This window comes from Dendrobium catenatum, unplaced genomic scaffold (genome assembly GCF_001605985.2).
Source record: "Dendrobium catenatum unplaced genomic scaffold, ASM160598v2 fragScaff_scaffold_103, whole genome shotgun sequence".
In the NCBI taxonomy this organism is placed as follows: Eukaryota; Viridiplantae; Streptophyta; class Magnoliopsida; order Asparagales; family Orchidaceae; genus Dendrobium; species Dendrobium catenatum.
The window spans coordinates 42468-114556 of record NW_021318565.1 but is presented as its reverse complement, the minus strand read 5'-3'; the positions used below and the strand labels follow the sequence as shown (position 1 = coordinate 114556).

The 72089-nt window shown below is 35.9% G+C and overlaps 4 protein-coding genes across 6 annotated transcripts in view; 1 reads left to right on the top strand and 3 right to left on the bottom strand.

Annotated features, from left to right (window-relative positions):
• Nucleotides 1–21181, top strand: part of LOC110095378 — a 61495-nt gene extending 40314 nt beyond the window's left edge. Inside the window, exons 6-14 of one of the 2 annotated variants that reach the window (XM_020820899.2) lie at nucleotides 1380–1447; nucleotides 4577–4835; nucleotides 5719–5853; nucleotides 6067–6173; nucleotides 6266–6319; nucleotides 6424–6507; nucleotides 13462–13625; nucleotides 13778–13924; nucleotides 20783–21181. In XM_020820899.2, coding sequence (XP_020676558.1) covers nucleotides 1380–1447; nucleotides 4577–4835; nucleotides 5719–5853; nucleotides 6067–6173; nucleotides 6266–6319; nucleotides 6424–6507; nucleotides 13462–13625; nucleotides 13778–13922 — 1016 coding nt within the window. In that variant the 3' untranslated portion in view covers nucleotides 13923–13924; nucleotides 20783–21181. Of the gene's footprint in view, nucleotides 1–1379; nucleotides 1448–4576; nucleotides 4836–5718; nucleotides 5854–6066; nucleotides 6174–6265; nucleotides 6320–6423; nucleotides 6508–13461; nucleotides 13626–13777; nucleotides 13925–16321; nucleotides 16956–20782 lie in introns of those variants that run through there. The other variant, XM_028697045.1, reaches the window with a different exon arrangement.
• Nucleotides 21182–22932: 1751 nt separating this feature from the next.
• Nucleotides 22933–26622, bottom strand: LOC110095384 (exopolygalacturonase). The gene is made up of 6 exons (XM_020820910.2): nucleotides 26408–26622; nucleotides 25770–25910; nucleotides 25500–25670; nucleotides 25049–25338; nucleotides 24186–24414; nucleotides 22933–23172 (listed from the first exon to the last, which is right to left on the bottom strand). The coding sequence occupies exons 1-6, from the start codon at nucleotides 26570–26572 to the stop codon at nucleotides 22933–22935; spliced, it is 1236 nt and encodes a 411-aa protein (XP_020676569.1). The 5' UTR covers nucleotides 26573–26622.
• A 3231-nt stretch (nucleotides 26623–29853) lies between these two features.
• Nucleotides 29854–39045, bottom strand: LOC110095382 (AT-hook motif nuclear-localized protein 10). 2 transcript variants are annotated; one of them, XM_020820907.2, is made up of 6 exons: nucleotides 38884–39043; nucleotides 37804–38469; nucleotides 36817–36869; nucleotides 35018–35149; nucleotides 32542–32703; nucleotides 29854–30338 (listed from the first exon to the last, which is right to left on the bottom strand). In XM_020820907.2, exons 2-6 carry the CDS (start codon nucleotides 38270–38272, stop codon nucleotides 30102–30104), a joined length of 1053 nt encoding a protein of 350 aa, XP_020676566.1. In that variant the 5' UTR covers nucleotides 38273–38469; nucleotides 38884–39043; the 3' UTR covers nucleotides 29854–30101. The 2 variants fall into 2 exon arrangements, with proteins under 2 accessions (XP_020676566.1, XP_020676564.1); XM_020820905.2 differs by having other exon boundaries at nucleotides 37804–39045.
• A 19333-nt stretch (nucleotides 39046–58378) lies between these two features.
• Nucleotides 58379–58882, bottom strand: LOC110095377. The gene has a single exon (XM_020820898.1). The coding sequence runs from the start codon at nucleotides 58880–58882 to the stop codon at nucleotides 58379–58381; it is 504 nt and encodes a 167-aa protein (XP_020676557.1).
• Between the last annotated feature and the right edge of the window lie 13207 nt (nucleotides 58883–72089).

Genomic DNA, 72089 nt, shown 5'->3' with positions numbered 1-72089 from the left:
GTTGCTTCCCTTGCATTTCCATTGCCCTCTTCTTTCTCCGCACTTTCATTGCTTGAAACCCAAGGGAGTGGTATTTGTTAGACGGAAAGTTTGAGGCATGGCAATCACTCGCCTATATTAGAGAGGAATTTGCATTCCTATTCAGTTTGTTATTGCATGGTTGCTATGCCACTGCACTACATTCCACTGATTATCCAATGTTTTACTATCGCCTGATTAAATGCCACTTTAATGTGCCCCTAGGTTTGTACCTCGAAGATTAGTTTTTCTTTTTTTTTTGGAAGATCAAAGGGTGTGCGTGTAGGAAGTTTCAAATAGGAAGTAGATGTTGGACAATAGGCGAAATCTATTCAAACACAGAGATCTAAAAGCGACATAAAATATAAAAGAAAATCAACACACACAAAAACAGATAAAAAATTTATACATATTCATTCTATGAATGAATGGCTACGTCGTATTGTTGTCGTATTGTTGTCGCTGTATATTTTGCTATTGATTGTGGAGAATTACAACCCTAATTTTTGAGGTACAATTATAAGATGACACCCCTGGCCTTTAAAAGAAAACCTAGCACAGCCGGAGCATAATAAAAATTCAAAATGTCCTTAGTGAAATAACTGTTAATATTATATTCCTTTTAGGGCTAAGTCTGTATGGCACGTTTTCTTTGTGGGGAAAAAATTGGGCTTCATAACTTAATAGTAGAGGAGCTAATAAATGTTTGAGCTGCTGCTAGCATCCACCAGATAAATGTGTTGATTGATGAGTTGGGGAATATGAAGATCTGAAGTTGAAAGATATAGGGGTCTTTGGGGCATTTTGGTTGAGCTGAATGACAAAGGTTAATTCTTAGTTCTTTTTAGTATCTGAGCCTAATCACATATCGCCTTTCATTTTATTAATGTTAATACCTTGCCATCATGATATAAAAGATGCCTGTTATTACTGCAAGGCTTTATTTTTTAAAATTATTATTTTCCTAGTTGGTAAGAATATATATATATGGCACGTAGGCTTGAATGGTCTAGTAGCTCCTTTGACATGCATAGACATCTTTGCAGTAGAAAGAATCAAAGAAGATTTTATGGCGTCAAGGTTAAACAGAACCTTGTTACCATAACATCACGCAGCCCTAATGATTCCAAAGAACATGAAAGGATTATCCTTAAGACTTGGAATTATAATAAAGAACTAAAGAGTATCAATAGTGTTGGTAAGCATTCGTAGTTATCATGCTTTAGTTTGATTTTAATAATTGGGATGGTAGATACTGATATGTGGCCTTTATGGCGCAGCGTGATGTTTTTATTTATATTTACAAACTTTCTATTCTGCTACGGAAAAAAGATGGCTTAATTTGTTTGATAGTGCTGCAGGAGCTTTGTTTTCTAATGCAATTCAAATGGATATATATTGGAAAGAGAAGGATGCAGATTCTGATTGGGTAACTTTTTGGAATTGAGAAGTTATACTAGTAATTTTTTCTTAATTCTCCATGCTCCATTGTTTTAAAATGTTTTTAATTGCTGCAACACTAACCAGTCACTTGTTTTTTCTTGAGCATGATGATTTGAACATTCTTGCTCGTCGATATCAAATAATTAACTGCAAAAATCAAACGGATTATAAGAATATTATTTTATTAATTGAGTCTCCTTAAAGTACTTTTATTTTGCATTTTATACCTCGTGCATGATTATTTTCTTTCAGTTGTATTTCAATTTTCTGGGATCGTTTCTACCCTCTGAACTGTGAACATTTTGCGTGTTTTAGTCAAATTTTGAAGTTATCTATCTATTGTCATTCGAGCAATCCTATTTTCATCGATTTGAAGGAATTTATACACATTTTTGTGCAAGTTTGAGAATGAGTTGCATGTTGCAAATATATGATTGTGGATATCCTATAGTTTGTAACATTTCATTTTGAAATATCGTGCATGTAATGACCAACTTATAGGCATCTTTATGTTTTGAGAAATGAGACACATCTTAGCAATTTCCCTATTTGTCATTTTAAATAAGAATCTCATATTTCAACCTACTTTTTATATCTTCTTTTGTCTTCTTTAGTCATTTTCTTTTAGCTATTCATGTATAATACTAACTACTGATCTCCTGGGTATGCCAATTTCTGAGTCCTTATCTCTAACTTTGGTATTTACTTGCATTATTCAATAAAATATAATTGCTATATGATTGGGATGCATTTATCATTGTTTCTGAAGCATGACATTTACGCCATTGTTCATGCTTTGGGCAATGGATCATAAGGAATTCTTGTATTGCTTTAAATATAATAGCCTAAATCTTAATTTATGTTATTTTTGCTTATGCAATACTACTTTTAAGGCAGTAAGCCTCTTTTTTGGTGGTGCTTATGTATTATATTTTTCCGTTGCCAATTCTGATTAGGTTGAATAAAATTTAATATGAAAAGTAATCGATAATTGCATCAAGAAGTTAAGGGGCGTCGGGAGAGTAGAAATAGGTGGTGGAAATTTTTATTAGAAAGAACCGCTCTTGAAGAAAGAAAAAGGAAACACTATTAGAATATTTAATAAATTCAAGGAAGGTAGCAGGTAGCAACGAATTCTGGAGCTCTAGCAATTGAAGCAAGATGATAGTGTTATTCTGAAAATTAAAACATGAGATAAAAAAGGAAAATATTTTGTTAAGGAGAAAAATAAATGAATTTATGTAGAATATGTTAATCTAACAAATGAAAGTTGAATTAGCTTTGATGAAGATCCATAAAAAGGAAAATTTTAGGGCTATATTTAATTGAGATTTGCGGAGTCATTTATAACATCGGATAATATTAATGAATCTTTTTAAGAAAATCTTAAGACTACCACAATGTCAAATGATTGGAGGAGGCAATTTAAAATCAATTTTTATGAATAGAAAAATGTTCACAATTGTGAGAAGTGAGAACCATAGGGGATCAAAGCTTATAGTTCGCAATTTGCAATGAAAACAAGTAACAAATTAGATTGAGGAATTTCAAGTCACTGTAGCATAGTTAATCTGGTTTACACTAGGAAGATAAATTATAATTGTTTTTTATTTGTGTTTAGAACATTAATAAAAAAAGCGTAAAAGCAATGTAGAAAATGCCTTTTGATGTTATTGAGGGATCAATGATTAAATGGACATTTAAAAGAGGATACATATGTCAAAGATTTGTTGAAATCATTAAGAACGTATGATTTCATAATCACAAGTATTGGGCATATTTGGAAAATGATCAATGATTTCTTGGTCGTGGTAGGATTGCCAAAGATGACCATCAACTCTATATTTCTTTATGTTGATCATGGATGTGCCTAAAATATGCATTAGAAATGAAATACTTTAATGTTTGTTCTTATAGAATGAAAACATAAAGTTAAGATAATAAAGCAAAGCCTTGAAGATGAGTTAAAATTGCATCATAAAAATCGATTTCATGATTTTTTATTTAAATTAAGATGAATTAATATTGATATGAGAGTAGGAGGTCAAGGGGTACCTATGCTTAACAGATTCTTGTATCAGATTTTGTTATGTAGCAGAATATTGATATTATTTATAGTGTCAAAATAGGATGATTAAAATTGAGGAAGCGCTCCTAGGACACTATTTGCACAGTAGAATCCGAGGAAGACTGCTAAAATGGAAATTAAGTCCAGACATGTTATATGATTCCAAGTTTGTACAATTTTTTTTTTCCTTTTTTTTAGGGGAGTGCACTTGCCCTTTTATTCTAAGTGTGTACAACTTAAAACCCAAAAACATCCTGATTGAATGCTTTAGAAAAGAGAATGCTATCATGGGTTGTGCGGTGAAAACAGGTAATATGGTATGCAAAATAATTTTGTGTGAAGGTATGTGAGAGTAGTATATATGTTTAAGAAAATAGGCTTTGATAATTTGGGCATGTATAAATGAAGGTAGATTATTCAACAATAATAAGGGATGATAAAGTTGATGTTAAAGAGTTAACGAGGGTTAGGTTAAAGTTATTTGACTTGATGTTATGCATAAGAGCTTGTCAAAACTAGAATTAATACCACTTACAACACTCAACTGTAATAAATTTTAAATAGTTGAAGTACTTATAACACTGTCTCTTCAAAAAGTTAATGATACTTATAACGAAGAAGGTTGCTCTATCTGTTTGACAAGTGCGACTTTTCCTGTAATGATGAAAAGTTCTCGTTATTATGCTGGAAAAAAAAAAACTAGTGATTCTTATCCCAATAAGGCTGTCCAACAAGCAAGCTAGGAATTTAAGGACTTGGTGGTTTTAAATTATACTTGTGCCATAGAGATTATCTCGAGTGATCGGAAAGCAGCAGACCCTGGTGTTGATGTCTCACTCTTTCACTGTTCTGAGCACTGTATAATATTTTGAGAGTTTAATTTCTCTTCAAAAAGGAATTATGAACTGAATTACCAGTGATTCTGAGCTTTATAATACTATCATTGCTGCCAACCAGACAGTATATAATTGAAACCCTTTTGACTCAGTAGCTATGCATCAAATTGGATGAGTTTTTTATAAGCATAGTCATTTGTTCACCTGGCAGGTTCAAGCAAACGATTTTTTAGATGTATATGAAGAAGGATATGACAGTTCAAGGGATGAGGTGTCATCTGTTTCGTCTTATACTCCTGCCAGAGGAAATATTGACTTGGCAGTCAAAAAGTCCTCATCCTCTCAGTCAATCTCGGCAAGGTTCTCCAGTACTGAATACCAATATGCCCAGGGAGAGCGCTCCTCTCACTTGTCATACATACCTCTTTCTAAGCTCTCTGTAGCAGAGGTCGTTGATAATTCTGATGAAAGTATGTTGTTTTCTTGCTTTTCTGAAGTACTTGTAAGAATACACATAGACAAAGTGCTTGTAACTTAAAGTTCATAATATACTTTTTATCCATGCAACATGTTTTGATGTCATATACTATTTTTTTATATATATTAAATTGATAAATTTAGTTAAGAATCCTATTTTTTTAGCAGTTTTGCCTTCTTAAATTATCCTGTTATATGAGAAAAAAGTATTTAAATTGTAAGTTATAAAAAATAAAATAAAGCTTTTATGCATCTTAGCATTTATAAAAATCTTTATTAAAGAGCTATGCTAAATAATATTGAAGGGTATAAATTCTTATCATGTGTTTTCTTCAAATTACTTAAAAAATGATGAAAATGTGAAGGCATGTGGCTACCTAGTGATTATATATGAATCAATGAATCTCTTTTTAATAAAATGAGGTAAATATAATTATAAATTGGAAATTATTCAGAAGTTAAATTGTAAATTAGTTAAAAAGTTAGATGATTGATGTTTGTAAAATTAAAAAAAAAAAGAATACATATTAAAATTATACTCCAAAATGAAGGGATCTGATTATCTTCTTAAAAAGAAGGCTGAAGTTTCAAATTTTGTTGAATGCCAAGCCTGTTTTGGTAGTAGTATATTGTGGCATGCAAAAAAAGTTAGCACATTCTGCCGATTAGTAATCCATAATAATTTTATTTTCATGAAGCTTATTCAGAATAATTCCCATAGTCTACCATCTAACTTGCTGTTAATTAGATGACAATAATATAGAAATTGTGCACTTAATTTAGATGACCATCATTAGATGTGGTGGTAAAGCAGCCTTGTTATTTATTTTACTGATTCAGGTTTATTTTTATCATTTTTTCTTCCCCTTATGCCAGGTGTAGTTTTTCCTCAAAAGGAACTTGATCGTTCTTCTTCTTTGTACCCTTATCAAAAGAAACTTTCAAGATCTTTCGACTCTAGGGATGATATGGCATCAACATATGCCATGCGATCTGCTGAACCACTGTCATGTAAGTTTACATTCTCTTATTTCCGTGGTTTTTAATAAGTTGACTTATACGTATCTTTTCTACATAAATGATGATAAATTTGCATACTCTATAGGGCAACTTTAGATGCATTAAATTTTTTTTGAGTTTCCAAAGCTGCTTAAATTTGTTTTCTTGTTTGTGGTCTTTAATAATTGAAGAAGATAGCTAATTTCTAGCAAGAATTTTCTGCAGCAGAAGGCTTTATTCGTGGAAGATCCTACAACATAAGGATAGATGACCAAGTCTTGCTCCGATTTTCACCAAAAAACTCTGACTCAACTTATTATTTTGGTGATATGGTATGCTTAATCATTCGATGATTTCCATAAGGTTTTTTTCACATTCTTTGCCAATGAGATTCAGCAGTACTAGTTTCAACATCCTGATACAGATTGGTGGTACTCTCACCTTCTTTCATGGAGAAGGACCCAGGAGATGCCTTGAGGTACTAGTTATAGTTTTCATGTTCTGAAAAAAGAATAATGATGAAGTTTGTTTATTTCGTAAGAGTGATAGATATGTTTCACACGCTTCCACAATATTTCTCAGGTATCAATTACATTGGAGATGTTAGAAGTTATCAATCAACAATGTGTTCATCCTTCGAGGAAGAATGCTCCTACAATAACAAAGGTACTTGCTCTTCAGTATTAATTTGTCAGCTGGGATACAAGTTCTTGAAAATTTTCTATATGCTTGTTATTTTTTAAAATTTGAGAATAACTTTAGAGGTACATTTTGAGAATGCAATTAGAAAGTTATATTCCATTTTCAATGAAAAGAGTGGATGAAATAAGAGTAACCAAAAACATGAGAGTTGATGCAACCAAAAATATAGGGAAACTAAGATTGCAAATAACTATACGTCTTCCTTTCCTTAAAATAAAATTGACTTCATTACCATAGACATTACAAACTTAAACAAGCACCGATAGAATATAAAAACACACCGCTTCAAACCTATAATAAACATGACATAACAACATCTTACAATTTCAAATAAAAGGGACACAACACCTTACAACCTTTTGTAGTTTGAGAAGAAATATACAATGGAAGGGATATTATGGAGAGAAGAAAGGGATTAGAAGTCCAAGACGAAATACAAGAGAAGGGAAAGGAAGCTGGCTCGCAAGCTAGAGAAAATCCGCAGGTTTCATTCTCCAAAAATTATCACCTAACACTCTCCTAAAACTGCCATAAACATCACATTTAAATAGAGGAAAGAAGCTCAAAAGCCACCCCAAAATAGCCGCTCAAATCAGCCAACCAGAATAGGGGAAAAGGAGCCAATAATTAGCCAAAAAGGGGAAGAAAAAGGCAGCATTAAAGGCACGGTAGAAGCCCATCCGAACAGCCAGGAATCTGGAAAGCCAAGGGGCAGTAGCAGGTACCGAACAACCAAGACCAGGGGAACCGGAAAAGCCATGGAGCAGCAGCAGGAACCGAACAGCCGCCAAGACAGTAGTCGTACGCCCCCCAACAAACTCAAATCAGCCCAAACACAAACGGGGGGGGGGGGGGGGGGGGGGGGGGGGGGGCATTGCTTACATCAAGAGTCAATGGGAAAATAGGTTTTTTTTTTTGGAGAAAGAAAAGCAAAAAAAAAAACATAGCCCCATTCAAATTTGAAGAGGATGCCTTATTGATTATGTAGGGGGTTGTTTGGTGCTTATATTTAACCGCACCAATTTTATTTTAAGGTATAAAGGAAGTGTGATTGATGTACATTAGAGTTGTCAATTTTGGGTTCCGGGTCAGGTTCGGGTCTGACCCGTGACTGACCCGGCATTTTTCGGGTTCGGGTCAACGCGACCCACTAAACCGTATGTACAATAATTTTAATTATAATTTAAGGGAAAAATATGACTATGTGAGCAAAATAGCAAAAATTCATCCTTTCAAACAGCAAAATATGAGCAAATCACAAATCTATCAAATTTCTTACAAGTTACTAATAAGTAATAAATTCATCCTTTCAGACTTTTAGTTACAAATTTACAACCTCAATTCAATTTGAGAGATACTAATTTACGAAGTTACAAATTTACAACCTCAATCTCAATTCAGAATAATAATTTATACAATTTTACATTTATATTTTATATTATGATGACTGATGAGTACGACTGTAAGAGAAATATTGAAATGCTCCTCGAAATAAAGGCTTCAAATCTGCAATGGCCTACAATAAAATCAGTTATATAGGTTGCAAACTTTAATATGTAATAATAATATACTGCTCTGTTCAGATTAAACCCTCAAAATTATTAATCTCATAATGAGGTCATTGTGATGTATGATGTAAGTTTAATCAATATTGACAAATTTTCATCCAAGATGACAATTTATATTAACTTAATATCTGTTCTTTGAATAAGAATGTAAGATAGTATATGTTATTCTAAGTTAATGTCACTTGGTTGTAAATTGTAATAGTACATAAGAACTTACACTTATACGACTTCCAGTGCCCACTTTCATCTTAGAAGGTTAATAATCATCGCTTCATAACTTATACGACGACTCCCAACTTATAAATTTCTCATTTCACTTCCTTGCATTTCAACTTCAAAAAACAGAAAGCAGTAGCCAGCAACATAATAGGCTAACAATAGCAACATAACCGAAATACAAAAAAGAGTTTACAGAATATATAAGAAGCAGCTAACAACTTCACTGAAGTAAATAGAATATACAAGAAGCAGCAACGGGCAACCCACACAAAGCCTCAGGCCCGAGAAATCATATGAACCACAGCAGTATAATCCATAGAATGATAGAAATGCAAAAAGCCAAAATGTTTACCACACTTGTTCACCTCCTATGATAAGCCAAAACATCAATTAAAACAGTCAACCTGGCATCATTAATCCCAATAGAACATAATCCACAAGAAATCAAAACAGGGACAAGTAGGAGAAAAACACAACCAGCTGAAACATGAATAATAAAGGATCTGGCAAGTGGAAACCACAAACCCAGTAACCAAACCCACAAGCCACAGCCACCAACAGAACCAAAAGACTTTAAGTTCACGACTCACTGAAATACATAACATATTTTACAAGCAACAACCAATAACTTCAGACCAACACAGTTAAACAGCAAAAACTACCAATCCACCACCAGTTTAACCGTCCACTACAACAGTTCTAACTTCTAACAGATTAACAATTAACCAGATATCAATAAAATGTTAAACTATAATCATCTAATAACTTAACTTTCAGTCCATCAATTTAAGTGACATGTAAATCAAGGATATCATCCGTAACTGCATCTAGTTCTGTGTCATGAACTACTGCAACAAAAAAAAGGAATTTGAGCTCATCCAATAAATTTGCCAAAAACATAAATAGAAGAAGGTTGAAGAATAAAGCATTCTGTTCTGCATGCAACCAATCCTTTGAACAGACAAGTGCCTCAACAATGTCATGCTTAAGTGAACTTCAATATTGTTCTAGTATTCTACCGCTATTACTGAAAGCACTTTATGATGCCACTATACTTATAAGAATGCACAAAATGCCACGAGCCATAGCAGACATAGCAGTAAACCTATATTGGTTGTCTTTCCAGAAATGCAAGATATCTAAATCAATCTCCGTATCTAGGTTTGGCTCACCCAAATATATTTCTAATTCTGATTTCCTAGGCATTCCAATTTCCGCATGAAAAGACTTAAAATCCTGTTTGTGAAGATGTAAATGTTATAAAACAACACAAGATGCTTTAATGAAGATATACTAGTTCTTAATGTAATACCTGAATAAATTGTGACTTAATTATATTTGTAGATGTACTTCTTAATGTTCCAACTTCAACCTTTCGGGATGCACGTGTATGTTGTCCTGCTAATTCATTACTTGCTGAACTATAATCTTCAAATAAAGAGAATAACTTTTCTCTAACCTTTATTAGTTCATGTTGGTAATCACCTTCATGTAGTCTTCTATAGCACCATTCAACAAAAGCAAATTTGTATCGTGGATCTAAAATGATAGCTATAGCCAGTATAACAGAAAATCCAGACCAATATTTCTCAAATTTGACTATCATTTATGCTGCCATTCTTTTGATGTATTCATGTCCACTTAAGAGTTCATGTTTCAACGATGGATTAGAAATGCAAGGAAAGTATAAATTAGATGTTGGGTACTTTGATCCAGATATAACATATGTTATTTCCTATAAAGGAGTCAAGAATTGCCAAATAGATTCAACTTTCTCTCACTCAACACTAGTTGGGCAATTCCTATAATTTGAATCACTCAATTCTAAATATTGAAAAGCTCGTCGATAGTAAATAGCACTATCTAGCATGATAAAAGTGGAGTTCCATCTAGTTGGAACATCTTGTCGTGAACCTCTCTTTCCATCTTGGCATCTATGTTTGATACAATCAAGATACAATCAAGAAACTTTTGCTTCATTGCTTGAGAGCCTTTTACTTACTTAATACTCTATCGGATTTTAATTACTGAAGCATCAACCTCCTTCAGACCATCTTGAACTATTAGATTAACAATATGTGCGGTACAACAAATATAAAAGAACTCACCATCACAAAGCAAAGCACCATGTAAAAATAAATGATTTCTTAGATATTCAACTGAGGTATTGTTTGCTGATGCATTATCCAAAGTAATGATAAAAAGTTTGGTATCAATTTTTCACTACATAACAAGAGACTGTAACTTTTCAAGCAATGCAATGCCATCATGAGGAGGCGGCATGAAACCAAAGCTGATAATCTTTTTTTGCAAATGCCAATCATTATCTATAAAATGCATTGTGAAACAAATAAACTCATATGTATTATAGAAGTCCAAAGGTCTGATGTTAAGCACACCCTACTTGTCAATTTTGCTAACTGTGAATGTATATTACACTTCTCTTTACTAAATAATTTCCTACAATCATTTCGTGCGGTATTTCTTAAAAACAACTGCAAGTCCCGACGAAGATACGTTAGAAGAGCTCGAACTCCAACCCACTCAACACACTGGAAGGGCAAGTCATGCATAATGATACATGCAATAAACAGGTCACAAAATTCTGACTGATCAAACTTACTATCAGTCATAGAAATGGATGATTCAGAGTTTGTTTGTAAAATGAGTTGTCCAATATCACGCATATTTCTTTTTTTACAATTTTTTAAGTGCCGTCTTAGATTCGCAGTGCCATTTTTGCTATCACAGAAATATGTCACGTCACATTTCTTGCATTTACACCTTTGCTTACCATTTTTTTGTCTTTTGCAACATCTCAAAGTAACCCCAAACAACCAAAGTCATTCTTCTACACTTCCTAGCAACTTCACCTCCCTCATTACATTCAATGTTACATGGCTCTACCGTATTTTCAGATGGCGTAACTTTTTCATTTTCATTAATACAAACATTATCAACAATAGTATTATAGCTCTCCATCTATCAAAAATATTAGAAGACATCACAATGTGAATATTTAAATATTTCTTGCATGTCAAATTTGGAAATTTCTGATACGAAGTTAACTAAAACGGTAAAACATATTTTCACATAACACTTGAACATCTTAAAGGGCCAGCTGCAGCATAATGCCAAAATGAAAAAAATTATGGCTTTTTTTGGTTAAACACCTAGCCAACAAACCAGTCACTAACCAACAAATCAGTAAATAACCAAAACAAAAATGGAAAAAATCAAAAATACATGATGCCCTAACTGCCTCAATGCTTCTGGCATCTGCAAAAGTTCAAACTGGGCTAGCTAGAGAGTAGAGACAAATCAATATGTTGATTAAACACCATAGCCAACAATATTTACACAAAAATAACCATTAATTATACAAACTATTAAAACCCTAGTCGAGATAAACCCTAGCAGAGAAATAGAGATCACAGAACAACTTCAACTTCAAAAAATCTCAACACCCTAGCAGAGAAATAGAGAATAAATGAAGAACGCAAAATCTCAACACCTTCATCTTCTAAAATATCAAAAATGGTAATAGAAACGAGATACAAACAGTGAAACAAATCAGGGAATGTGTGAATTGAAAGTCTGAAAGACTAAAACGTAAGCGCAGACGCCGTCGTGCCGACGACTATGGACTCGACGAGAGCTCTAACATCGGAGAGGCGGAGAGAAAGAAAGAAAAGAAAGTAGAAACCCTAGACAGAAGCCAGTCAAGCCACTGAATGACAATGAATATCTTCAGCCCGCTCGACGCCCGCGGCTATATACTTATAATTTATAAAACAACGCGGGTCGTTTCGGGTTAGTGTCGGGTTTTTGGGTTCTCCCGGACCCGACCCGAAAAACTAAATGGGTCGAAATTCCAAACCCTAACCCGACCAGTTCTTTAATCGGGTTGACCCGAACCCGAAAATTTCGGGTCGGTTTTAGATCGGGTTTTCGGGTCGGATCAAATGTTGACAGGTCTAAAGTACATAGAAGTGAAAAGTGGATTGTGTATATTTCATGGCTTCATTAGAGTGGAGAACTTTAAATGTAGTTGAAAATCGAACATTTTATTTTTTGATAGAATTTTTTGAATTCATCAGTAACTTCAGACCAACACTCTTAACTAGTATACTGGGGTAGCTCTAGTTTAGCCGTGAATAAAAGAGATGAAGTATTGAAACAACAAATGGGTTATAAGATAGGACTTGGAGCCTAGATGCTTGAATGAGCAATAAATCAGGAGTCTTACTATGAGATGATGTTGATACTGTGAAAGTGACATTATGGTGTTTACCATACATACTTCACACTCACACTTAGAGACGGGGATTGGAAATAGAGTAAGAGTGAATTGAGGCAAGGAGATGCAAACAACACTTGGGTTGTGTGAAAATGGTAAGAGATTAAGCATGGACGGAGTAGAATGGGGTCGAGTGTGCGGTGGAGTAGCAAAATTTGCCGCAAAGAGAGGAGAGTAGACATGTTGCTAGGGTTGGGATGAACCCTTCTCCGATATAATGTTAGAGGGAAAAGAAGTTGATTGATTTCTCCATATAATTGGTACCTATATATAGATTACCAATAATAGAAAACGAGCTAATTAATATTTGGATATTCTCAATTAAAAAATATGTTACATAATAATGACCAATTATCCTCTTTACTAACTTTCCAAGATGGAAAATCCTATATGACATTTTTAGCATTTTTCTATCAAAATTATTCAAATCAAAGTTGCATATTATTTAATAATTTTTTGCAATGTTTTGCATTCACATTCTAGCTTGCCTTCTTCACGTGCATCATGTTGGGTTAAAAAAACAACATTTTCATGTTCTTTGTAAATTGGAAATGTTTTGGAGTATTCGCAACAGGAAGTGCCTTTGTTAACCTAAAATTACGTGTTAGGAAATCTAAAATTTATTATTAAGCCCATTCAACCCTAAGGAAAGTATACTGCATGACTATTATAAATTGTGGTAACCTTGAAATCTTCTATTGGTTTATATTGGAACTTCAAGTCAGTTATAAAAAGCTGAGTGCTGTTGTTGTTTTGGAGTTGATCTCCTAACAGCTGTACTTTGAACTCACAATTATGATAAATCAATTTCTATGTTGTTCTTGTGAGAAGGTACAAAATGATCACCATGAAGTAGTTGCTGATTTGGCGCAAACAAGCTTTATTTTCTCAATCCCGCGAGATGGACCCATGTCCTTCTCCACTCCATATATTTCCGTTCAATGGTCTCTACGATTTGAATTTTTCACCACACCAATGCACGTAAACTTGAACAGGTACTGCTTTATTCAGAAAAATCTATTTTCAAAGTTTCTTATCGGATTTTTAATTCATTGCTTTAACCTTTATCTTTGTTTTCTTGTTGTTAAGATTGAGTTAGCTTGTAAACTTGCGCTTTAGCTTTGACTTGGATTTTTCTAAGCGGCAGGTATGAGCATCCTCTGCTTGTTGAACAAAGAGAAAAGGGCGATTGGGTTCTTCCTATTACTGTATGTGCCCCTCCACTTCGTGCTGAAACCCTGCATACCAGAAATGAAAAGGATTTTTCTGTTGGAAGTTTGTTTCCTTCTTGAAGGTTAGTCAAATGTGCTACTTTATGTCATTAATCGTGCATTGCTTATCCTTCACGTAATATGGGGAATAGTTATTGATGAAGTCAACATACACCACATAAACCATAACGAAATTGTTTGACCTATCAATCTAGTTTGTATTATGTTGGAGAGCATTTTTAAGTGACATTACATGAGCATCATTATCAATAACCTTATCTCAATTATTTTCGATTGGTTTTACAACGTCTTCCTTTGTATTTATTCCAGTTGAGTGTTGTATGGTATGTTAAAGTTTTTTTGACAAATCATTTATATTTCTATTCATATTACTTTAGGTGTTGTTGACCTCTACTTGAAACCTTGCTCAAATCCCGCTCAAATTCTACATACCTCGTACTATTCGGCGCCAACGCTGCTCCTCACGTCCTCTCCCATGTTTTCTGCATAAATCCCGTGCTTGTCTCGATCAACCAACAGTCACTTGTTATTAAAACGAGAGCAATCGAAGCTCTCAGTTTCGATTACACTCCCACAGCTTCTTCCTCTCACATACGACGTCTCCCTGCTCTCCCTCCCATTCGCACCTCCTATTCGCAAATCGACCCTAGGCCCTCTTTGCTCCAGTCTATTCTAGCTGTAAGGCTCACGGTAAGCATTTGATCCCTCCTCTTCTACTCGACACTCCGGCCGGCTCAAATCCCAACACCAGTCGCTCCTCTTCTGCCTGATTCTTCCTCCAAGCTGAAGCTAGCATGACTAAACTCCATCTAGAGTCCTCCGTCCGACTTTTGCTCCCTGTCGAACCTCACAATAGGCCCAATCTCCACTTCCCAATCCAACCCAATTGAAGCTCCTCCGCCTCTACCTCACGTGAGCCACCTCACACCCACCAACAACCTCAACCTCTAATCAATCACGACCCCTCACTGTCGCTCCCATCTCCGTAGACCACAACAACCCTGATCAAACTCTTATTTTCTGCAACAGCAGTGCCCGACATCTTCAGCTTCCTGATTCCCATATAGCCCTGAAGCCGCTCAATCTCGCTTCCTTCCTTTAAACTAAACTAGAACTCCCTCCCTGGCGAAGCTCCTCGAAACCCAACCTCAAACCGAACTCCAACATCATCTGTTCATTCTTGTCAGAGCCGCACACCTGCACTTTTGATCCAACACCATACCCGGTCCCCCTCTTCAGCCCTAGCTTCCCCTAAGGCCTCAACAACCTTTTTTATCATTATTCATTATTAATTACTTAAATTTTATTATTAACTAATACTATTTTTATAATATTATTATCATTTATGTTAATATTACTATTAAAAAAAAAAGAAAAAAGAGCAAAAAAAAAAGATAAATTCAAAACAGAAGAGAAGAATATTTGTGCATATCATCATCGTCGTGCCGACACATCGTCGTCGACCTCTTTGCAAAGGTATAATGACTCCTCAAACTCAAAACTCCAAATCCTACTTTTGACGCTCGCGATGTGCCGGGTGACCACTTATACATGCTCTTTGTAGTGTGGTGGGAGGGAGCCAGGTGCGATGCTTGCGGTGAGGCGGGTAGGCCCTGTAGAGGTTCTTTGTAGCGTGGCGGGGATAACCTTAATTACTAGTGTATGTGTCATCATACATACGGGTAAAAATTATATTTTCAAGCAGGTACCTCGAAGACCCATACACGCTCTTCATAGTGTGGTGGGATTGAAGAAAACCACGGCCCCGGTGTTGCCCGACACCTACCATAAACGCTCTTCGTAGTGTAGTTAGTGTGAAGGCTAAGCTCCCAAAAATTTTCCTAAACGGGGGTGACTCTGGGAGGCTGCCTAAAATCAGAGCAAACTAGAGGACTTGGACGGGAACATGACAAATTAATAAGCAAGGGACCGAACTTCAAATTGACAAAATGCATGAGCAAGGTGAAAATACAAATGATGAATGATAATCCTATTTATTTAACTGGATATCAATGAATAAACAAAATGCAAATGGTGAACAAACTCTCAAAAACACATAAACGAGGAATAATGAACTTAAATCACTTGGAAGTATTCAATTAAATCAATCTACAAGCAAGAGCAAGTGACATTTGCACCAATGATGCAAGTAAACACATTAGCCTTCGGTAGGTAAAAGAAGTTGATGAGCACAACAACCTGCTCGCAAGCAAAGATCAAATCACCAATATAACAACGTGCTTACAATTAATAGCATTAAGTTTCTAATAAATGTAGAAAGTCATCATGCCAATTGGAATGCAAATATCAATTAAGCAACATTACCAAGTTCATTATGCATGCTGTAGAGCACCTTCAAGGATAAAAAAGAACATGCAATATACATGATAGAGCATGGCAACAATCGACATGCGACAAATGCCACGACATCCTTGTAATCGATATTAATTCACTTGCAGGCAAATATGACAATTCTCTAAGGACAACGACAATTGATACAACCCGCTTACAAGCAACTACTAGGAACTTGTGAGTGTTTGTGATCGACAACGTACAAACTATGAACGTAATGGGTTCACTGCAAATATAGTTAAGAGAACTACAATGCATGCGACACACTGCCTATAAGCGGAGGACAACATACTTGTGATATTCACGAGATCGTACGAACCGTTGTAGGAGACTTTTTATCTACAAGCAAATATAGAAGAATTGCAGTAATGCAAACACCTACGAGCTACTACAGCACTAGAAGATTTGCATGCAAAGTAGCTTGCCTACAGGTAATGGTAGAAGGCTTGTAATACTTATAACGATCTTGCCTACAAGCAGTAATAGTTGATGTACTGCAAGTGCGATGTGTTCTCTACAGGCATAAATGAGGAGATTGCAACAAGTGCGACACACTTCCTGCAGACAAAAGCAACAAGACCATGATAAATGCAAGTATTTATGAACCGCTGTAGGATATTTGTTAGTGCATGATAGTCTACCTGCATAACGTAGTAAATTGCTCATAGCGCTACGCTACAATTCATCTGTAAGCAGAAGCAGAGAGTCAGTAGTAAAAATTGTGGGCTACTAATAAATTGAGGCAGTGAATTTGTGATGGTAGGTTGTCGCACTAGATAAATCAGCTCACCTGCAAGCAATAGATGGAAGGCTCCTGAATTGAAGTAAATAACGGCTTGAAGGAGATGAATTGAGACACAACGTTCTGCTAAACCACGCCACCTGATTCGCAATACTCACAAAAGCGGACAAAAGGCATTTGCATATTTTAGAAATGAGACAACAGGTTGTCGCAACAAATTTTAGAATTTGCAATGAAGGAAAGAAAGTCGTGTAAGCTAACAAAAAGCGTACATGAGTGGAAGTCTCCTGCAGTACCTGGCTAGCTGGCATCCTATTCCTCAGGAGACGTGCACAAGGTACGAAACATTGAAATGCAAAAAGAGACAGCACACACGCAAAGCAAAAGCCAACAACTGGAAAAATAGAACAATGCGTACCTGAGCTAAAGGCAGCTATAGAAAGCCTGAGAAAGCAAAGTCATGCTAGCTGGTGAATTTGTAGAGCTCGAGCAAATTTTGAATGAAACTTGCAATTGTATAACAGAAATGTTATATCAATATATGACTGCAATAATGATAAATATGAACATATGTGAAAATGCTTAAAACCAAGGTAAACATGGTGGCAAAAGAAGAGCAAAAGCTGATGGTGTCATCTACTAGCACTAGTGTATAAAGTAATGCTCAAGGGCCTAAGTATGAAGTACTGTGTAATATCCTGTGGGTCCCTACTTGACTAATGACAACATGTCAATTTATTTATGGATACATCTAAAAATCTATAAAAACAAAAAATTAGCATGACACCAAGACAAGAACCTCGAAGATCCACAAAAAGGAAGTTCTTAGTGGAACATTCAAGACAGATATTTGAAAATTTGTAGGGTCAACCATATTACAATAAACGTGTTTCGTTCTAGACATGTACCACATGTATTGGGGACATTTGTTGATTTCTACTCAAATCTCGCTCAAATCCTACATACCTCGTACTATTCGGCATCGGCACCGCTCCTCGCATCCTCTCCCATGTTTCATGCATAAATCTCGTGCTTGTATCGATCAAGTATCCTTTAAAATGTACCCAAATTCTCAAAAATATATAATATGATATAAATGTTTAAAATTGAAATCAACTACCAAAATACTTAAAGAAAAATACTCATTCATCTTCCACAACAGTTACTTCAGCGCACAAAAAGCAAATATCTGATAAAAAATATCACTAAGATTCGTTCTCAATCTGTCTCTCGCTAGTAAGGACGTGGCGCGTGTCTTCTAACCGTTGGTTTCACCATCAAATGACACCATAGGTAAATGATTATGACCGGGACCCCTTTGACCATGTGGTTTTGCCGTCAAATGTCACCATTAAATTATGGTCATGGTTAGAGCCCGTATGTTCCCCAACGGCTTCAAATTTCCAAATTCCTAAACTCTGCTGCTACTATATGTTGGATACTACGTATTTGTTTGACGACTTGCCTTAATCGAAAGTTATCTCTTATTATCAAGAGGGATAATTACTATAGAGGCTGCGCCTATAGGAAACCTGAACTCAAATCATAAAGTCCTCGCAAAATAAGGGCGAAATCTCTAGATAATGTTTTATTCAAAACCCTATATGCCTTTTGAAAATTTGCCTTGGAACTTAAGCGTTAAAACTCTCCTCGATGACCCAAAAAAGATAAGGGTTCGTAGAGAGGCTGGGGCACGAATTTTCAAAGCCCACAGGTGTTTTCACTTTTTTTTCCTTAATCCCACTAATTTTATAGATTGGTTGTATTTTTTTACCTTTCATTGTAAATGTTCAAACTGCCAAATTTACTTTCCCACTATCTTATCTTCTAGTAGATGCTTCTACCATCATTCTCATTGCTACCATGCTCAACTTTAATATTAAAGACTTTTTACTATCTAACATATAGCCTAATTGGAGCTAATATTAAATTTACTTTTTAATTCTCTCAAGGAACATGTTCATTTTAGCCACGCAACTGACAACATAAATAGACTCTAGGGCAATAATTTTGGCCTTTGTTAGTTTTTGTATCGTTGTTTTTTGTTACACCAACATATCTTTTGGTTCTTGATTAGTTATATATCCATTTATCGTGCTTAAATGGAACTGTGTCAATGTTTCTCCATCACAGAAGGCCATCGTCTTTTGTTCAATCACTAAGTGGTGTGTCATTGTAGGTTTTACTTAATCACTCCACCACCACACACTAGAATCGCTTAACCAGTCATGTACAATCGTATATTGTTCTAAGTTCAAAATCGACCAAAATACAGAGAAGTTAAAATCTTACCCGTTGACAAATATCTAGTTGAGTTCCGTCACTAGAGCCTGTCATTTAACCATCTTTAAGTTGGGCTGTAAAAAAATTCATTGATGGATAACTTGAATATGATGAAAATGAGACTGTTGATATAAATGTGGTAAAATTTAGAAGAATAAATTAAAAAAATTATATTTAAAAAATAACTATAGTGTCTGTTGAAGATAGAATTATTTAATATATTTTAGTGATTTGAACGTGTAGAACGAATGATGGAAAATTCAACTAATATACAAGTAATTAAAATCTGCATTTGAGGATTATAAATAATATTAATATATGTTATTTAAAATAGATTTTTTTTTTTTTTTTTTTAACGGGGTATCCACTTGCTGCCACATTCGGAAGGGCGCTTGGAGGCATGACTAATCCTCGACTGATCTAGAAGAGGCACCCTGTTAGGCCGGCCCAGGAGGGGCCGGCTGGACCGGTCCACGGTTGGGCGGAAACGGCAAGGGGGGCGGAACCCCCTATGGGCCCCACTTGGGGTTAATGCGATTTTGGGAGGGAAATTTTTGAATGAGGGGCTGTTTTAGGTATTTTGTAATTGTCCGTTGTCTTTATTTAGGAGTTATTGTGAGAATTGGCTCTCATCTTGAATTTGAATGTATTTTTGAGATCTAGGGTTTTCTTGCATTGGGCTCTTGGCATTGCCGGATATTGGAGAGTTGTTCTTCCTCTCGGATTGAAGAATAAATTGTATCTTGCTATTTTAATTGTCTACCAGTGAAATACAAGCCTTCGCTTGAGTTCTCTCCATTTTCTCTATAATTTCTGTTGTTTTCCTGTGATAACCTGTTGTCCACTTCTATAAACAGCAGATTTTCTGCTGTTTCGCTCCCGATTTGGCTAGGAATTACTTGAAATCTAGTATTTCTTATCACACACACTCCAAAAACCTCATGGCCCACACTTGATTGGGTCCCACTTAAGAGGAGCTGTCGTCCGAGGGGATTTGATCACAGGTAGGGGGGTTCCCAACCGTACTCGCCCACCAACCAAGCTAAACAACGGTGGGTAGATTTAATATTTCAATCAACACTACAACAATAACATCAAGCCTTTATCCCACTACGTGGGATTGGCTACATGAATCCTTCTTTTTCATTGTGTTCTATTAAAAGTCAAATTCTCGTTTAAATCTAATAAAGAAATGTCATTCATAATATTTTCTAACCAAAGTCTTTTTCGGTCTGCCTCTACCTTTCTTAACATAAGTCAAATCTAATATCTCTACTCTCCTAACCGGGTCATCGGAAGGCAGCCGTTTTATGTGACCAAACCATCTAAGGCGACTCTCTCTTATCTTATCTTCTACTGGAGCTACTCCAACCTTTTCACGTATATCCTCATTTAAACAACACTCAATAAAAAAAAAAAAAAATAGGATTCATATAATCAGCCCCAAATAGCTGGGATAAGGCTAATTGTAACGATGATAATTATGTATCAGTCACTTCATAAACCTTCTAAACATTATGTACTGTGTTGATGTTAACTGCAGCTCACAGGTAACCTTTAGTGGAACTATCTGCTGTCTCTGTTCAATCGCTGTGCCAAAGTAGGAGCCTCATTTATTAGTTGAATGTGGCTTCTTCCTCAAGCAGACATGTAAATCCCAATTAAACTTGGCAATTGCCTTGCTGAATGGTGCAAGGACATCATTCATATTTTTGCTAGGTTTCTTTTGCGAGGATCTCTATATCATAATACAATTCATTCTTTGCTTTCTTATTTCCCTTCATGCTGACTAACAATTATTGTCCTTGCAGCTTTTTTTATATAATGCCACATGCTGCGTTCGACCTTTCCAATCTTGATAGTTCATTTTGCCTTGTAAGTGTCACTATTATGCATAATTTGTGATTAATAAGCATTCGAATTGAAATTTGCTCTCTTTCAACTTGTTCCATGTTGTTGCAATAATCTAACCGATGACTCAGTTAAGTGAGTAAATGTATTATATTTGATCTATGTTAAAAAAAGTAGAGGTAGACTTAGAAAATCTTGGTTAGAAAGTATTAGAATTGACATTTTTATTAGATTTAAATGAGAATTTGACTCTTAACATGACATAATAGAAAAAAAAAATTTATTCATGTGAAATGTTATATTTTTACTCATGTAGCTAACCATGTCTATAAGATCATGCTCATCATCTTCTCGTTCCAACATCTTATCTAAATCTAATACTTTCATCCTTGTTCGCTACGTCTTCTTCTTCTTCAGCCTCCAAAGCATCCTTTCCTTCCAAAGCTGCTTCCTCCTCTTTCATCGGCTTCTCCTCTCGGAGCCTCTTCTTCCTACTCAACTCTCATATGCCTATCCTTCCATACAAAAATTATTACGTGCAGGGTCCGGATGTACCATGTCACTCAATACATAGTGCATTGGGTGATGTGGCGCATACAGATTAGTCTCCAGACGCGTTCAAACTCCGCACAAAATAATCTCTCCCTTCCACAACACCCTCATGAAATTGCATTGCACGATCATGAAGATTTTGAATCCATGAAATTCATGTTTGCTATTGAATTTCTTTCCGATGGTTGTTCCGGTAGGATATATGGGTTACAAATGTCCATACATATATATTATATAAGGGAAAAAATAATAAAAATATAAGAAAGAAAATTATTCTCAGTAATCATGATATATTATGATAATAAGTATTTTTTATTTTAAATATTAAACCCGTGATACTATCGATAATAACATTAATATAGTGATATTTCTAAAATAATAACTCTGATAATTGATTCCTCATGTCTTATTTCATCCCTTCCATTAGGATTAATTTAAAAAAAAAAAGACTTGTGAATTCCTGAATAAAATTCATATCATTTATATATATAACATAAATGTGTAATTTTATGTAAATAGATCTAATTTTAAGTTTAATTGAATTAATTTTGAGGGAGCTATTTTTAAATTAAAATTATTTAATTGAAATTTTAAAATAATAAAAATTTGGTCGAAATAAGTTTTAAATGTTAAATAAAGTATCAACTCCATTACTGTTAACTTAAAGCAAAATTCATTAATTTCTTTTAAAATAAATTTGAACTTTAGACAATCAATCTATCGAATTTACAAAGCTCATTTTTATCTCTTTAAGAATAAGCTTCTGCAAAAAAATAACAAGCAACAACAATAATATCAAGTCTTTCATTTCGTTTGAGATAATTTTTTATTGCTTTTTAAAGCAAATTTTTAGTATAAAAATTAAACATTTTAACTAAAAATTTGATTTAATAAGTAATTAAAAGCTATCTCAAATGAAGGTTTTGTTTGGGATGATTTTTTTTATTATTTTTAAAACAGTTTTCCAAAAAAAAAAATTAATTTTTTATTAAACAATTATTTTAAGAAGTAAGAAAAAAATCATTCCAAAACAAAGTTGTAGTCTTTATCCCACTACGTGATTGGATATATGAAATTTTTTTCTAATATATCATTTAAGAGTCAAATTCTTCTTTAAATTGAGTTAATTCTGAATTGGCTAGTATCAAAGAAAACAAAAAATAGAAAAAAATAATAATTCTATTAATCTTCATACGCATACACTCACTGTGTACAATTAAATAGGGTGACTTCATAAAAATAAAAAAATAAAAAAAAGGGTGTCTTCAAGCTCTCAAGTTTCAACCCATTCTACTGACAAGGTGGGGGATCTTGGGTCCCACTGAATGTTGGCTTTACATTTTGACACGTGGAATTAAGGATGGCTGTGGCCCCACCCCCTCCACCCACATACCTTAGACTCACATCTTGTAGACTCACATCCTTGCACGGCATTCTTTGACTGCAGAGCAGAGTCACTGCCTCTGGATTCATTGATGTGCCCCTTATGTTCTTAAATTTTATGCCGCTTATCTTCACTCGAGATGGAGCCTTCATTTTCATCCACAAATGACCAAACATAAAGTAAATAAATAAAATTTGAATTTGATCATATAATGTATGTTAGCTATGAATGAAGATATTATGACCAATAATTATGCAAAAAAAAATTGAGATTTACATATCTACCACTTTATTTCATGCTATTTACGTATCTAATATCTAAAATTTTAATATTATATACCTACCACTCATATAATAAATATGGTTTTATGGAATGAAATTTTAAAGTTTTTAGCGTGGTATGGATGGTAAGAATGAAATATATTAGTGATATATTTTATATGAGCGGTAGAAATGTAATATTAAAATTTTAAGTATTAACATGAAATAAAGTGATGTGTATGTAAATCCCCCCAAAAAAATCATATCAAGATATTATGATCAATTTATTTATTAGAATTGATCTCAAAAGTACTAAAGATAATTGTAACACAAATAATTGCTTTTTTATTAGAATGTTAGGATGCAATTTTTTTTTTCATGATTGTGAGGCTTCATTTGGGATATTTTTAGTATAAAAACTTTTAGTTCAAAAATTTTTTATATTAAAAATTATTTTAGAAAATAATTAGAAAGTTATTCCAAATGAAGCTTATGGATCATTTTCTTATGGCTTATAAAATGATTTTTTAGTATAAAAAATTCTTTTTTGTACTAAAAAAACTGCTTTAAAAATTAGTAAATTCTCCCAAATGAAGCAAAAGTCTAAGGCCTCATTTGTGACAGCTTTCTTACTGTTTCTTAAAATATTTTTTTATTATAAAAATTAAATTTTTTTTACTACAAAATTGTTTTAAGACGCAGTAAGAAAACCGCCCCAAATAAAGCCTAAATGTAATTTAGGCTTTGCTTAGGACAGCTTTCTTATTGCCTCTTAAATCTACTTTCTAGTACAAAAATCAAAATTTTTGTACTAAAAAGCTTTTTTTAAAAAGCCGTATCAAATGAAGCTTTAGCATGCATAAATAAGAAAATCTAAGTTCAAAGAAGAGAACTCTTACAGAAGAATCACATTTGGCATAGGGGCAGTACTCTTGATCTATGACAATAGGCCTATCCACGTTGTTCATGATAATATTGTCAAATGTCAAGTTGGTTGCGATGCTTGGGCTCGGTGAATTTTGCCATGTCTTTATTCTTAGCCCATTTGTTGTGCCAGTAATGGTGCAGTTTTTAACTAATAGGCCTGTAACATCACCTTCACCCTTGTATCTCCCTAGGCTCCCAACACTAAAATCAAAAAAATTAAATAAATCAAAATCAACAAACAAAATTACTATATAAATATTACAATTATTACAAGTTGAGTTGTAAATAAAAGCTCGTTAACTATTTCTGTTCAATTTGTTTTAGCTATGCAGCTCATCTTGATCTGTTGGTTGGATGTTTTGGTTATTAATTAAAAGGTTTTGAATTTAAGTCTTCTGTATGTGACGTGTGTGTTTACCTTAAACGTCCTAAATGTTCAAAAAAAAAAAAAAGTTTTAGCTCAAAATTTAGCTAATTTTGTATTTAGCGAGTCAAACACAAAAAAAATGTATTTTTTTATCATGTTCGACTTGATATTGGCTTGGTTATTTATGCGTGTATATATATTATATGAATGACAAGACAGCTGAGCATGACGACACTTGAGTTAACTCAAGTTCGACTCATTTATACCCCTTATTGTGGGTAATTGCGGTTATAATATGATGAGCTAAAGTTAGGATAAATTTTAAAATTTTGTGTGTTGTGATGAATGTATTATTTGTATAATTAATTAATAATTATAATATATTATTTTGAAACTTATTTTTAACAAAATTTTAATTACAATATTCTGTTTTTTTTTTCAAAGAATTAATATTGACTTGATGTATACCTGATCCCATGACCCGGACCACATTTGATGTTGCGTAGGGTAACATCGGAGTTTCCCTGACCAATAGAGACACAGTCATCGCCAGTTCCTATAGTCAAATGTGACAAAGTCACACCCGAGTTGCGCTCCAAGTGGATTCCGTCAGTGTTAGGGCTATTTTTCGGTGCCCTAATCTTAAAGTTGGTCCCTTTAAAATTCGTGCAGCTCAAAATGCCAATGTGGAAGAATTTACTGTTGATTGATGTTATGCCCGTCGCAACTGTATTTGTCGTGTTCACGAACAAAATATTCTGAATAAATTCATTTTCAAGATTAAATTTTCATAAAACTTTTAGGGTTCGTTTGAGACGGCTTTAAGAAGCAATAAAAAAACGTCCCAAAAGAAGCCTTAGTGTGAGCAGTAAAGAGTTCAAACCCATTGAATGCAGTCCTAATATGTAAAAAGACTTACTGTAGGAAGAACTTTGCAATCCATTTGTGTGGGGCATTTGTTGAAAGGCCAAGAAACTGCTCCTTGGCCATCAAAGATACCGCCGGTCAGAATTAGCCCGTCGACCCACCCAAACTCGACCCAATGAGGACTTTTGAACTTGCTCAGGTCTGTTGTTGCCGTCAAGGTGGCCTGGGGGATCAAACGGGCCGGGTGTGAAGCCCGACCCAACCCATAAGACCCAGATTTAAAATACTGTGGAGAGAAATTATGGGATGAACGTGAGCTTGCCTGCATTTGGACTGTAAGGGAGCTGACATTTATGCAAGGCCCGTTGAACCTTAGAGGCCCGACGAAATAAGTTCCAGTGGGTATCTCGAGCTTGACTGCACCTGTGGATGCGCAAGCAACCTTCCATGCTTTCATGAATGCCTTCATGTATTCATTCAACACATATTAGAGATAGAAACAGAGAGATTATGATGATGATGATGATGTATCATGCATGAACATGTGACATGTTCATGCATTAGATGCATTAGATGAGAATGAGAGAGAGAGAGACTTTCATGAATGCCTTCATTTATTCATTCAACACATATTAGAGAGAGAAAGAGAGAGATGATGATGATGTGATGATGTATCATTCATGAACATGGCATGTTCATGCATTAAATGAGAATGAGAGAGAGAGAGAGAGAGAGAGAGAGAGAGAGAGAGGCCTATCAAGGAAATGAAAAAAAAAAAGCAAGAATGAGAGGCGGCAGTAGTCATGAGTTGGAAATTGAGCTCATAGCTGCAAAATTAGCTTCAAAATTCATGTTTTGAGATGTACAATTGATTGCCATTAGCTTTATACTAAATGTTTAGAACTTAGATGGTGTAAAAGTTATAATTTAAAGCAAAATATATAATGGCGGCGATCGAACCTTGCTATCGTCAGTCCGTCCATTTCCGCGGGCGCCGAACTTCCTAACGTTGAAGATATTGGCTTTAGGGTTCGCCGGATTCCGTCTTCCACCGGCCAGCGCGCCGAGGCTATAAGAGAGGAAGAGCGAGAAGAAGAAGAAGAGAAAGAAAAGCCTCGTCTCCATTTCCTTCGTAATTTTCTGTATCTTTTTCAGCTTCTACATATCTTCCACTTCTCAAATTTTCCCCTCCTTTCCTGAATTCTGCTCGCAGGCCCGCCTTAAAACCGACGCAATTGTTTTCCTAACTGCCTCCCACTTCCTCTCTGTGGAAGAAACCCTAATTATAAGTTATAACTGATCTGATCCACTATGTTCATATTTGAATGAGATTAAAAAGGTGGAACTTTTTTTTACTTTTTTTAAAGATTTCTGGTCGTCTGACTAACTACTTTCAACGGGAAGATGGAGCGGTTTGGTCAACCAATTTGATTTTGTTGTCACCGACAATGGAGTTGTTAATGAATGATTAGTGATTAGTGGAGATGGAGCGATTTAATTTTTAGTTTAGGGTTTTGTTTGGAATGACTTTCTTATTGCTTTTTTAAGTTATTTTTTATCATAAAAATTTATTGAAAGTTAAAAAATTAGTGATCTAAAATTGTCCCAAAAGAAGTTAAGCCTTGCAATTGAAGGATGTAATTTTGATTTGCGCTTGATTTAGGTTAAAAATTGATTTAATTTTGGTTGGTTTTAACTGATTTGAGAACGGCAATGCGTTGAGATTGTTGATAAGCTTTTTTGGATATGAATTGAGAATTGAGAGCACTTGAATCTCTTTTAAAATTTAGGGTTCATAATAACATTAATTGTATAATACATCACAAGAAAATCAGGCATGCATGGATATTACTTCAAGAATTGAATTTGAATTATCAAAATTATGTTTTCAGAAAAATTCATATTTGAAATTTGCATCTCGATAAAATGAATCTAGTGATATTAAGATGATGCATTTTTTACAATATTAAAACACCTGAAAGAGTGAAAATTATTATATTATCAATGTAGAGCAACTTGGATCATATTATATTATTATGTAAGGCTGTCAAAATCGGGTCACAAGTTGGGTTCGGGTTCAATCTAAAATTGACCTGACACTGTTCGACCTGACCCGAAATAGACCCGTTTTTGCAAACGAGTCTATTTTCCGGACCCGAATTCGACCCACTTCGGATCCAGGTCAACCCGAACCCAACCATCTTCGGATATATTTTACTAATTTTTTTATTTAATTCTATTTATTTAAACTTAAATCGAATTAATGTAAGATTTACTTCAATCAATTTAAAATAAACTAAGCTTAATTCAATTTGGGCTACATGGTTTATTATTTTTTAGAAATAGCATTTACTTATTTCATAATAATATTTTAAAACTCTCCTAAATCAAATAAAAACGGGTCAAATCGGGTTGATTTCGGATTTTCGGGTCAACCCAAACCCGACCTGGTTTTACAAACGAGTCGAAATCCTTAACCCGAACCTGAAATTTTTTGGTCGGTTCTGATCAGATTTTTGGGTCATGTCAAATATTGACACCCATAATACTATGGAGTATTATTATTATTATTAACTCAACTTATACATATTTTAAGGAGGTTGGGTTGATGCCACAAAAAGGATGTCAAAGGAGAAAATATGGAGCTCTTTGTCAATGCACCCCCACCATCGACATCAATATTGTTGTCAGTTGTCATCAATAAAGTCGACGATTGTTATCAACACCAATACATCTACATGCATTATTGACAATGATGCCAATATTGCCAATAAGGCCAATATCCACTATCAACAAAAAAGTATATGTCTTCAGTAACCAACAAAGCAAACCCTCATCATCAACACCAATGTTGATGCCCGTCGATGCTACTATAGCTTGCATCTCTCATTGGCACTAATGAAGATGGTTGTCATCACTAACAAGCTAGATGTGTTAAGTCACTAATAAGGTAAATGACTGTCATCGCCAATGATGCCGACACTCGTCATTGACATCAAGATTGGTGCCCATCAATCGCAATTGCCTTTACAAATGCCCTTCATTTACACACATCATTGCCAACAATATATATGCTTGTCATTGCCACAAAGGCTAATATTTGGTGTTGACATGAACACTAATGCATGTTATTGACAATAACACACTGTGACGTTGACACCGATTTGATGACCATTGCCGCTATCAAAGTCGAAGCCAATCTACTTAGTTTTTAGTCTCTTCCAATGCATAATAAATTTAGTTAACAATGAAACACACAATGGAAAGTAGAAATGTAATAATCAAATGCACAAAGTAATTATATAAACCATAATGTAATATATTCTATGGTCCATGTTAAAGAGTTAAGCTATGTGAGTGAATAATAACTATTAGGCTAAATATCAATCATCAAATATTCATATAAGCTTATGTAGCATCAAAATATAGTCCAAATAAAGATTATGCTACGTTAGAAAGTGATTAAGAATAAAGCTACAAAAGAACTAAGCACTCGAGAAGTTACTTATGACTTCGCTCAATTATAGCTCATATAGTCAGGCTTTATTTGGGACGACTTTTTTATTATTTCTTAAAATAGAATTTTAGTACAAAAATTTTAAACAAAGGCTATGTTCACCCTATAGCTAACCTACTTCCTTGGAGTAAGTTTCTCACCACTTTGGACTTTTCACCGCAAATCTTTTCTTAATGGCAAGAAGCCTTGCATACTGTAACTCAAGCAAATATTATCAAACCTCCCACCCTCCTATATTAAAAAGTTCAACCCCTCATACTATCTTTCATAGGCAAAAATAATAACAAATTAAAGTAAATTTCTCTCACAAATCCCTACTTAATTAAAGAGAAGCCTTACACTCTCATACTCTCCTTTCAAAGGAACATAATCTAAAAATAATAATAATAAAAAAAAGATTTATTATATGATCCTTTAAATTATTTATTTCCCTCAATCTATTTATATAAAAAATTCTTGAATTAAAAAAATTTATTAAAATTTTATTTAAAAAAATAATAAGAAAACTATCTCAAATAAAACATAACTGCTGCTTCAGTCCAGCTTTGTATCATTATTATTAGAACTGAACTGTCCTCTGAACCAATACAAGAGATATTGATAGATACAAACAACATAAAAGAAAATATGGATCATTAGAAAAGAGAAAGACTTCTAACGAAATAAGGTCTCATAAATTGATGAAATTATTATGTGCGGATGCCAAACATCGTCCGAAGACCAACCAGAATGCGCCACGTGACCCCCTGCTCGATATCCAGATTGATACCGCTGAGGTAGCGTGGCGTATTCTGATTGATCTTCAGACTGTAAACTGCATTGGGCGTCCGTACAGAATAATCCCTCCATGAATTGATCCAAGCAGAGCACACAAAGTAAAAGCAGGTGGTATAATAAATGACTAAGAAACAACACTTTTGGATCATATAAATATACAAGAAACATTCTTATCATACAAATATTAATGCTCATGAAGAAGACGATCAGCAATGACATTTCATTCATCCAAAGTTCCCTACTAAATGAACATCTGTCAAATAACAATAAATATAATTATATTCCCTCACTAAGCTCAAAATCTAGGATTCCTTAGCTTGCACTGATACCTGAAAGGTTAAATAAATATGGAGGTTTGCTTTACTTCCATAGCATACTCGCCAGGCTTGGTTGATTGTTATTGCCATTGGCGCTCTGGTTAGTCGGGCTGCCCGGTCCTCCGCCGGAGGACTCGCTCAATGTGCCCCGGGAGGCTGGGCTTGAGGGACCGGGCATCGCCGCAGGAGCAGGTTTACCAGGAGTAGATGCACCGTCGGTCGGGCTGATTACTTCTGCTTCCTTCCTTGCACCATCTGCAATGAAGCTCCCCACAACTACCTGTACCCCAAAAAAAAAAAAATGGTTGCTTAATGAGAACCGCTATATGATGTATCAATTATTAGCATAATCAGCTAGGCGTTCATGTTTTGAAAATAATGGAAATGCCTGAAAGTTAATTTGGATGATTTTAAAAGCGATTTGATTTATTTAGAAACAATAAAAAATGCTTACAAAATAGTAAATAGACATTGGATGTGTAATAGGACAGTATCCTATGAGTAGGATACTTGAAGAGGATGTGAGTCACACATAAAAGGGTTTATTTTATAAGGAAGCAGATTAATCATCAGAATTAGCAAAATGAACATGTTTATAAAAAATTTTGAAAATGAGCAAATTTGCCAAACAAAATAGCAAATGCGGCATTTGATTTGGAGCATTCAACACAAGGAGAACGCAGACATGACAGACAAAGAAAAACAGCTGGAGAGAAAGAGAAGGGGGTGACAGAAACGGCAAGGGAGAGACCGGAAGAGAGGGGAAAAAAATTTTAATACATTTTTGCAAATTTAAGAAATGTGATTTAACTATTATTTTCCATTTTTTATAATTCTAAGAAAAAAATTTCAATAAAATTTTATAAAACAAAAATAAAATATTTATAAATACATAACAAATATTCAAATTAAATTTTAAATTCAAAGAAAAAAAAACTTATTTTGATATTTATTATATATATTTTTATGCATTTAAGTGGGTAATTGACTTTTTTTATCATTAAAATAATTTTATTTAGCGGCCTTTTTTTAAATAATCCTTAGGAAAAACAATAAATAAAATATCTACGCATGATCATTTTTATTCTTTTTTTTTTTTCCAATTATATATACGGCTTTAAAAACTCAAATAAATAAAATTTAAATTCTCAAAAAATATAGATAAAATTTCATAAATAAATAAAAAAATTAATCACATTGACGGCCTTTTTATTTTTATAATTCTAGGAAAAACTTAAATAAAATTTAATTTTGATTTTTGTTATGTATTGATAACTATTTCTTTTGTTTTATAAAATTTTATTTAAATTTTTTCCTTAGAATTATTTAAAAAAGCATAAATAAATAAATAAATCACAATACATAACTGTGTAAAAAAGTATTAAAAAGTTTTTTGCCTCTCTCTCTTCCACCATCTTTCCCTCTCCTGCGGTCCCGCTGTTTCTCTCTCCCTTAGGGGTGTCAATTCGGGTCGACGGGTCGGGTTCGGGTCGAACCCGGATTGACCCGGATCTAAACGGATCAACCTAAACCCGACCCGTTTTGACCCGCGCGGGTCGGGTCCAGTTTGAATTAAAAAATGGGCGTGACCGGTTGAGCCGTGAGCTGTGGGATCGCGTGTAGCTTGACAAGGGACGGGTGCGGGATCGTGTGTAGCTTGCCCTGATATCCGGAGGCAGGCGAGCTCCTGACGGCAAGAGGAGGCGAGCAAGGTGGCAAAAGGCTAAACTGCAGTCTGCGGGAGCGGGAGGGGTTAAAACTTGCATTTGGCCCTAGGCAATGGATGGCTGGGCTGCCTGGCTTGACCTCGAAGGCTGAACCGCTCAACGTGATGGACGACTGACGAGACCCTAACATGACGACTGAGTCACTGACATTCAATTTGACTCGACGCGAACGGCTGGCCTAGTTTCTTGCACGGCTGCACCAATGGATAATTAGTTTGTTTTAAACGGGTCAAAACGGGTTGATTTAGTTTGTCGGGTCAACCCGTACCCGACCCTATTTTACAAACGGGTCGAAAACTCAAACCCAAACCCGACCCGTATAGAAAACGGGTTGACCCAAACCCGAAACTTTCCGGGTCGGGTCAATTTTTGACACCCCTACTCTCCCTAGCCGTCTTTCTCTCTTCTATCTGCGCTTTCTCTCTCCCTAGAGTTGAATGTGCCAAACTAAATGACACACATTCGGAATGCACAATTTCTTTTGACACATTCTAAATGCGCTATTTCGTTTGGCAAATTTACTCCTTATTAAATTTTTAATAAACACATTTTTTTTACTAATTCTAGCGATTAATCTGCTTCTTTATAAAATAAACCCACATAAAATAGACCACCAATTATGTTAATGTCTTAAATGAACTTCCTATGATCAAAACCACGCATCAGTCATTCCATAATCCTCGTCGCATAAAAACTCTGGTAGAGGAAGCTGGAAATTTAAGTGCATGGTAATAGCATAGCATAAGAAAAACAGACCTGAACGGGAGAAGCAGCAGTCAGAAGTCCAGCAACTCCACCACCCAAGACACGCCCATCAGGACCAGCCAACGATACACTCAGACCACCAGTTCGACTCCTCTGACCATCACTTTCAGATAGCAGAAATGAGCCAGAAAGTGACAAGATCTCAAAACGACCCTGTAAATGAGTTCCATTATCTTGCAAGATATCTCAAGCAGACTATGAAAAAAAACAGAAAAACTCAGAAGCAAATTTTGGTTTAGATGGAACTCATATATGAAATTACACACATCAAATCCCAATATCACCACTTTTTCTTAAAAAAATGAATCAAATCAAAGTTAAAGAAAGATTGGCTTTCATTTTGTTTTATAATGGTGGTTCTGAGAGCAGAAAACACCAAACTATTCAATTTGGATAGTAAAATCAACTAAGATTATCCATGTGCAACCTGCTTCAAAATGTCTGTAACAATTACTTAATTTGGAATCACATACTTCTAGTCAAGAGGCTTCGTTAACAAAAAAATTCAGTGCCTGCATCATCTGACCTTAAAGTAAAACCATTGTTGCCAGTTTCACACGGCCCAGATGAGAACTTTTGGGGTTGATATTAGATTAGCAATAAATTGTAAGACTTGGGCTTTGTTTGGGATGGCTTTCTTACTACTTCTTAAAGCAACTTTTTTGTACAAAAATTAAAATTTTTATACGAAAAAGCTGCTTTATGAAGCGATAAGAAAGTCATCCCAAACAAAACCTTATACAGTAAAAATTCCTAGGCCATCCCAAAAACTACCCGAATCTTATCCCAATTAAGATAATAAGCCGAAAGTAGTTGGGTAGGATGTCACTCATTAATGACATGTCACAACTCAGTTTGACTTGAACATTAACTGTAAGTGATGCACAACAAATTTATCCAAATATGATGGAAAAGAGTAGAAGGTCGAATATCTCGAGATGTCTGATTGCATGTTTGCAACATATTAGTGAAACTTAGTACTACAACAACAACAACAACATCAAACTTTTGTCCCGTTACGTGGGATCAGCTACATGAATCCTTTTTCTCCATTGTCTTGGTAAAAGTTAAATTCTCGTTTAAATCTAATAAAGAAATATCATTTATAATATTTTCTAACCAAGTCTTCTTAGTTATACCTCTATCTTTCTTAACATAAGTCAAATCTAAAGATCAAAAGATAAAATCAAAAGATACTAGGTAAGGATAAGGTTATGCATGCGGAAAAGGTAAACAATAGAAATGAACTAGGGTAGGACGAGTTGATAGATGAGTTGTTGAGCTGAATAGGATAGTGATAAGATAACTTATACCAAAGTTAACTGTCAGGAGGACATCATCATGCCAGTTCAAGTTTATTCTCCTCAAGTTGGTTTAGAAGAATTTTAAAAAAGTTATTTTGTGAAGAAAAGTTAACTATCAGTGAAAAGATTATAATGCCAGTTAAAGTTTATTCTCCCCTTCATTCAGAAGAATGTTAAAAAAGTGATTTTGGGAGGAATAGATGGACTAATATTCTGCATGCTTAAGGACGACAGGATATTTACTAGTGATGCCTTAAATGGAAAAGTGGTTGAAGCTATAATTAATTTTGAACTACATGTAAACATATTATTATGATCACAAGCTTTAAGAGAGAGAACACTCAATTATTTTAATAAGTGAAATTAAACTACTAACAAATTCTTTGACTGAAGCATTTACATGCAAATTACGATCGTTTGTTTGTTCGGTTACAAGTAAAGTTACATCACTTCGGGGATCATTTTATTTGTAGAAGCGAAGGTTTTTTGCATTTAAATGTTTTACTAATAAGTTTCAACCAAGCAAACAACCCATTAATTAAGAATGAGACATTAATGAAAGACAAAAGGTTATTTTGGAAAATTATCCAATATAAAATTCAAGAAAAAAATTTATGTAGAAGAATGTTAGGAAATACTTGGAGTTGACAAGTAAACCCGAACAACTTATCAAGTAAATCCTAAGCACTTATCCATTTTAACGTAAAAAAAAACTTTCAAAGATAAGATTGAATTATCTTTAATATTATAATTCATAAAATATTTTCATCCTTTTCTCTTCATAAATCATGACTTATCAACCGGAGGAGAATATACTCTGTTTTGAAGCTGTATGACATTTGAAAGCAATAGCAAATTTGCATTATAAATAGATTGCAAATGTCATAACATCATATAAAATTGCATACGTGTTTGGCATAATTATTTTATTTCACCGTTCCCTTTCAATTTAGTTAAGCGGGTTTCAATTGTTGTTGCATTATTCAGGAAAATAAACAAAGGATTCTAAGTGGTTTAACCAGGAAGAATGCTCCATTTTCAGCTCAAGGAGCATATCCATGCCTTACTCCAGCTAGTAATTATAAACTGATGACTTATTTTGTGTATGCACTAAAGAAAGTGAATTATAAGTTCTAAAAGGTCGGGATTCTATCACAGCTGACCTCGTAAGTAACAGTGCCGCCTGAAGTTGCCGCTTGACGAAGAGTTACATTTGAGATAGCGCCATTTGCCGAAAGAATGCACACTGCACGAGGCCCGTGATGTGAAAATGACATGATCTTTGATGAAACATCCTGGGTAAATCAAACATCATAGACAAGAATAAAAATAAATTTTTATTTTACTTTTTGCATCAAGAAAATGAATCAACTTGCCTCTAGCACAATTTTCATGTTAGTTAATCTTTCAAGAACAAGTCACATAGACTGTTAACAGGAGATCAAAAAATGATAGGTGATATGAAAACACTGTAACATATTAATGGTTGTTCGAAAAGCTAAGAGTTCAAAGTAGTTCGAAAGAAAAGCATTTTATAAATTGTAACATATAAACAATTGAAAAAAACATAAAATCATCTAATAAAATAAGAAAATTATGGAGGAAATTAAACCATATGACATGAAGTATGATTAAAGAACGAACTAAAAATACAAAATAAACTTTAAAAGGATAAACAATACAAAGAAATTATCCAGGCACTCGTAACATTGATGTCAGCAAATAATCAGTGATGGGAAATCACCTAATAATCAACAACGTAACCCAAATATTTCTATATGTTCATCACTTCCAATATAGGTTATAGATAAAAAGCGTTTCTACTTAATCATTGCTTTTTTCTCAATCCTGGGACAAAGATAGCAGGCAAAACCAGGTACAAACAATGTAAAAATGAGCAGCAGATAAAATTATTCTAAAGAATATGTCTAAAACTGATAGAAAACGAAGTAGCATCAAGAATTCATGAAAGCTCTAACAAAATTGCTGAGGAAAGCAACACAACAATCTATACTAGGTAAAACAGTTTTCGCTTTCATATATAAAAATATATATATATATACCATGTGCAAGTTCCGCCAACCTCCATAATAACTCAGCGGCAAAGCAGCAGCTTTAATTTCAGGTGTAAGTTCTAACGTCCTCAACACCAGTAACATAGCCAAAATCCATGCCATATACAGATAAATCCCATACAACATAACCTTTTTATCATAAAAAATCCCAACATGAAACAATTAATTAAGGCCCATCGCAACAAGACTCATTTAAACTAACAGGTAACTAATGACACATTTCAATTGAAGCCCAAATATCCAACCACAAGGAACCAATGGCACAAATTGAGGGGAGACAAGTCAGAACGTTAGGGAACACAACCCATTCTCATAGGAATCACCATTATAAGCATGCTTACACCAAAATGTCAAATTACAAATAAAAAACAACTAAGTTGATCAAAATGTCGTAGAAACATTGCTTAGATCATCAAATTACTCGTCTCAGTGCACAATTTTGCGCTTCCGTCAAGTATAGACTTTTGGATTTGCAGCAGGACGGCGGTCTGTGCAATGTTATTGTAAGAAAATAAGACAATATTGAAAAGTATAACGAAGACTACTAGCAAGACAAATAATTATATCATTATTATGTATGCAACCATTTATGTTTATAAATTAAAATCCTGTTGTATAATCATAGGATGTCAATAAACATTTGCCCGCATATATTTAGAAAGAACAAACACTCAAGAGATTACAAGGCAACATTCACAAACAAAGGTTAGAAATTATAAGAGTTCGTAAACATCAGAATTTCATGATATAAGTATATAACCATTAAATAACAATCCAAAGCCTGAATTATACAATGGAGAGATGCAATCAAGAAGAAAACAAGTTTTTTTTTTTTGCCCATCATAAAAGTCGACTCATAGCATGATGAGAAAAATAAATAAACATACCTCTCCAGCTTTCACTGTGATTATATGAGGGGTAAACCCAATCCCACCCGATCCTGTAAGTAATTTTTTTTTAGTATAGGATCAAAACATTTGCAAAAAAAAAATATTGACAAATACATAAATGAGGTAAAACAGCAACACGGATAATAAAACATAACCAGTAAGACTAAACTTAAAGTAGAAATTTGAATATTATTTATTATTCAAGGCCAAGCACAACAAATCTAGTAAAAAATAAATATAACACTAGACAGATTAAAAAAAACTTTTAGAACACATCATTTGGTCAAATATATCAACCATTAAAGTGATGAAGAGAATTTATTTATTATTCATGATTTGCAAACTACGTGTCTTAAGGAAAAAGATCCAGCATTACCGGATACAAAAAATCATTTGACAAAACTAATTCAATTGTAACAAAAATTAATAAATTGATCCAGTACTAAAACCACCAGTTCTTACCTCCACCTACGCCTCTGTAACTTTTTTTTGGGATATTTAGATCAATTAAGGCAGACTCACACACACATCGCATACACAAAACTCAAACTCAGGATCTCTTAGTTGGTAACTTAAGCTCCCAACCAAATGACCAAGATGAACTGTGTGCACCTCTGTAACTTATACAGCTAAAAAAAATTAGGCCGGTGAACAGAAGAAGATTGCTTGTTCAAAATTTATTGCTTTTTGGGGAAATATTGCTCATTTAAAAAGAGAAAAAAAAAAGGGTGTTCAACGCTACATTAGTTGGATATTGGATGTCAAAACCAAGAGCTAGCTACCTCATCAATGGGCAAATTGGTCATTCCACCACTCATTTTACTGTCTGCAATATGACATATATCACACCAATAACAGATAGCAAAATAAGTACAACACGTCATGATGAGAGGAATTCATTCGACAACCCCAGAGGCCCACGGACCACCAAAAAGAGCAAGCTTTTCAAAGCGTCGAAGCAACGGAATGAGAAAGATTTATCACCTAAAGAATCCATCTGATGCTTTTTACCGGAACCCGACGGCCGGCCTTTTGCCTTCTTGATGTGCTCCAGCAGCAATGCAGAAGATGAACCCCGCGGCCGAGGAGTTGCAGATGATGTGTAGGACAGAGAGAACCCAGCAGAAGAAGGTGATGACAGTGCTGCCGCAGACTGTCCGAGAGCCGCCTTCCCATCTGCGGCGTATTTCCTCGGTCGCCCACGCTTACGCTTCACAGGCTCCCCCGGGTTCACGGCTAGATTCTGCGCGGCCGGTAACTCAGCTCCCCCTACCTGGTATGAAGCAGACGCAGAGACGCCGGAGACTGGCCTGAATACTTGCGTGCCGTCGCTGGTGTACGGCATTCGCATGCTCTGCACCACAGGCGTCGGCGACGATGCTGGAGATTTCTGAACGCTGATAGTAAACGAGTCCCTATTGGACATGATTGCAGGATCGGACCTCACATCCATGCATGCAAAGTGGAAGCCTTCAATAGCTCTAGACTGAGAAAGTGATAAATAACCAAAATCGTTGAAGTCAGGGGAGAATTAATTGGCTGAAAGAGGAAACTTTCGTCTGCCGAAAAGATGGGGGTCACTTCACTGGTCGTGACAGAGATTCCACAAAGATCTGGATTTAGTACGAGAATATCCAGGTGAAGAGAGCCCTAAAAACCAAGAAAGAAGCCGACTTGGTCAATAAAAAACCCTAAACCCTCGGGCTCAGAACTCATTTTTATCCAGAATTTTGACGAGACGAAGATATAACGACAGCAACGGTTTGCTGAACAAATCACGCAAGTGGGAGAAGGGGAAAAGATTAATAACCTGACGCCATGGATAAAACACGATTAAGGATGTAACATGTTACAACGATCAAGATCAATCTTAAAAGCAATTTTTTGCCCTAATTTTCTCAGCAGATAGAGAAAAACTACGGGATTTTCAAAAGAAGTGCCGATAATAAATAAAAAAAAATACTAGAAAATCTAAGGTCTATGGTCGAAACCGCCAGATTGTCGCAAGGAGACGCTCCAAAAAATCAGAACATCAGAGGAAAACCGAAAACAGGAAAATTGAACCTTATTCAGCGGCACTTCACAAATCACAAAGAGATTCTTGAATTAGATTTACGGAAAAAGGAAAATTATAAAAGGCAAAGTAAAGCCGAACGCCGGAGTGGCTTTCGATTAAAAAACAATAAAATAATCTATCACAAAATTAAAAAAAGAAAAAATTAGGTAGCAAAGCATGCTCCTGGTATTAGATTAGGATTGCTTTGTAATTAACTCTGCTAATTCAGCTGTTCTAATAACAAATACAAATTTTTTAAGATTTTTATTGCATCATTGCGCACGTCAGTTTTTGTTTTTAACACCACTTTAAAAAAAAATTATACTAAAAAATTTATTTAGAAAGTAGTATGAAATTTGTCTTAAATAAAAAAGTTTATTATGATAAGAAGAATCATTCGGATATATGAGTGTAGATATTGAGAACATATTTATATATAGTGTGTATCAAATTAGTGTACACTCATAGTCCTGACTGTTCTTACTGTTCAGACTCCACACAAAATAATTTCTCCTCAAACAAAGCCTAAGTATGATACCCAAAACGACTTTTTTATTAGAAAAAATATCATTTTTAGTGGATGATATTTTCTTTTTGAACATTTAGGTCAATTAAGACAAATTCATACAATCATCATATACGTAAGACTTGAATCAAATACCTCTTGTTGATAGCTAAAACTTAAAAATCAACAAATCAAGATGAGCTACATAAATCAATTTAAGTTTATGACTAGTTTGACTGTTTGAGAGAGAAGGATTGTAGGTTGTCATGGCAACTTTCCAGAATTGAAGCACAAGGGTAAGATTTATCAAAATGATGTGAATTCATGTTTAATTTTGCTTAGATTTTGCCTAAAATAAGATACCAAAGAAGCCCTATGAGTAGGGCTTTCTTTTTTCAGCTAATTTCTATTACAGTAAGAAGTTATTTAATAGCAAGTATAACTTAGTAATATATATATAGTAAGTATAGGATATCAGAGTGGATTATCTTTCACTCCCTTAGCACATTGTCACATAACGTAACATTTAGATCTAAGATTTAGGATTTGGATAAATTTCTTTCTTAAAAAGAGCCGAGAGGTTAATTATTATTTACAAGGGGGATAAGGGTAATATAACATAGATGTTGCTATAAGTTCAAGTGGGTTATTAGCTATCAATAGCAAAATGAAGAATAGTAAACCAAAAAAATACATGCTGAGAACAATTTCAGCTTAGTGAAAGATCCTTTCCCTTTTATTTTGAAATAATAGTGGTTGAAACTACTAATAATATAAATATTTACTGATTAATAGTAACAAGAATACAAGATCTATATAAAAAGTAGGTAATAGTAGTATAAAACAAATGACAATATATTAGCAAAAAAAAAAAAAAAAAGTTCTGAATCTTCACATGCAAGAAGGACAATATGTCAGCTTTCATGTGAACCTGTGGCAGGCTTAAAAAGTTTCTTTTGACTAAAATCCAAGGAATTAAAGAGGAAAGTCTAGCTACAGTTTGCTATAGGTGGAAGAGTTCAAGCATTCACCATATGAATGAAATGTGGGTCTAGGAAACCGGAAGCTTACTATATAATGAAGTTATCAACTGGATACCGGAGTGGAGAATCAACGAAGACAATGGGAAGTTCGACGCTTGCTGCTGTAGTAGAAGAGGAGTGATCGCTACTGTCTAGCGGCGTGGGGGAGGCAAGATCGGAGGAGGTATTTGAGAGCTGGAACTCTGACAGAAGGTTGAAGGCGTTGTTGTGCGTAAAAAAAAAAAAAAAGGGTTCATTCTGCTCTCATTCCGACAAAACGAGTTTGATTGATACAAGGTTAGCATTAACTTGCTCGTGACTTTTCTTGTTTGACTTTAGCTTGGCTGATTTTTTTTTTTTTTTTTTTTGCTGATAACCAAATCAAAACCTTATCATGATAATCAACCTTTTCTAAGAAAGCAATATTTTTTAATGCACCTATTATGAGACTGCCAAGCCTCAGGTGATAGTTATTAGTGGCGTGTATGTGATAGTTATTAGACCATCTCCAACCGAACGTCAAACGAGCGTTTGGTGTCATTAGGTCCCTCCAGCCGAACGTCAAAACGTCCGTCATTTGCTTGCGGGTGAACAGTGCAACGCCAATATTGGCGTTGCACTGTTCACCCACGCTATTTTCCTCTCTCAACCGGAAAAACGCGTGAAACTAGAAGGATCGTTACCTTCGCGCAGAAGCAAAAAAATGACGTTCGATTGGAACAGCACCACGCTATTTTACGTTTTGCGGTATTTTGACATGAAAAATGGAGTTCTTCATTGGAGATGTCCTTAGTGGCGTGTATTTCTCCGAGAAAGTTCATTTTGAGGCAATTTCTAATTTCCAGTGTCTTAATGTTGTAAGTCTTGCCATTTCATTAGCTAGATGAATGATAGTTGACGTTTCGTGGGTAATAGAATTTGAATTGCTGCAAAAATTCAAATTCGTTCACCCAATTTCATCTATGCTCAACCTCTCGAGAGTATGGAGGATAAAGAGGACAACTCTTCCCATTTCAAGCAGTAAGATGGGTCCAATTTAATTAGGCAAGGAAACAAATAACCATCTTCAGTGATCATTCCTGCCTCAAATCAATCCTTTAGTTCTTCTAATTCAAAAATATGTAACACCTTTAGCAATGGAAGGGCACGACTTTCATCATTCCCATTAAATTTATTTTCGAGCCATTTCACTTTCAGCATCCAAACAAGTTATAGAGACTTGAGGAAAGGAAGTTTCCCACAAGATGGAAAAATCTTCGCACTTTGAACAACTTGTCAATTCAATTTTCTCTAGATTGAAGATCAGTTGACATTATTCATCCATATTGCAGACCTTGCATATATATATATATATATATATATATATATATAAATATATAATATATATATAATATATATATATATATATATATATATATATATATATTATGGTATGCTTAGACATTTTGGTGGATAGAGGTTGCGAGCACGTTCTTGGCGAAATCAAAATCTCCCTTTTCGGCTCATAATTTGGCACTGCAAGCCTCCTCGGCATCCTTCCTCCCAATATCCTCCACAGCCTCTTATGAATACAAGGTGGCGGAATGGAACCTGATGTAATCCACATTCGTACCATACCTTCTCTATCGAGCCAATGATCTCATGGGAATATACAATAAAATACAAAATAATCTTGTCGATGCCTTGAGAGGAATATATAGCTCATTCTTAAGATAGGAAATATGTAATTTTAACTCAATTTTGTGCAATCATCAATGCAACTGATCCCCTCCGAGTCATTACCAAAATTTTACTTCCCAAATTTTCCACAAGACGAGGGGCAAGCATACTTTCCCATTTGCTATTATGTCGTTTCTCCCTTTACTTTGAATGTGGTCGAGGACCAGCAAGAACCTTTTGGACATCTCCTCCTCAAGTTTCATTTTAGGATCAAATTCCTTTGTCACTTCGTCTTTCAAAACATATTGCAAGAGAGTTGTCTTTCCCATAAGACCATCCCCCACTATAGATAGAAGAGAAATGTTTTCTGTACAAATCCAGTCCATTAACAATAACTTGATGTTCCTCGTTTGATTGCTTTCTCAACCGCCGCATAGCAAAAAGAAAATCAAACTACAATTCGCATTCTAGCTGAATCATCTTTATCAAATTTATGATGATTTTTTTTTTTTTTTAGTTGTTAGGATCAACATGAATGCACCAAATGATTTGGTGAATTCAGAATTATCCAATTTAGCATGAAATAAAATGGTTGTATATATATAATTTTGATAATGTTGTCCTCATTTTCGATAGAGGACCTATTTTTTAAATTTGATTATAAGGTCAGTTCTTATTAGAATAGCAACTAGCATGACTTATGATGCAAATCACACATCATAAATCAATGCATATTTGAACTTATGAATGGTTTAACTCAATTTTGTTGAACCTTAGATCAAACAAACTCATACTTAATACCCCTAAGATAAAATATGTTTGTTATGCATATACCTCACACTCCCAAGTTAGACCCTTCTAAAGGAGTAGATCTAACCAATTTTTATTTTCTCCAAAATCAAGGTCAATTAAATTTTGGTTGGTCATCCATTAGACTAGGTTGGTGAATTAAAATTAGATTATATGAAATTAGTATCTGATTGGGTGCTTAATTTATTAATATAAGGTCATATATATTTAATACGTCTATTCTCCTAATCCGGGTCATCGGAAGGTTTGGCGTTCTATGTGACCAAACTATCTAAGACGAAACTCTCTTAATCCTTATTTTCACTAGAGCTATGCTAATTGATATGTTTAGAAGGGAAAATCAATGAGGAAAAAAAAAATTGCAGAAAATGAGAGAAAAAGTGGCTAATTTTGGGATTACTCTTTCAACACAAAAAAGGAAATATACAATGTTCTACAGGTAGATCGACATCTCCAAACCTCCTAAACGTCACTAAGAAGCCCTCTTAGAAAGAAAAACTACAACAAAAATCAAATCACACATATAATAAAAACCAACATAGATAATCCTAATTGAACTCCACCCAATAAACCCCCCCCCCTCCCCCCCCCCCACGCACGAAGCAGCCTCCTTTTCCATTAATTACCATAATTAAAATTGCCTTCCTCTAATGAATTTAAAATTCTAATTATTCATTCCCTAATTCATTCCTTATTCATCATTCTCTTATTTAATAAAAATTTAGGGATTTTTACCATACCTAACACCAAAACATCTAATATTTACCTTACTCACACCTAAACTTCAATTTTCACTACAGGAAAAAATCCACCATTTCTCGGCGCTTTTCGGCGGGTAATTGAACCTTTTCCGGCTGTTTTGTTAGTTTCCGGCGGTTTAATACCGCCGGTACAAAACGGCGTAGGAAACATGAATTCCGGCGGTAATTTTGTCCGGCGGCCCTTACCGGCAGTCTTGAACCGCCGGTCAAAAAAAAAAAAAAAAAATTTTACCGCTCCGGCAGCCAACCCAGCTCCCGCGGCTCAACCCCGGGCTCCGGCAACCACCCCCGCTCCGCGCTCCGACAGGCCACCCCCGCTCCAACGCTCAGGGCAAGCTCCCCCCAAGCGGCTCCCGCGGCGCTGCAGCCAGCTTCCCGCGCGCGCTCCGGGGACTCCAGCGTGCAAGGCGAGGTTTCGAAACAACGGTTCCTCACGTGGAATTTCCAAATTTGGACGGACCGCTTTGCTGAAGAAGAAAAAATACGTTTTAAATTTGTAAATATTTAATTGTAAACTATATCACCACAGAAATAAAAAAAACTTTTATTAATAAAAAAAATTAAAACTATTTAATTTAAAATAAAAAAAAAATATTAATAAAAAATAAAAAATAACTAACTAATTAATTTTAAGATGAAAATTAAGTTAATAGTTATTTTAACTTTTAATAATTTTTTGTTAAATCATTTAAATGTTTAAAATTTTATTCATTTTTTTATTAAATTTTTAAAAGCCGCCGGAAAAGCCGTCGGAAATGTGTCTCAAAGCCGCCGGAAACATGGCCGCCGGAAAGCCGCCGGTAATCCGTCAGAAAGCAGCCGGAAAGGTCCGCGGGAAAATTTTGCGGGAAATTAGCCGTCGCAAAATTTTGCGGGGAAATTAGCCGTCGGAAAGCCGCCGGTAATCCGTCGGAAAATTCCGCGGGATAATTTTGCGGGAAATTAGCCGTCGCAAAATTTTGCGTGGAAATTAGCCGTCGGTAATCCGTCGGAAAGCCGCCGGAAAATTTTGTAGGAAATAAGCTGTCAAAAACCGCCGGAAAACTGACCGCCGGAAAGCCGCCGGTAATAAGTGATTTTCCTGTAGTGTTTTATTCCTTTACCACCGTAATGAGCTATCCCTAATCAAATATAACACTTTGTCTGCTCCGTCAAAATCAAGTCGCGAAAACAGCCTTTGGTGCACATGAAACCTCTCCGATCAGCTCTCTCGTGTTGGATTCGTGCGTTGGAAACATCTCCGAGCAGCAGTGCTCTGTCGTTGTCTCTTCTCTGAATACAACCTTCATTTTGAGATACAGAGCAACTCACCTTATCTCAGAGCAGCTTCCCTTCAAGGCTTATGTAATCTCAATAGGTGTAGTAAACACTTATCCTCCATCGCCTTTTCTTCTTTGCATGATTATTGCCATGGTACGAAACTAAATATTCCTTTAAGAGTTACGTCCTTCCACCATTCAGGTGGCATAATTGAATTTTTGATATTTCAATCTTTCTTTCAGAAGTTACGTCCTTCATTTCAAAAGTCATGGCAGGTTATGGAATATGTATGTGTTTTGTAGCAATGGATAGATAAAGCTCCTAAAGAAGATTTGCATCTTCCAATCTCCAATATTTTTATTGCAACTGAACTTACCATAAAGCAAGTTTCAGACAAAGTAAACAGTGAACATTCGCAAGAAACTCACGAACTGGCAGCAAACGCAAAACTTTAGGGCTTATTAGGAAGTATACTACGAAGAGATTATACATCGACTAAGGTTTGCCACCGGCAGGAGAAAGAAGGAAATGGGGTAAGGCATTGTAGTTTCTTGTGAAGAAACAACAAGGCGGAGGGTTTGTGCATATCGGGAGGGTTTTGATATAGTGGAAGATGGAATAGTGACATAATGGTATTTTAGAAAACAAAATAAGTTTTAGGTGGTATGAGTGTAAATAGATTAGTTTAGATGTTGGATGAGTAAATAAGAAATTTTTAAGTGTTAGGTATGTAAATTTCCCTAAAATTTAATATTTTTGAGCCCCACAACAGGATCGAAATATTTACTCCAAGTATAGCCGTATCACTAACCTTTTCACAGATATACTCTTGGTTATTTAAATCATTAAATAAAGATTTAATGAGGCTAGTTTGAATTAGATTTGTTGTTTTCAACAGTAATCACATGAAATGACTTTTTTGAAACTGCATTGATCTCCTTGCAAGCATTTGGCTTTACACCAAGTCTTGATGTCACTCCACATCTCTATTGAGAGAGAGATATATATATATATCTTAGTGTGAGTGTATGAAAAAAAGAAGAAGCAAAAGCTAACTTTTGCTACTCCAATGATAATATGCATAATTTCCTCAATTTTTATCTATTAAATCTTTATTGCCATAATCTTGCATCACCACATAATGACATTTGTCATGGTAAACTTCATAACCTCTCAGTTAGAGAACTTTTTGAGAGTTATTAGAGAGCTGCTCAGTAGATTGTACTTAGACTGATTGGATAGTGGAAAAACATTCTTTTTTTGCATTTTTATTTGATTTTAATTGCATTAATTAGATTGATTAAATGGATTTTAATTTTATTTAAAGTTAGATGTTCAATTCATTAATTTTAAATTTCATATGTTTAAATGTATTTTTTTTAATTATATGATTGTTTAAATTAAATTGATTGTCTATATTAAATTGATTGGCTCCGATATTAAATCAATTTTGACATCTCTCTCTCTCTCTCTCTCTCTCTCTCTCTCTCTCTCTCTATTTCAAGATCCATGGAGAAATGGCAACATTGCATAATATGTTAAGTCTATTCTTTGTCATTTTTGTGTTAATCCTATATTTAGGTGTTTGTTTAGAGAAATAACTATATAGCAGTTATTATTATTTAGTTTTGTTTTTGGTAAAGCAATAACTGTACAGCAGTTATTTGCATTGCTTAGTACCGAAAAAAAAAACCTCCTCCTCTCCTCTTATGTATAGGCTATATATATTTTTTGTTTGGCTAATAGATATGAAGGTTTTGTGTGAAGAAAAAAAATCTGTCAAGTTTTTTTTTTTTCTCTGTTTTTCTTGTTCTTTGCTACAGGTACAATCCTGGTTTTGATCCTTCCAAACATAATATCTATAATGATTGTGTCTTTACTTAGTTTAATTATTAAATAAAAATGTCACTGTCAATGAATTCATTAAGGATGAAACATGGTGCTTCCCCTGCCTCTAATGCCAATGGCATTTTATGCATTCAACAAATTTGAATCATACAAAATACACATTTCCGCCTTGTTTATTGTGAACCTGAAGACTGGATGGTTTGCAATGATTTTTTGCTTGATTAATTCACTATAATTCATTATGACATGACACCTTTCTATATTTTATATAGTGCAATGACGCGAACCAACAATCAATGTCTCAACTAGGTAGCTTGCTTCCTGTCGTTGCAACTTGTTTTCTTCCATTACTTGGATGATAATCACAGATGCTGCACAAAGATTACTGTTGCTTTGGATATAACTTTTCTGCCTGTTTGTAGAGATGTAGACTAAGTTTTGGATGTATTAGGAAAGCCTTTGTTTCAAGGAAATAGACGTTAGCACCCTGCTTGTTGAGATTTTTATGTTAATAACAGAACAAGTGGCTGCATTTGCCTTCTAGATTTATCAGTGAAATCAGATCATTTCACGGGTTTATAAAACAATCAATGAACTATGTGTTGTTTAAAGGGATGCAAATCTAATATGCTATTTTGCACAGTTTCTATGTTTTTTATTAAATGAATTGGGTTGAGCCACTTCTATCATGCTGAAACAAATTAAGGTTTAGTTTTGCAAAAAATCAATTAGATCAATCTTGGAAAACAATAGAATTCCTTAAAAAGAATTTCAGAAGTGTTTTCTTGAATTAGGGGTCTTTCTGAACTGATAGTTCATATATCAATTAATAGCTGATTAAAAATGAACTCTAGACTTCCTGTTTTCGGCTCTACACTAATTCCTGCTAGAATAAACAGTAATTTGAAGAAAATTGGTTTTGTATAAATAATCAAACATTGCAAGTTCTAAAATTTAATATTGAAAATAATTCAAATTTCAAATCTAATTTTTACAAAAGTTTTGCATGCAAAAATTGAATATGACAATTTAACTCTAACGAAAAATGTTTGCTTTGCACTTTCGCCTCAACAATTAAATGAATTACATGTTAACAGAAGTTAATAAAAACCTTAACTCTGACGGATAAAAGCATTGGGCATAAACGACAAAGCTCAATATAAGAAATGCATTTTTGAAAACAATCATCCATTAGACGTAGTAAACAATCTATATATGACAATTTCATTTAGACAGCCTAACAGGGAACATAATGATAAATTTAATTATCACATAATTCAATATTACTAAAATAATATTATCCTTTCCAACATCATTACGACCCAAATCTACAAGCATAATCTGTTCGGCACATTGCTTCTCATCACTTAGTAGTAACTGTTCAAGTATCTTATCTTCTTCCTCTTTCTTTCCCCTTCTGATCATCACAATCTTCCTTTGTTCACAAAGAAAAGTTGAGTTCAAGAGATCACATTTGATTTCTGTGTAAGTGATATAATAAATATTCCAAAGAGATAGAGAAGGTAACTGCAATCAAATTCTCTCGCCACATCTACCTCCCTCTATCCATACACACATGCATAGATGTGTAAAGATATAAAGATATATCCCCAATGAGAAGAGAAATTATTCTGTGTGGAATCCGGTTATAGAGTTGTGTTCGGATGCCAGTAAAATTATTACGCGTGGCGTGCTTACGTGGAAAGTTAGGATATTCATTTGACTTCTTACCCGACCCGTTTGTCTTTTCAGACTTATTGCAGACGAAGAGAAATCTGCAACAAATAAGCAGTAATTAAGTAGAAAATGCGCAGCATATACGCAACAAATACTCAATAAATACACAATAAAATTCTAAATCAATACACATTTTATGCAACGAATACGAAATAAATACTCAATCAATACGCAAGTCAAATAAATATCGCGGACTTTTAACTTTCCACGTAAGCATCCGAACACAGCTGTATAATCGGATTCCGCACAGAATAATTTCTCCAGACTTTAATACATCTGTTTCCAAAATATTATGCTTGTCGAACATACTCATTACCTTCAACTTGATTCCATTAATTTCATATTCTGTAATGTCACTGTCATCAAAATTAGTATCATCCTCAGCATTTGCTCTCAGACTATATTCACAATTTGGTTACTTGTGTTGTTGAATCTATTGTCGAGTTATTGGCATTAAATCATAACTTTGTTATTTATTCTTTTTTTAATTTGATATCCTCATATATTTTTTTAGTTTGTCTACAAAGAAATTTGAAATTTTTTATCTATATGATGATTTCATAATATTCAAGATTAAGTTGAGAATTTTTATAGATTTTAATGATTTTAAAATTTAGCATTGTTATTTGTTTGATATAATTGATAAAAATTTTTAATGTTTTCTAATAAAATTATAATGGGCAATGGGTGTCAATTAATAATATAGAATGACAATATGGGAGAATTAGTTGGGATGATATATTTTTTTGCACCATGTTATCTATTCTTACATCATGTTTTTATTACACCTTCATTTATTAGTGGTTTGTCATCAAATTGAGCGGGTTATTTTCTTTATTTGTTGGAATCATGCCTCTCTCTCTCTCTCTCTCTCTCTCTCTCTATATATATACACATATAGGTAGTTGTATAAGGTTTAATAAGAGTTGTTGACGGGTGTCAATTTCGGGTCACGGGTTGGGTTCGGGTCGAACCCGAAACTGACCTGGCACTATTCGGGTCAACCCGAACCCGACCCGTTTTTAAAAACGGGTCAGTTTTCCCGACCCGAACCCGACCCGCTTCGGGTCCGGATCAGCCCGACCCGACCCGAATGACCCGTTTCCAAAAAAAAAAATGACTTTTTTCGGGTAAAAAACGGGTCAATCTCCTCTTTTCGGGTCAAAAAACGGGTCAAAATCGGGTTTTCGGGTCAAAATCGGGTTTTCGGGTCAAAATCGGGTCAAAGGGTTAACCCGAACCCGACCCGTTTTGGGTTGACCCTAACCCGAAATTTTCGGGTCGGGTTCGGATCGGATTTTGGGGTTGTGTCAAATATTGACACCCCTAGCTGTTGTTGTCCAAAAAAAATGATGTCTGATTAAAAATAACTACATTACAAATCTTTAATAGCATCCAAAAAAACTTTGTGCATGGATATACTTCTTTCGACCTATGTTGTCTTATGTCTCAGTTGCAAGAATTAAAACTTTGTTAATATGAAACTAATTTATAATTGTTATATTTTAGAATAATCAAGAAACAACTATGATTCAACATTTGCCTTTTCTTACCAACAAAAGCTTTACATTTATGATCTTCATGTCATTTGACTATATCCTTGCAATGGATATTTTATATCAGAGATGTTTGAAATTATAGGACATGCACTTTTTGTAATTAACTCAATGAATCACACTCCCAAGTGTTTTTTGTGTCCTTTTACTATGAAATTGGTTGGAGCTTGTCATATATATGTTGACTTTTTTTACATTGGCTATAATTTATTAGGTAAAATTTCTCTAATTTTCATAGTAATTTTTTTGTGTGGTGTGATTAATTTTTTTATTTTTACAATTTTGAGATTTTTCACGTTAAATTTTGGTGTACTTTTTCGCTGTTTTCTTATTTGTATTTCATTATATGATTTTATATCCCAGCACTTTGCAGAGGTGGATGCTCCATTCTTGTAATTACAAAATATAATATCTCTTTTCTTTTTATCTCAAAAGTAGAAGATGGATTTTCAAAAATGTATTATCTATTGTTGTATCATTTTCATATTTATCATAATGGATGTTTTCTTCCTTATATCTGGTAATTTTATTTTGTTTTGTTTCTCTAAGAGCCTATTCTTTATGGCTAATATATATATCTGATATGTCATAGAAAAATTATCTTAATCTGACAAGAATCTTGAGGCAAAAATTAAGTTGTAAACTTCAAAAATTAAATATCAGATCATATGAACTCCAATTTCAGCAACCTTACAGACGAACTGAACGTTTCGGAAATACAAATCCAACGACACCAAATTTAACTCAATTTGAGCCCAAATGGGTCCAAATCGAAGACCCAAAGCACTATTAGAAGGTTCAAACCACTATTTGGATTACCAAACGGTTTTCAAACATGACATGCTTATAGTCAAATGGAGCAACTTGACGAGATGAATCCAACGAGCCCAAGATCACTGAATTATGATATCATTAAGACCTTCAAATGTCTGAGAAACAGTCCACGATCAAGGGATTCAATATCGATCGTCCATCCAAACTACCCCACATTTGCCCTTGATCCTCCTGGCCTCCTTTTTATGAGTCATGCCATCCTCAAAAAGCTATAAATAGCCCCTCATTTCTCTTAAGACGGGACCCAAGCAAGAAGAAGAAGAAGATAAGAGGAGGGAATAAGCTCCTCCTCGACCACCGTCGGAGTTTTGCCCAACTTCCATGTGACGCTGAAATTCTGCTCGACTTCCAAGTGACGCCAGAGTTCCGCCCGACTTCCAAGTAACGCCGGAGTTACGCCCAACTTCCAAGTAACACAGGAGTTCCGCCCGACTACCAAGTGACATTAGAGTTCTGCCAGACTTTCAAGTGAGGCCGAAGTTCCACTCAACTTTCAAGTGACGCCGGCGTTTCGCCCGACTTCCAAGGGACACCGAAACTCCGCTCGATCTCTAAGTGACACCAAAATTTTGCCTGATCTCCAAGTGACGCCAGAATTTTGTCAGATCTCCAAGTGACTCTAGAGTTTTTCCTGAATACCATCTAACTTCGGAGTTCTCCTTGGCTACAAACTGACGTCGGACTTCTACCGGATGCCGGATCTTCGCCCGTCGCCAGATTTCAACCTGACGTCGGACTTCTGCCTGTCATCAGACTTTCGCCGGATATCTATCCGATGTTGAATTTTTGTCCATTGCTGGACTTATACCTGACGCCTTTCTTCTGACCTCCGTCGTCAGACAATAGTCTTTATGACCTCTGTCGCCCGTCGACTATGTTTCTTCCGACTTACGTCGCCCACCGACTACGGTCCTTTCAACTTCCGTCGCCAGATAATGGTCTTTATGACCTCCGTCACCCGCCAACTACGGTCCTTCTAATTGTGGGCTCCAAAAATTCGGTCCCAGCCTCCCCTGCATAGGAGAGTTTTAACGAAGTTCAGGGTCAAATTTTCAGAAGGCATATTAACTTTAGGATAAAGCACTATGCAGAGATTTCACCCTCATTTTGTGAAGACTTTATAATTTTGCTCTAGGTTTCCCATAGGCGCAAGCACCTATGGTTAATTACCCCTCTCGATGATGAGAGAGCACTTTCTATTAAGTCTAGTCATTAAATATGTATGAAATACCTAGCATATAGTAGCAACATGTGAATTTTTTTATTTTATTTAATTTATAAATTATTATTTTTATACTTAAAGTGGATGGTGGGGGAAATGATGATGAGCCCGATCAAGATCCCATGGTTCCATCGTCCCGGGCCATCGTGGTCCCTAGTCTACTTAGTCATAGGAGGTAGTCAACCCAACCTAACAGAAGGATCCTTGTCGGCAGCCATGGGTTGCTTTGTCTAAGGGTACATTGTAGACTTGGGGTGGATGCTTATTTAAGGAGACAAATTTAAGTCAATCTTAGTTAATAGAAAGCTTTGTGTCTTATTGAGTGTACCCAATGATTCATTACTCAATGGACTTTTAACCATTGAAGAACATACGGGCTTTGATCGTAACCGTGATATAGTGGTGCTATTTTGCAGCAAAACCACCCAGTCAGAGTGCACATGTCACTTTCCCGCTGACAAGAAATCATTTGAGAATGAATAGTAGATATACATTCAATAAGATATTTTGCTTTTCGTAAGCTGAAGTTATTCTGAAATTTATCATCCTTAACAAACGTTTGTGGATGATAGATGGATATTTGCTTTAAGTTTTAAATAATAAATTTCATTTAAATCTTATAAAACTTATTGAGATTTTTTTCCAAATATAATTTAATTTTGAAATTTGGGGGTACTTTAAATGTTTAAGATCCTTTCCGGTTGAAATTAGCTTTCAACGAGGCCATCATCGGGGAGACTTTGGGGTCATTTGAAAATGTTCGCATTTCGTAAAAATTTGAGGGCATTTTGAATATTTAATACCCTATGGTTTATAAAAATGTTTAACACGGCTATCATTGGGGATTTATTAAAGCTATTTGGAAATAGTTGCATTTCATGAGTATTTGGAGGCATTTGAAGGTGTAGAGTCCCCTCTGGTTGATATAGACATTCAACACGGCCATCATCGGGGATTTATTATAGCCATTTGGAAATATTTGCATTTATAAGAATTTAGAAATATTTGAAGGTCTAGAATCCTCTCCGGTTGATATAAACATTCAACACAACCATCATCGGTGATTAAATAACATGTATATTAGGCTTTTAAACTTTAATATGCATGCTTCTAAATGTGGTGAATTGCTTCTCAAGACGGTAGCACTCTTCTTGGGGCAGTCGCTTGCTTCCCAAGGCTGTGACACACATCTTAGAGGTGTCGACACCCTGCTCGATGCATCATATTGAAATTTAGAAAATTATTTTTGAATGCAGGAAGAGGCATTAAGCGCCTTCTGTCCGCTTGTAAAAGTGGTGTGGATCCGGCGGCGTTTATTTCAAAGATTTTTCAATAATGTGCTTATCGAAGCAGCAAAATGCCTCATTTATGTTTAATAATTGAATTTTTTAGAAGCTACATATTTCTTTAGGCACGCGTATCCTTTTATGCTGATTATACACTTTTTGGGGCTTTAACGTGCTTATCAAAGTGATTGCTCGCTTATCGAGATGACTATGAGATTATCGAGGTGATTGCAATCTATGTGATTAAAACTTATCGATGAATGATATACATCTCATAGTAATATATTTATTGCAATCATGACACACATGTTGAAACAATAATATGCATTTTGAGGTCGATACACACTTATCAAGGTAGCATCAATCTTTGAAATAATATGTTTGTCAAAGTAATGCCTCATTTTCAATATGCTTAGAGGTTTTCAAATAGTGACATGTTGTTTCGGAGTGATAGCGCACTATGTTAAGAAATGTACATTTTGAATTTAAAGCCATGCTTAGCAACATTTTACTAATTATGAGACTAAGCCATAAATTTCAAATTAATTTTATCATTGCCATCTATTGATTTCATTATTATCATAGCTACCATGGCTATTTATGGAAGAAAGATGAAGCAAAGTAAAAAATCCATCTTCTTTCTTTATCACTCAAAATCCCATCAGCTTCATTTGGAGCATGCCAAAATGTCTCCAATTTAAAGCATATAACATAGGCTTTATTTTGAATTTTATATTAATAATTTAATGAAAAGATGCTCAAACCATGGCATATGACTCCTCATTGTAAGCCAAATATTTTTTTCAAACTCTTGAAATTTTTAAATGAAGGTGATTAAATGCCCTCAACTTAGAAGAACACTAACTTCGCAAGAGAGATATGATACTCAAATCCAAAATCCTCCCTAATGTTGAGTACAAATAAAGCAAGTGTCTTAAAAGCCAAGTGCTTCAAAGCATCATAAATGATTTGTGTAATTTGGATCCAATCAAACTTCTCCTTTTAATAAATGGCTCTTTATTTTTTGATTGATAAGAATTAAAATCTGTTAAATACACCAACAATAAAAAAAAATGTTTATGTTTTAAGATCAAAGTTGCTAGAAACATAAATCCAAATGTTATGATCAAATACTTTTGTCACTTCATCTTTATAGAAACATTTCCAAAGAGTTTCCCCCATACCACCATGAGCCAAAATACATAGCATAGAAATATTGCCATACAAAATAATTTGATATTCAATTGATTGATTTTTTTTTTTATATTAATAATTCAATTTCTGCTCAAGTATTATTCATAAATTATTTAATTTAAGTCTAAGAAATCTCTCAAAATATTTTATTTGAGCTCAAGAATTATCAAATTATTTTATTTAAGCTTTTGTCATCAAAATTTTGGCAGCATCCCGGCGTCTCCCCTGCGTAGGGGAAAATTTCAGGAGTCTGGGCCTTCCCTTCGACGCTACATGAGCGCTTCGAGTAGGTGTTGGATGACACCGCGGCCATATTTCTTCAATCCTCGTCACGCTCCATGAGCACTTCGAGATTTACCCGCCTCGTCGCGAGCGTCGCACTTGTTTCCCTCACTACTACGAACAATTATTAGGTTAGGTGACCTGACGTAGCGCTACGTTCGGACGCCAATAACATGTCTCCACGTGCTCTTAGTCTATACCGCACCCGACGACATGACCCGGACCGGAACAGGGGATTGCTATGTTCGTGTACTGCTAGGCATTGCTCGGTATTGCTCGGTATTACTAGGTATTGCTCGGTATTGCTAGGTATTGCTTGGCAATAACGAGAAATACCGCTCTGTGAAGACCAATACCGAGCAATACCTAGTAAAACTAGGTATTAGTCTTCACATAATGGTATTTCTCGTTATTGCTGAGCAAAATCGACCAATACCTAGCAATACCGAGCAATACCTAGCAATACCGGGTCGTCATGGATTTAAAATACGCATGTGCAGCATACCCACTATTCTCTGGGTCGGGTCCGTGATATTGTGCTTCTACGTGGCGCTATATCAGTGGTGACTGAACGTAGGTAGTGCTACGTCAGGTCACCAGACCAAATAAAAGTTCCACTACTACACTACGTGAGCGCATAGGGGGTTCTCCATCTCGTTGCAAGCGTCAACAACGGAATTTGAGATTTTAGAGTTTGGCGAATGATATACCTTGACGAGCGAGCGAGGTGACGGTGACAATAGAGATTCGCGGCGAGAGGTTGAAGTTTTTTTTTTTTTTTTTTTAATTTTTTTTTTTTTTTTTTTTTAATTTCTTTTCTGATTTTGTTTTAAATTTATCTCGCCTTATAAGCCGAAAAAATTTTCAGTTATAGTGCATCACAATTTACGTGTCGTCATCGCCTCCTAATTTATGCTAAATTTTATATTTCGGCTCATTTAAAGATTTAGAGTACTAATAAAGATAAAATACTTCTCAGGTGGCCTATAAGCAGTGATGCACGGCATCATTCGCCCCCACCGTGAAAAGAATCGGAATACAACGATTTAATAGTAAGTGGACAGTCATCTGGGGGAATGTAAGCAAAAAGGTCAGCAACATTGAATGTATGGGATGTAGTGAATTCGGCCGGAAGATCGACGACGTAAGTATTGTCATTGATCTTTTTAGTTATAGGAAATGGCCTCCATTTTCTCCTACTTAGTTTTGAATGTGGACCTAGCGGCAGTCATTCCTCGATACGAACATAAACCAAATCTCCAGGATTGAAGATTTGTTCTCTTCGATGCAAATCCGCAGCTGATTTATAATTCTGAAATGAATCCTGGAGCTTGAGGCGGACCTCCGATAACAGTTTGACAAATTGATCACAGTTCCGTGAACGTACAAGAGGCTTTGCTTTGGCTTTTGGAAAGAACTGCAACGTCAAGAATAATATTAGGCATTTTGGTATAAACAATATTAAACGAACACATACAGTGGACCGATTAGTCATAGAGTTGTACGCAAATTCAGCTTGACCGAGTATGTCATCCCATAGTTTTGGGTGTTCTTGGACATGGCAGCGAAGGAGATTGCCGAGTGTTCTGTTAACCACTTTGGTCTGTCCATCCGTTTGAGGATGATAAGCCTAGCTCAATTGAATATGTGTATTCATGCGTTTCCACAGCTCCCGCCAAAAATGACTTATGAACTTTACATTTCAGTCGGAAGTGAGGCTTCGGGGAATACCATGAAGACGTACCACTTCTTTAAAAAAAAACGCTTGGCTATATTAAGGGCGTTAAATGTTTTTTTACACGCAATGAAATGCACCATTTTTTGAGAACCAATCCATCACAACCATGATAGAATCGTTACCTCGCTTTGTCCGTGGAAGGCCCAACATGAAATCCAAACTTAAGTCTTCCCATACAGAGCCTGGAATGAGCAACGGCTGATACAATCCAGTATTCTGTCCTCCGCCCTTGTAACTTTGGCACACCGAGCACCTTTGCACGTATTTGGTCACATCTCTACGTGAGGCAAAAAAAAAAAAAAAACGTGTCTGTAATTTTGCAATGGTGTTATCGCACCGCATATGTGCTACCAATCATCCCACATGAGCTTCATGGATTATAAGTTGCCTCCACGATGATTTCGGTATACACAGCAGCCCATTTTTTAAAAGAAATCCTTGTCGCATAGAATACTCTGCTACTGGCTCATGGTTTTTGCATTTTGACCAAACATCATGGAAATAGCTATCATCAGGATATAACTCCTGGATACACTCTAACCCCGAAAATTCGTTTGCAATTGGGTTAAAAGAATAACCCGTCGGCTCAATGCATCAGCTACCCAATTTTGGGTTCCACTCTTGTCTTTTAACACAAAGGTGAATTTTTGTAAAAATATGATCCAGCGAGCGTGCATCTGGTTAATGTTCTTTTGAGTATTAATATATTGGAGGGCCTTATGATCGCTACAAAGAACGAAATCTTAATGTAGCAAGTAGTGTTCTCACTGTTTCAATGCTCGGATAATAGCATATAGCTCCTGTTCGTAAACAGTCCATTTATGTCTGGAAGGGCTTAATTTCTCGCTGAAGAATTCTACCAGCTTGTTATCTTGGGACAACACGACACCAAATCCCAACATAGAAGCGTCCGTATCCACTATGAATGGCTTATCAAAATCAGGCAATGCAAGGACGGGTGCAGTAGATAAGGCATCTTTGATCAATTCAAAACTCCTCTGCTGCTCCTCTGACCACGAAAAGTGTGGCTGTTTTAGGATATCAGTGATTGGGGCCATAACCACACTAAATCCCTTGATAAAACGCCAATAAAAATTTGCCGACCCATGAAAACTACGAACATTAAAAAAAAACTACGAAGCGTCGGCCAATCTTTGATGGCAACAATTTTCCCTGGATCAATCTTTACTCCTTCAGCCGAAATTAAGAAGCCAAGAAAAGCTACCTGTGGAGTTGCAAATTCACACTTTAGGATGTTCAGATATAGTTTGTTGTGCCGCAATGCCTCAAAAATCGATGACAAGTGCTGTATGTGATCTTCCAACGTTGTGTTGAAGACTAATATGTCGTCGAAGTATACAACGCAGCACTTATTTAGGAACAACTTTAAGACTTCATTCATTAGCCTCATAAAAGTCGCTGGTGCATTGCACAAACCAAATGGTATGATCTTCCACTCGTATAAGCCTTGGCTAGTTTTAAATGTTGTCTTCCACTCGTCGCCAGGTCGAATTCGGATTTGATGATAGCCACTCCTCAAATCCAATTTGGAGAAGATTTGAGCTCCCACCAATTTGTCTAACATATCTTCCATCCGCGGCATCGGAAAATGAAACTTAACCGTAATCTTGTTTATGGAGCGACTGTCTATACACATCCTCCAGCTACCATCTTTCTTTGGCACCAACAGGGCGGGCACTGCACAAGGGCTGAGGCTCGGTTTTATTAACTGCTTATCTAGGAATTCATTAACAATTTGCTGTAGGATCTTGTGCTCGTTCGGGCTCATTCAGTAGTGCCGTAAGTTTGGCAATGTCGCTCCAGGAGTTAATTCAATCTCGTGTTGAATTGTTCTAACTGGCGGTAGCTCGGCCAGCAACTCAGGCGGTGCAATGTCTTCAAATTGTTGTAACAGTTGGCTGATACAACTTGGCAAGGCATGTGACCCCGTGGTGGCGTTCTGCTCCGTGACTACCAATGTCATGATGCAATCCGTGTCCTTCCAGGCATTAAGCAAAGCCTTTCGGGTAACAGAAAACAAGGCTGTTTTACCATTTGATGAGTTATTTTCCTGGTCTGGGGAACGAGGCAACAATCTCAACTTCTTACCCTTCCAATCAAAGGCGTAAGTGTTTGCTCGACAATCATAGATTGCCTCAACATCAAATTGCCAAGGTCTCCCAAGTATCAAATGGAAAACATCCATGTCTACAACGTCACATAGAATTTCACTTACATAGTAACGGCCAATGGATATTGATACTTTGCACATATCCGTCACCGCGATCTCCATTCCCTTCCTCACTCAGCTTATCTTATATGGATTAGGATTTTTGGTGGTTTTAAGTTGTAAGGCTTGAACCACAGCGCGAGAAATAACGTTCTATGTACAGCCACTGTCAATGAGTAAATCACAGACTTGCCTGCATTTGGTTTTAAACAAGGCATTACGTTGTGTTTTGACGGGTTTTCGTGGAGCTAGAAGCAATTTTTGTAACACACAAATTAGAGGATCGCCTTCGTCTCCCGCCATATCTTCTGCGTCTTCATCAACTTCCACATTACTGCCGCCAGGTTCTTCCTCTTCTTCGCCATCCAATAACTGTATATGTGCCCGAGTCGGACACTCATTGGACTTGTGCCCCACTTGAAAACATCTAAAGCATTTAATACCCGAAGGTTTGGCATAAAGATTTTCCCGTAAAGTGGCTTTTCCTTTTTGAGATTCCTTGGGATCAAAATTTTCTTCCCAATAGCAGTAGTTGAATTGGTGGCCGTTGGAGTAAACATTGGTCTGTTAGTAGCTGTGGTGTTATGGGAAACCTGCTTGCCGAAGTCAGCTGAATGGTGAGAATCAAAGGTTCTCCTATTCGGCCTGTTATGGGCTTGCCGTTGTAGCTGAGTCTCCACCTTAAGATCATAATTGACGACTTGTGACAACGACCAAACCAAATTTAATTCAAGTCAGTCCTGAATTGCTTCCTTTAATCCTCCAATATGCCTTCGACCAATTGATTATCATATTCATTGAGGTTATTTCGCGCCCTCAATCAATAGAACTCCTCCGTGTAATCATTTACCGATCTCGAGCCCTGCGAAGTGTTGGTACTGCATATATAGCATTTGTTCAAAATCTATTGGAAGAAAATGGCCTCTTAGTAATTGCTTCATTCGGTGCCATCTCCGCACAGTGCCCTTTCCTTCCCGCCTCCTAGATTGAATAATTTGTTGCCACCGCGCGCTAGCGCTGCCTTTCAGCCTGCACGCCGCATACTTCACTTGCTTCTCTGGTTCAATCTCCATATATTCGAAGAAGGTTTCAACAGCCCTCTCCCAATCTAGGAAGTCTTCCATATGTAACTTGCCATCAAAAAAAGGTATGTCCAATTTTACACAGAATTCACCTGGGTATCGGTCCCTGGCATTCAAGCGGCGTCTTCGGATCCACACCGGTTCCTCTTCCGAATCTGTCAGCTCCCCCATTTTGAACTGTTGCAATTCTGCTTCCGAGTCTAAATCTAGTTGCCCTTGAATTTCTTGTTGTCGTTCTCTGTCCGTCACGAGTTCCCGTCTCACTACCGGTATGGTCGCCGGAGCTACCGTTCGAGCATTTAGATTCCGATCAAGACGAGCTTTAATCAACCTCAATTCTCGGCGCATTTCTCCAAATAAATGATCCAGACTGGCGGCGATCTCCTTGGTTCTTCTCGCCAACTGACGGTGCTCTGTCCATAGAGCTTCAAGGTCGTGATCCTCTCCGGAAGCCACCCGGTTGCTTGCATCTCCCATCCCGAGCTCTGATACCACTTATGATGAAGATCAAAACCTGCAAGGAAGAAATACAAAGCAAATAAGAGATAGAACAGTAACTATGTTCTGTTTGATATATGCAAAAAATGATCACTCTTCTACAGTTTCGGTGATATACCTATTCCCCTCTTCTGGTACTCTAAACGGGGACTGAAAGCTTAAAGGTGAAAATAGTACTACCTAACTAAATAAAGCAACTAAGATAGTGGGCACATGCTTGATAACTGTTAATGAGAAGGGAACCTAGACAAAGGCAAAAGATGCATCCTCTGCCAAGAATTCGAATGTGACGAGAGCATCGCCATCATCAAAGATAGAGCAAGCAAGCTTCTTCACTTGGTACTCTGCGGCGAGGATGGAAAGTATTGTGTTGGCGGTGACGAGGGGCGGCTCCTTCTCAGGGTCAGCGGTGGAGACAAATATGTCTACGCTGGGGAGGTCAGACTTTTCAGTGGGATTTGTAGAAGTGAGTATCTCGAACTTATCCTTGATGACAGATAGGTCGGTGGCACGGTTCACTGGGGCGAGAAGCCATGAGAATGCGAACTAGAGCTCGCAAAATATAGACATACCCTATAGCCAGATAGCATCACAATTCTTGTGCTTGATTCTCCATGCCAGGAATAGAATCAATACCTCTATGCGAATGAAAATTAGTAGCCTGCATTTGTAAGCACACACATTAGAACAATATATTCTGAAATTACTTGCTTGCAACAGTTAGCATATCGTAGAAGAGAAAGGAGTTTAAAAAAAAAGTTTGAACTATCCTAAACGAAGCCTATAAATATATTTTTTTTGCAAAAAAATCAGATAGCTGCTTTCTCACAACTAAATGCTAATTTGGAACATTTTTCTTACTGCTTTACAAATAATGTTTTAGTGTAAAAACTTTTAATTCAAAAAACTTTTGTACTGAAAAAACTATTTTAAAAATTATTAAAAAAATTTATCCCGAACAAAATCTAAAGCTTCATTTGAAACTGCTTTCTTACTTTTTTTCTAAAGTAGCTTTCTAGTACCCAATATTGAATAAAAATTTTTCTTGCACTAAAAATCTGCTTTACAAAACAAGAAAAAGTTATCTCAAACGAAGCTTCAGATAGTAAATCTGGTTGTAAAACATACTTATATGCAAATATTTTTTTTTTTAATAAACAAGAACACAAAAAAAAAATTCAAACAAAAACTATGTTTACAATTTGATAAACTAAGAGTTGAAAAAACTACTCCATACAAGCCTAATTCTACAATAATAACAGTACCATCATCAAGCCTTTATCCCAATATGTGGGATCAGCTACATTAATTCCTTTTCACCATTGTGTTCTATTAAGAATCAAATTCTCATTTAAATATAATAAAGAAAGAACACCCCTAATTCTACCTCCCCACCAAAAAAAAAAAGTTTATTCAAAACAAATGAATATAATGCCAATAAAATTTATAAATAAGCTAATATTATAGAACATTAAATAAAAATAGACCAAAAAGGTTAATAATTTTAAATCCCTAATAAATTAATCTTTATATTATAATATTAAAAATAGAACACATACAATTTCTATCTCCACTAAGAATTTAACTCCACTATTAGCTCATTATAGTCAGCTTTTTAATGTGTTATATTAGTTAGCTATTAAAAATTAGGTGATATAGTGTGTATATTTTGTAAGCCATACAAACAAAAAAAAACCCTCAAATTAAATGAAAGATTTCATTTAAGATGCATTTTTGTTGTTTTATAAAATTATTTTTTAGTACAAAAACTTCTTGAAAATAGAGAAAAAATAGTGACCTAAAATTGTCTCGAAAAAAGTCTAAATCTCCTTTTGTGTTTGAAAGAAAGATGAATTTAGGATCATTAAAAAAAAATTTAGAGTCATGATTTAATAAAAAATCAGTAGATTTACTTTTAGATGAATGTAATATGAATTTTATACATATTAAATTACTTTCAAAATAAATCAAATGAATTTGAATTTTTTTTAGAAGCCAATTTGATTCAGAATATCCTTAAAAGATGTATTGTTATTTCAAAACTCATTGCATGAAATTAGAAATAATGTTTAAAAAATGATGAAATTTGTTAAATTAATTTGGATTTAGTTACTCATGAAAATTATTTTCAAAATTTTCTCAAAAATAAATTTATTTGAGAATTTAGATATATACCACATAATTTTTATTTATGGATATATCTAATACTTAAATTTATATTTACTTTTATAATGTTGTGGTGTCTAAATTATATCAAAATAGATGAATGGAAAAATGATGTTTAATTTATAAATCAATATTAATGATATATTTTATTTTATTTTCATATTATGATGTTACACAAGTCAATAAAAAAATGATTTATGATATATAAATACTTATGACATGCATATAAATTCTGATTCATTTTTATTTTGAAAATGTAAAAATGAATAAAAATAAACATCATAATTTTTTAAAAATAAATTTTCTATTTTCAATCAAACAAAACAACCCATACAACAATAAAGTGAAAATGACCCTTTTTCAAATTCCCTCTCCAATAGGAGAGATTATTATGTGCAGACACCGGACGGGAGAACTGTACAGTATTTTGAGGTGACGTGACGCATTTTTATTGGTCTCTAGACGACACACAGACTCGCACAAAATAAAAATTTCTCCAATAGGAGAGATTATTAAGCTTCTTCCTATCTTATCCATCGGCTTGAGCATATCCAGCATTTTTTTTTCTAATATCCTTAATTAGGATTAAGCATATCCAGCATTACTAGCCTATAACCAAGATCTTTATCTACTGAGGGCATCTCCGACAGAAAATCTCATTTTTCACTCCAAAATGTCGTAAAACTAAAAATTGCCGTGATTCATCTCCAATCGAACTCCATTTTGCCCGTAACGGTCGTTCACTTCTTTCGCTCGTTTCTTCAGCAAGTTCAATAGATACCAAAAAATGACGAAGATGAACAGTATAACACCAATATTGACGTTGCACTGTTCATCTGTGATGAAATGACGTAAGAATTGCTGCTCGGTTGGAGCGATGGAAGAACAGCAAACCCGTTTCATTGGAGATGCTCTGAATGCACGCAAGAGCTTTCGTCAATTTATTTTTCAGTTGATATCATTTTATCTTATGATTATGAGATAAATAAAGAATCTAAAACCAATGACCAATCTGCTGGTCGATTATAAAATCTAATGTAATAAGATGGCTAAAAATCATCCTTAATTGAAGCAAAGTGGTTAAAAATAGCAATGACAATTAAAACCTATAGAACAGAGCAAGAACAGAGTAATCTCACCTGTAAGGATTAAGGATGTCCTCCAGAATCTTAACTTTCTAGTCAGCGGCTGCCACGGTTTGCTCACAAAATCTTTAGCAAGCCTGTCAGCACCACCACTGCCGTGGCCGAATGTCACCTTTGGCGGCCCCGCCGCCGTTGGTGCTGTTGGAGGCTTCCCCCGGGTTTGTTCCGGATACATCATCGTTTCCGATGATAATCAAAACCCAACTTCAGATTACAAATTTGAGCAATTTACTGCGGTCAAACAGATATTTTTAAATATTTGTCACAATTGAAAAAAAGGGAAATTTTTCCAAGAATGCATTCTTACCGGCGAGCCTCACCTCCCATACGCATCACCTGCGTCCGACGAAACCACGTTCGTTTGCACTTCCTAGCAGGCCTTGATCACTCTAACGTGAAACTTACCTTATCTGTTCCGTCTTATTTGCCTAAGTTTACTGTTTCTTGATTTGAAACTGTAAAGAGAGCTGAATACTTAATTATTATTATTAATAAGGTACTTTAATAATAATAATTATAGTTCATTATTTTTATTATTAAAATAATAGTAAAGATTATAAGTGATAATAATTAGTTATTAATTATTAAAAGAAAGGCCAAGCATCACAATCAAACAAATTGAAGGTTGAAGGAAGCCCCGGGTTGATTCGGTCATCAGAAGTGTTGCGTCCAGGAGTATTCGCAGCGGTAGAGAAATATCATATTTAACATCTTAGCATTGCACGAAAATCCGGCACGCAATCAAATAAGTGAGTATGTAGCATTCATAGAAGACCCCAAGATTTTTACGTGAAAAACCCCTGAAAAGGGGAAAAAATCACAGGGCCTAGCTCAGTTTAAATGAATCCACTAGTATTGCAGTCGATTACAAATGAGGCCCTTCCTTGGGAGAAGACCTTAGCTTGATGTACATTTTATAGAGTACATTACACGATGTGAATACAAAGAATCACTATTGACATGTTCGCTTGGTCGGAAAAATCATAGTCTGGTGACGGAGGTCAGAAAGGACTGTAGTCGGTGGGCGACGTAAGTCAGAAGGATCGTAGTTGACGGAGGTTGGAAGGACTGTGTCTGACGATGAAGGTTAGAAGGACGACGTTAGGTAGAAGTCCAACAATGGAAAGAAATCCATCTTCGGATATACGTCCAGCGAAAGTCCGATAACAGGTAGAAGTCCGATGTCGGGTAGAAACTTGGCAAAGAGTGAAGGTCCGGTGTCGGGTAGAAGTCCGACGTCTGTTGGTGGACAAAGAGAACTCCAGCATCACTTGGGCGGAGTGTCGGCATCAGGACGGAACTCTGTTTTTAATAAGAAGAATTTTAGCATCCCGTGGAAGTTGGGCAGAATTCTGGCGTTCTCTCGAATATCCGGCAGAATCCCGGCGTGTTCGAGCGGCGGGATTAACTCCGGCGGTGGTCGTGGATGAGCTGATTCTCCTTCCCCTTCTCTTCTTCTTCCCTTCTTCTTCCTACTTCCGTCCCCTCTCATGAGAAATGAGGGGTCTATTTATAGATTTTCTGGAGTGGCATAGCCTGTAAATAGGTGTGAGATCAGGGGCAAATAGGGAGTGATCGAATGGACGGTTGATATTGAATCCCTTGATCGTGCACTGTTCGTCAGACATTTGAAGATCTTAATGATGTTAGAATTCAGCAATCTTAGGCTCGTTAGATTTGTCTCGTCGAGCCATTCGATACGACTATAAGCTCGTTAAAATTAGAGACCGTTTGGTAACTCAAATTGTGGTATGAACTTTCCAATAGCACTTCGGGTCCTTAATTTGGACTCATTTGGGATCGGATTGAGTCAAATTTGGTGTCGTTGGGTTCGTATTTATGAGACAGTCCGTTTGACTACAAGTTTGCTGAAATCGAAGTTCAGATTATCCCAGATTTAATTTTTGAAGTTTCCAACTTGATTTTGCCTCGAGATTCATGTCTGATAAAGATAATTTTATGATGATGTATTAGTTGCCCCCCTATTTTCGGACGTCGATGCTCCAAGAGTCTGAAAATATATGCATCGATATTACATACTAGTCAAATCGCAAAAAATCGCCTTCCAAAATTCAATAGCTTGCTCAAACTTGATTATAGAGGCCCTGTTGAGCTCTGAAAGTGTCGAAATCGAGTTTAAAACGTCAAAAAATGTGTCCGGGGACCCCAAAAACTTCGAATTTGGATCGTTCGAACCGAAAATCGGGCCCAAACACGCGTAGGCCGCCGAATCGGCCGGCCGCCGCCTGCTGCCGGACGCCGCCGGCGGTACCCACGCGGCGCGCGAACAAGCGCACCTGTTCAAACCGCGGGGGTTAAGGGCCAGCGGTTTCGATTTTTGAATTTTTTTGTGGGGCCTACCGAGTTTTTAAAAACTCTAAAAAATACCGAAAAATCACAAAAATTTTGAAAAATTTCTTAAAATTTTGAAAAATTCAAAATCTTTAGAAACTTCTCTCTTCTCCGAAAAAAAAAACTATAAATAGACCCCCAGGGCCTTCAGAAAATTTGCTCATTCTCTTCTTCTCCCTATGGCTCTCTAACAGTCGAGGCTTTCCATTATATTTGAGTGAGAAATTTTCCCTACTCAATTCAGCGCCCCTCTTCTTGCGCAGAGGTTGGAGATCTCTTCTTTTCTTCTTTCTTTCCCCCTCTAGCTTTCTGACTGTCGAGGCTTTCCGCTGTTTTTGAGTGGGAAACTTTCCCTACTCAATTCAGCGTCCCTCTTCTTGCGCAGAGGTTGGAGATATTTTCTTTTCTTCTTTCTTTCCCCCTCTGGCTTTCTAACAGTTGAGGCTTTCTGCTGTTTTTGAGTGGGAAACTTTTCCTACTCAATTCAATGCACCTCTTCTTACGCTAAGGTTGGAGGTCTCTTCTTTTCTTCTTTTTTCCCCATCTGGCTTTCTAACAGTCGAGACTTTCTGCTGTTTTTGAGTGAGAAACTTTATCTACTCAATTTAGCGCCCCTCTTCTCGCGTAGAGGTTGGAGATCTTCTCCTCCTTTTCTTTCTTTCTCCATCTAGCTCTCTGACAGTTAAGGCTTTTCGCTATTTTTGATTAGGTGATTTTTCCTACTCGACTCAGCGCCCCTCCTCTCGTACAGAAGTTGAAGACTTTCTCTTCCTTTTCTTTCTTTCTCCCTCATTTTAACTTTCTTACAATGGAGGCATTCCCCTGTTTGTTGTAGGCGGCATCCCCTACTAAAATTCAGGGCCCCTCTCCGTGTGTAAAAGTTAGAATTTTTGCAGTCGTTCCTTTTCTTCTTCTCTGATCTTTTCTTACAATAGAGGCATTCCACTGCCGGAGATAGGTGGCATTCCCCTATCAAGCTTCAGTGCCCCTCTTTTGTGTAGAAGGAGAATTTTTTTCTCTTTGTTCTTCTCTTGTGCTTTTCTTCTTGCATTGGAGGCATTCCACTATCGGAGATAAGCGACATTCCCCTATCAAGCTTCAGTGCCCCTCCTTTGTGTAGAAGAAGTTACGATGAGAAGCTATCTTCTTAATAGATAACCCTTGATAGAAGATGATCAATTGTTGCTTGTACACGAGGATGATTTGATGGTAAGTGTCCAGGAGGAGAACCAGAAGTGACAAGTAGACTAGGAGAATTTCGATGCTGTTAGAGAAGAAGTTCATCTTCGATAGATGACCGAATTGATGTTTGTTGGCAGTCAACAATCGAGTGGAGAGCTAAGGGAGGGAGTTCAAAGATATATTTCAAGTAGCAGTCGAGCGACAATCCAATGATGACTAAAGTAATGGACCGCCGACAAATATCAAGCGAATGTCCGATGATGGCAAGTGTACAGTTGTATTCTACTAAGGTAATATGTATCCATGTTGAAAAGCACGGACATCAGATATCCCTTTCTTTGAAGAAGTTGTATGAGATGCTTCAATGTGCAGCAGTGAATAAGTCACTAAATCCACTAAGGATATTCAATTGTTTTGAAGTTATCTGTTATTCAATGATTTTAACTTGTACGAATAATGCCAATGTGTTTTTTTCCTTTCAACTTCTAGTGAGAAGAAATGTACATATGAATATGTATCTATGTAACTCCATTGATGTTGAATAAGGAGTTAAGAACTTGTCCTTCAGAGCAAGCTGAATTGCGATTGCATCTTTAAGACATGCTTTGATATATTGCCCCCCATATTCTTGTGAGGGTATTTTAGACTACTAAAATCTTTGTATGAGTGATGAATTTATCAATCATTTGCTTTCTTAGAGTCTTTATAGAGAGAACATTGTTCACTCAGAATATTACTCGGTGATATTGACCTTTGTAGAAGAGGTCGAGAGAATCCACCAATGACGTGAGACCTATCTGAGGTTGTATGTCAGAGCTCTGCTCGATGATGTTAACCTGTGTGGAAGAGGCCGAGAGAATCCGCCAAGGATGTAAGACCTATCCAAGGTTGTATGTCAGAGCCCTGCTCGATGACATTAACCTGTGTGGAAGAGGTCGAGAGGATCCACCAAGGATGTAAGACCTATCCGAGGTTGTATGTCATATCACTGCTCGATGATGTTAATCTTTATGGAAGAGGTCGAGAGAATCCACCAAGGATGTGAGACCTATCCGACGTTGTATATCGGAGCCTTTGCTCGACGACGTTAACCTGTGTGGAAGAGGTCAAGAGAGTCTACCAAGGATGTGAGACATATCTGAGGTTGTATTTCAGAGCCTTTGCTCGACGACAATAACCTGTGTGGAAGAGGTTGAGAGAATCCACCATGAATGTGAGACCTATCCGAGGTTGTACGTCGGAGACTTTGTTCGACGACGTTAACATGTGTTGAAGAGGTCGACAGAATCCACCAAGGATGTGAGACTTATCTGAGGTTGTATGTCGGAGCCTTTGCTCGACGATGTTAACCTGTGTGGAAGAGATTTTGAGAATCCACCAAGGATGTGAGACTTATCCGAAGTTGTATGTCGGAGCCTTTGCTCGACGACGTTAACCTGTGTGGAAGAGGTCGAGAGAATCTTCCAAGGATGTAAGTGTTGCGGATCTATGGCTTATGATTTTGATGATAATAAATATTCTTTTCCTCTACAACTACCTTATGTACTGACATTTCAGGTTCACACGATCGGACTGCAATTTGGAACTAGCTCAAGATTGGGTAGACTAGGTCTGAGTCAGTTTGTACACTTTTTTCTTTCTTGAGTCTATTGTATTTGTTGTGGCTCCTGATGCTTTGTAATGTATAAGAGTTTCTGACTGTTCCCTAAGAGTTTATGTTTTTGGTAACATCGTCCAGGACGATATTTATATCGGCCTGGACGATCTGTTCAAAAGCAGAAACCCTAATTAGGGCCTCCTCATTAAAACAACTGTTATTATGCAAAACACATCGTCCTGGACGATTTTGTATTGGCCAGGACGATAGGCTCAATTCAAAAAGAATCTGCCGCCAGATCTACTTAAGAAATTCTTATTTTTGGATATCGGCCTGGTGGATCGGCCTGGACTATAAAATATCGGCCTGGACTATAAAATATCGGCCAGGATGATCCAGGACAATTTTTCCAAAATTTCTCTGGCAATTTTGGAAAGCAATTAATGGTGATTTCGTCCGGACCGATCGCAAGATCGTCCGGGATGATTAGACATATCGTCTATCGTCCTGGACGATAATGTCGGCAACTTGCATTAATGAGCTCATTTTTAGCTCTTCTATTTAAGAGATGACAAGGCACTTTGTAAGTGTTTTTGGCAGCCATTGTAGCTTCGTTCTTGTGGGGGAGACTTGAAGAAAGAGCTTGAAAGGGAGTGAGGAACGGGTGAAGTCTGAGAGGGAGAAGATCCTGTGAGGGGGGACTCAAGGGAGTGTGGAGGGGATTCCATATGGTTGCTCTGGTAGGCTTGCATCTTAATACCGTCGGATTCAAGGCTTGTCTCGAGGGAAGTTCACCAAAGAAGAAGTTCACTTTGGTGTCAAGGGACCCGGCGACTCCGCCGCACCGGGGAAGGTGGAAGTGATTTTGTAAGGGCTTCTCCGCCTAGCTGTGGGGGCTAAAGGAGAGACACTTTTGTTGTGCAATATTTGCAGGGTGCCTCCAAGGAGTGGACGTAGGTCAAGATTTGACCGAACCACTATAAAACCGGTGTGTTCTTTTCTTATTATTCCTTCTGCATTATTTTCTTCCACACTTATTTTTATTGTGGTGATTTTGGTTTGAGTTTTATCTTTGGTTTTAAAGTTATCCAATTCACCTCTCTCTTTGTTAGCCTTGGGCCAGTTCATAAGGGCTTAATATCCTTAATGAACTTTCAAGTGGTCTCAGAGCACTTTCTAGTGTCATCTGAGCACCTTCAAGTGGTATCAGAGCTTCTTTCATAAAATAAGTTTTTAAAAGCTTTTGAATTTTTTGAACCATGGCTAATCGTAATGTTGCGGAAGGCTATTCAATCACCAGACCTCCTTTATTTGAAAATATGTCATTTGATTTTTGAAAAACTCGCATGTCTATTTTCTTGCAATCGATAGATTTTCGTATGTGGAATATGATTTTAACTGGTTATTCATCACCGTCACGTATTGTTGATGGAGTTAAAACTGATATTTCTTTTAATCAATGGAATAGGGAAGAACAAGTAAATGCTCAATTGAATGCAAAATCTTTAAATTATTTTTTCTGTGCTTTAAATTCTGAAGATTTTATGTTAGTATCCACGTGTACTACTGGTAAGGAAGTTTGAGATAAACTAAACACCATATACGAAGGCACTAATGAAATCAAGCAATCCAAGTTGAATATGTTAATGCATGATTTTGAATTGTTTTCCATGAAACCTTTTGAAACGATCTTAGACATGTATACCATATTCATTCAAATTGTAAACTCATTGCATGATTTAGGAAAAGAGTTTTCAAATTTTGAAAAAATCAATAAAATTCTTCGTTTTCAGGTAGAAGTCCAACAATGGAAAGAAATCCATCTTTGAATATACGTCCAGTGAAAGTTTAATAACCGGTAGAAGTCCGGCGCCGGGTAGAAACTTGGCGAAGAGTGAAGGTCCGGTGTCGAGTAGAAGTCCGACGTCTATTGGTGGACGAGGAGAACTCTTGCATCACTTGGGCGGAGTTTTGGCGTCATGAGGGAACCCTGTTGTTAATTGAGAAGAATTTCAGCATCCCGTGGAAGTTGGGCAGAATTCTGGTGTTCTCCCGAATATCCGACAGAATCCCGGCGTGTTCGGGCGGCGGGAAGAACTCTGGCAGTGGTCGAGGAGGAGCTGATTCTCCTTCCCCTTATCTTCTTCTTCCTGCTTCCATCCCCTCTCATGATAAATGAGGGGTCTATTTATAGATTTCTGGAGTGACATAGCTTGTAAATAGGTGTGAGATCAGGGGTAAATAGGGAGTGGTCGAATGGACGGTTGATATTGAATCCCTTGATCGTGCACCATTCGTCAGACATTTGAAGATCTTAATGATGTCAAAATTAAGTAATCTTTGGCTCGTTGGATTCGTCTCGTCGATCCGTTCGATTCGACTATAAGCTAGTTAAAATCGGAGACCATTTGGTAACTCAAATTGTGATATGAACTTTCAAACAGCGCATCAGTTCCTTGATTTGGACTCATTTGGGCTCGGATTGAGTCGAATTTGGTGTCGTTGGGTTTGTATTTCCGAGACGATCAGTTTGATTGCAAGTTTGCTGAAATCAGAGTTCAGATTATCCCAGATTTAATTTTTGAAGTTTCCAACTTAATTTTTGCCTCGAAATTCGTGCCCGGTCAAGATAATTTTATGATGACGTATCAAGAAGCCCTCCGCCGTAGATCTGATCCAACTTAGTGGATTGAAGAGCTTAAGACTATTTATGGAGTCGATTCGCTCCCCACATACTCCTTGCCTTTAATTTAATCCGATCGAGTCGAGCCAAAAGGGCAAGTGCCCTCCCCTTATCTCCCCTCACAGGAGGGAAAGCCGAGAGATTGTTGAAATTTTCACAAAAATTCTGAACTTAAGTAGGCAAATTAGAGAACATTCAATTTAACAATTAAATCCATAATAATTTGAAACCTCGCAATTAAATTAATTGAGTCGTCATTTGATTAACTAATTAATTGGAAACTTCACATTTAAAGTAGTCAACATAAATCTAATGCATGAATCGTTTAGCTTAATAATGCATTAAGTAATAAATTTAAAGTTAATATCTCTGTGCAATAAAAAATGAAATTGAGAGGTCAAATTTAACAAATATTTTAACTAATCAGTTAAACAAATCAATCAACTGGATAATTAATTAATTGTAACTAAATCAAATTAAGTAACTCTAAATAAAACCAACTAATTTAATTAAACAGTTAATCTATACAAGTAAATCGGATAACTTAAGATTTTGGGTAAACATC

What these genes read in the sequence shown, in the direction of transcription:
- LOC110095384 (XM_020820910.2), bottom strand. Translation starts at nt 26,572, where the DNA reads ATGGAGACGAGGCTTTTCTTTCTCTTCTTCTTCTTCTCGCTCTTCCTC. An exon ending in ATTGCAAAGTTCTTCCTACA is followed by an intron (nt 25,339 to 25,499) that starts GTAAGTCTTTTT and finishes GAATTTATTCAG; the next exon opens with AATATTTTGTTCGTGAACAC. An exon ending in GGTCCGGGTCATGGGATCAG is followed by an intron (nt 24,415 to 25,048) that starts GTATACATCAAG and finishes TTTTGATTTTAG; the next exon opens with TGTTGGGAGCCTAGGGAGAT.
- LOC110095382 (XM_020820905.2), bottom strand. Translation starts at nt 38,272, where the DNA reads ATGGATGTGAGGTCCGATCCTGCAATCATGTCCAATAGGGACTCGTTT. An exon ending in GCATCAGATGGATTCTTTAG is followed by an intron (nt 36,870 to 37,803) that starts GTGATAAATCTT and finishes AATTACTTACAG; the next exon opens with GATCGGGTGGGATTGGGTTT. An exon ending in CTGCTGCTTCTCCCGTTCAG is followed by an intron (nt 30,339 to 32,541) that starts GTCTGTTTTTCT and finishes TTTGGGGTACAG; the next exon opens with GTAGTTGTGGGGAGCTTCAT.
- LOC110095377 (XM_020820898.1), bottom strand. Translation starts at nt 58,882, where the DNA reads ATGGAGATCGCGGTGACGGATATGTGCAAAGTATCAATATCCATTGGC.